The sequence below is a fragment of the Pseudophryne corroboree genome, chromosome 7, assembly GCF_028390025.1.
Source record: "Pseudophryne corroboree isolate aPseCor3 chromosome 7, aPseCor3.hap2, whole genome shotgun sequence".
Taxonomy (NCBI): Eukaryota; Metazoa; Chordata; class Amphibia; order Anura; family Myobatrachidae; genus Pseudophryne; species Pseudophryne corroboree.
This window is the reverse complement of record NC_086450.1, coordinates 74,138,813-74,210,901: the sequence shown is the minus strand read 5'-3', so window position 1 is coordinate 74,210,901 and position 72,089 is coordinate 74,138,813. Positions and strand designations below refer to the sequence as shown.

Below are 72,089 nucleotides of genomic sequence, written 5' to 3'. Positions count from 1 at the left end.
ATGCTTAGCTGCCCTGTACTTGTCCTATATTGTATTCAACTGTAAGTCACTGTTTTCCTATTTTTTATGTGCATTTGTACTCTGTAATCGGGCGCTGCGGAACCCTTGTGGCGCCATATAAATAAAGGATAATAATAATAATAATAATAATAATAACTGGGTCCAGCAGCAGAAATTCGATGGTTTCAGTAAATACCCCAATTCCCCCTGTTCTTGGTGTAATGACTCCTCAGCACTAAAATGTAATTTCCCACTGATTTCCCACATGTATCACTGTGTAATATCAGTGGGAAGATGCTGCTGATGTGAAGCACGGCCATCACCAACTGCCATCACCAACTGCCACCCGCATGCCACATTTGAATTCTCCATGGCATAAATCCCCAGAGCACAGCACTATCACCGGCATTTCTTGAGTTGAAGCTGTTGCTGACGCATGAGAAAGAGCCTCCCAAAAGAGATCACATTTGCTCACTAGTATTTGCTGACAGCGATTCACCAGTGACCGGATCTCAGCGCACAATCACATCTGTGTTTTTCTTTCCCTTTTTAAAAAAATTTGTGTAGGTTCTGACACCAGCTACAATGAGCCGAAGGGAGTTAGCCTAGCTTCTTGGAAATGAAGGAACATCCCATAACATCAGTGAGACATGGCTGAGGTCAGGACACCGCAGACCATCCAATGGAAGACAACCATCAGGTAGAGAAAGAGCAGGACCATCATCAAGAAGAACTGCCCCATCATCGGGAAGAGGAGAGCTGGACCAGAATCACATAAGAGGAAGAGCTGGGCCATCATTAGGAAGAAATGAGCCCAGTGCCAGTGAAAATCAGGCAGCTACACTGAGGGCCGAACTCCTGAGGCTGGAGAACATCCCGAGGCCCATTCTGCCCAGCATTCCCATCTACAGCAAACGTACTGTTGCATGTCTGACATTGAAGCTGGAATGGAATCACACCTTCCTGCCATCACACCTTCTATATTTCTTGCCTGACACAATGGCTGCAGATGGAACAGTTTGTCCTCTGTGCCACATAAGTGCTACAACCTGGACATTTTGTCACACCTTATTTGAAGGACACCAAACAGAAGCAGAAACAGTTCACCCAATCCTAAAATCAGAAATCCAAAGCGGTGAGTAAAGATCAATAATAATTTTATTTCAGTGAGCCTGTTCGCCCCAATCACTCCCACACCACTGCCCCCGTTCGCACCACCACACGCCTATTTCCCTGGCTCCGCCCGCGCAACACTCTGTCTCTGCCTAGGAAATGGAGCGGTGCCGCCCCCTCCCCCCCCCCTCCCCCGTCAATGCCTCTGCCTGATTGAGGCAGCAAAACTGTAAATGCGGACGAATGCGCAGGACGGGCCCTGCAAATGCGCCCGCATCGTCGTCGTAATTTTTGCTGTTGGATCGCCAATTGCGATCCACCCTGAATAAGGTCCATACTTTTAAATGTTCTTAACCTAATTCAATTCTAAAAAAAAAAAAACACAAAAATTACAATTTCTGAGCAGTTTTTGGAAAAATTATGAATCAGTTAAGTGGTTAATGAACTGTAATAACTGACAGAAATACCCATTTTTCGGTGACCTGAAATTACTTTACAGAAATGGAGGTGGGAAAACACAAAATATTGTGTACACAAAAGCCTTGGAATAGCAACATTGATAACAGAAGGAAAACCCATCTCGCAATGTAAAAGTGATTATAAAACTGAACAGAAATGAAAACTGGGGATTAGGGCTACTGGCGATACCCCAAAAACAAAAACGACACTGGGCAGCCACCTCATGGGTGTGTTGGAAGAGCTGCTAAGTATTTTTAATATGTCGACAATTACATCCAATTCACTGATAACTTCATAACTGGAGAATTTAAACATGGGCAACGCAGGGTACTTCAGCCAGTTGTTAATAAGTGGCATGTGTATAAGGGACACTACTGTGTAGTGTAAAGGATATATGGGTACTACTGTGTGATGTAACGTGTATAAATGGTACTACTGTGTGACACAACATGATTAAGGGGCACTGCTGTGTAGCATAATGTGTATCGGATACTACTGTGTGATGTAATATGTATCAAGTGTACTACTGTGCGGCATAATGTGTATAAGGGGTACTACTCTGTAGCATAACGTGTAAATGGGGTACTAGTGGTTGGCATAATGTGAATCTAGGGCTTTACTGTGTGGCGTGTATACTGTGCGGTGGAACGTTAATAAGGTGTGCCACTGTGTGGTGTAATTTGAATTGGGGGTAATATTTGCTCCGCTGATACACATCATGGCAATTTCTACCTGGATTTACTACTAACTCTTACTGTGTCCTAAAGCTTTGACAGCATGTGGCCTCACAGCACTGAGGTTGTGAGTTGGATTCCCAGTCACATACCTTCCAACCTTCCCGATTCCAGCTGTATAGTCCTGTTTTTTAGACACTATCCCACTGTCCCACCCGCGGATTGTAGTATTCCGCGGGCCGTCGTGTTGGGGAGCCTTTGATCACCGCTGCTCAGTACTGCAGATCAGCGGGTAATCCGTTAATAGATGCCGTGCACATCTAAACAATGCAGGAAAGTGAGCAGGGGGCTGCCCAGCTGCTCGGGAAGGGCTGGGCGTGCGCCACACAGGGGTCCTGGATTTTAGTGTCCAAATGCCGGGAGGTATGCAGTCATGGCCCACCTGTGCAGACTTTGTATGTCCACCTTCTATTTCGATGGTTTTCATGCAGGTTCTCCAGTTACTTCCATGCTCCTAAGAACACTCTGCACTTTTATGCAGGCACAGTTGCAAATACTCTCTGAACTACATGAACATCAGCATTGCGTGCAGATTGTGTGGGACTCTGAATCGGGCCCATATTGTCTTTATATTGTCTTGTATATATTGGTGGTGCTAAATAAGTAAGTGATAATAAAGCTGCTGTTTGCTTTATCATGAATCCCATGAAAGCCCTTTGTAAATATGTTTTGCAGCCCAGACGCAGAAAAATAGTTCTACTTACACACAGGGCCGTCTTAACAGCATTGTAGGCCCTGGGCAAATGAATGCACCGGGGCCCCTACACACCCATTCACGGCAACCAATTAAAAAAAATAAATCATAACTTCCCCTCCTGTGGTCCTGCGTCTTCTCTCCACATGCTTCCATACAGTGAATGGCTGTCAGCACCCTGATTGGTAGCTAGCTCCAGCCATCTACCAATCAGCATGCTGACAGCCATTCACTGTCTGGCTGCAGGCTGGGAGCCAGGTAGAGAATGCTGACTCGCCATTCTGATTGTGTGACTACCACACACCCTTGCTCGAAGGATCCTAGAGTTTTGGGGCCCTGCATAACTGCCCAGTGTGACTATACATTAAGATGGCCATTCTTATGCTGCTTAAGCAAGAGCAGCCTACCCAAAGGGAAGTCACTTTCTTTCAGCCCTGCAGTACTGTATGATCAGAGTCTCCAGAGTATGTTATTGTCTATATAGGTGCGCCTCATTGCATACATACATGTACAAGCCAGTATGAAGTAGAACCAGAAGCAAGCCATTTCAGGGTATCAGTAGAAGATGTGCCCTTAATGTAAAATCTGCATCTGACCATCCTGCGATGGGGATCTGGCCACATGGCTGACATCAACCATCTTGACATTCCCTTGTCGACCCGATGCACACTGACATGATAAATGTTGACCTGTCATACCCATGCTTACCTACTTTCTGGCCTCCGAGGAGGCAGCTAGGTCGATTCAGCAAGGGGCGTGGAATCTGCATATGTGTGTGGTGTGGGGGCATGGTGATGTCATCGCGGCTCCGCCCCCACTTTGCAATGCCTTGATTACCTGCATGTAAAGTGGGGGGTGGAGCTATGATGATGCAATTAAGCACTGATCGCGTCATCGCCCCGTCCCATTTTGGTCTACGAACAGGGGGATCTTGGTATGTTCAGCTGGATGTTGGGGAGGGGGGGGGGGGCGAATGAGTAGGCATCTGACATCTCCGGGAGACTTGCCTACTCTTTCGGGAGAGTAAGCAAGTATGGTCACACCCAGAGCCGGCCCTAAGCATATCTAAACTAGGCAAATTCCTAGGGGCACAAGCAGTTTATGCTGATTAAAATGATATGCAGCTTGCCTATATTCTGTGTGTGACTGCACTGTAGCATACGAAATGCTACATTACAGTGTATTCCTGGAAATCACTGTAACGTAGCATTTCGCATGCAGATACAGCCACAGTTGCACACAGAATATAGGCATGCCACATATAATTTTAATCAGCAGAAGCTGCTTGTGCATCCTAGTCACATAGCAACTAAGACGCATTTTCTGCTAAAAAGGTGCCTGACATTAACAGAGCTGGCCTAGATCTGCCAGCTGACTCACGCCAGGCATCTCCTGCAGCATGGCGTATTGAGGCAAGATGTACGAGGTCACATCTGTATCCAAGCAGAGGCAGAGGTCACAGTATTAGCGGCTGCATGAGTGCTGTGTACAGGTGGGTTGGTGTGCAATAGTGTTAGGCATATGTGTATGGGGTATTATGTGTGTCATGTGTATAAATGCATTAATAATGTACGGCATATGTGTAAGGGGCACTATGTGTGTCAATATGTGTATAAGGGAATTAATAAAGGTTGGCATAATGCGTAAGGCGCATTATGTTTATAAGGACATTAATAATGTGTTTTATATGTGTAAGGGGCATTACTGTGTGGTATGTGTATAAAGGCATTAATAATGTGTGACATTATGTGTATAAGGTGCTCTACTGTGTGGCGTAATGTATAGAAAGTGCACTACTATGTGGTCTAATGTGAATAAAGAGCAATATGGTGTGGTGTAATGTGAATAAGGAGCAATTCAGTGTTATGTAATGTGAATAAGGAGCACTACTGTGAGAAGTAACGTATATAAGATAAAGTGATACTACTGTGTGATGTAACATGAATAAGGGCCACTATCACATGATAAAATGTGCACTACTGTGTGGCATAATTTGAATTGGGGGTAGTATTGTGTGGCCACGCCCCTTCACAGTAAGAACAGGCCCATTTTTGGGCTGTGCGCTGAATGTGCGCACTGTTCCTATTTAAAATACACCAAAATGATGACTGCTATGGGTGAGGGTTGATTGTGCTAGGAAATGGGTACAGGGTCAGAGGCGGAATTAGCTGCATAGCTAGGGGGCACCAGTCAAAATCTTGCCTAGGGCATCATATTGGTTAGGGCTCTGGTCATACCACAGCCCTGTTATTTTATAACTTGCATTCAATGTCATCCAAGCACAGAAGCTATAGATATAAGCCCTGCATGTTGCTGTGCCACCACCATGATATGGCCCCATGATAATGTGTGGGAGCTTAATTGTATTATTTCAATGTCACTCCTGGCCAACACAACTTATGCTGTCATTGAGTGTGAAAGCAGCTTAAGAAGCTATGACTTTAGACAACATTAGGCTAAAGGTGGAAATCGATAAAAGTAATTTCTGCGTTCTTAATACCGGTGTTCCCCTGGGTTACTCCCACTTATATGGTTAATGTAAGTGTTCCCAAAGTCATGTTATGTAACATGCACAGATCTTCAGAGGAGGGGCAAGAATCAAAGCTAGTTGTGCTTTGGAAGAGTTCTTAGATCTGTGTTTGCTACTTAGTCGGCCGTGTTCTATTCATTAAGATATCAGGCTAGTATGCCACTTTATTTTTTGTCATTTTTCACTCATTATGGGGTCTATTCATGGAGCAGTGAAAAGTGTGGGGAAGTTGCCCATAGCAACCAATCAGCATTGAGATAACATCTATCAAGTGCATTCTATAAAATTATACATCACAGCTGATTGGTTGCCATGGGCAACGTCTCCATTGGCACACTTCTGCACTCTCTTCACTCCTCCATGAATAGACCCATATGCCCAGTCTCTCCATTGTCCAGGTCAAAACGCGGTATCATTGCCTGCTCAGTGTATATAGCGTACCGCTGATCAATGTCCCTATCCCATGTTTGGCTTCATTGCAGTAAAGGAAGACAGATAACTTTGGATTTGATTGGCGCTTGAAGACCATCAGAGGCTTGGCTCTATTCTGTCTCTAACTCCAAACAACAGTTGTTGATAGATGAGACAGGGAAATACGTAATAACTGTACTATACAAAGTGTGCCGAGAGGTTCTCACAGGAAAAGCTCTGCAAATTGGCATAAGGAACAAAGAAGTTTCATCTACAAACAAATCTCTCTCTGCTGCTATATTACAATCAAGTTTATTTTTATTGTTAGTCATTTTCTTTTTCTATTGCAAAATGGTTCAGTATATCAATACACATTCAAGAGGGATCAGTATGATTTACTGACGGTCGAGATGCCGTATGTCAATATACAGGCAACGGCATCCCAGTCGTCAGTATGCCGGCAGCGGGGCGAGTGCAGAGAGTCCCCTTGCGGGCTTGGTGGCTCGCTGGGCTCAACACAGGTTCTATTCTCACTCTATGGATGTTGTGGACACCCACGAGTGGGAATAGTCCCTGTGAGCCGGGATTCCGGCTGGCGGCATTGTTAGCAGTCGGTATTCCGGCGTCGGTATACTGACTGCTGGGATCCCGACTGCCGGCAATTTAACTGCATCCCATTCAGAAGGATCATCTCATTTTCAGAGTTAAGTAATGTGCTTGCAAACAATGTATGCTTTTTCCTTTTGGGAATGGGTGCGTGGGTGTGATATGGGATACAGGCGTTTGGAATGCGGGCAGTCAGAAGAACGACACGGCATCCCGATGCTCGCCATCCCTACAAGGGTCGGTAAGTATGCTTACCCTTCTCCCCTACACACCAAACCCTAACCCTCCCTTCCCACAACCTAACCCTAACCTACCCCCCTCCCCCCGCAACCTAACCCTAACCCTCCCCAGTGGTGCCTAAACCTTACTCCCCATCATTCCCTGCAGCCTAATCCTAACCCTCCCTTACCAACAGCCTAAACCTAACCCTCATCGGGGGTGCCTAATAATAGCTCACCCTCCCCGCAGCCCAAATCTAACCCTCCTCCTGCAGCCTAAACCTAAACCCCCCCTCCCCCCCCCCCCCCCCCCACACACACACACAGACAAAACCTAGAAGGCCGTGGCATACTTACGTCTGGGATGTCGGCGGTCAGGATTCCAGCATTGGTATTCCAAGTGATGTTGGCGTTCTGGCCCTTCCCTTCTAACATTCCACTTTTTTACCGATTGAAAGCAGAGATGTGCTCGTAAAATCTGAATCTTGGCTTTTGGATTTCTTGATAATGGATAAAAACAGCTAAAATCATGTAATTTTTGCGATCCGATATAGGGATTTAAAATCAGAATTCCGAACTGCTTATATTTACATTTTTTTTTTATAGAAAATGCTCCTTAATGGTACAAAGAACATCACACAAGTAATACTCTCCCGCTGCCATGTGCAAAAATCAGGATGGTTTGCACATTCTAATAAGACTTTAAAGTATTCCCCAAATGCACCCTTTCTCCAATTAATGTTTTAGGGGGTAATTCAGACCTGATCGCTGGGCAGCAATTTTTGTTGTCCTGCGTTCAGATAGTCGCCGCCTACAGGGGGAATGTATTTTCGCTTTGCAAGTGTGCGATCGCATGTGTAGCAGAGCTGCACAAACTGATTTTGTGCACTCTTTGCGCAGCCCAGGACTTACTCAGTCGCTGCGATCACATCACCCTGTTTGGGATCGGATTTGACGTCAGACACCCTCCCTGAAAACGGTCAGTTGCCACCCACAAACGCCCTCTTCCTGTCAGTCTCCTTGCGAACGCCCGTGCGAATGGATCCTTCACACAAACTCATCGCTAACTGGCGATCCCCTTTGCAGCTATCCATCGTGCCTGCGCATTGTGGTGCATAAGCATGCACAGTTCGGAACTGATCGCCCCCTGTGCGAAAACTTACAGTATCTGAATTACCCCCTTAGTCTAACATGCTAAAGAGTGTATTTATTGGTATTTGCGGTCTATCCCTGAAAATAAAGTTTCCTTATCGCAACAATTGTTGTCAATAAGGAATCTGTATTTGCCAGGAAGTCCCATTGGTGAGATGCCGGAACAAGGATTCTTCTAAACCCCCCCTCCCACACACACACCCCCTCACCCCCACCCCAACAAAAACCAGTAGCCCCTAGGGTTCAATCCAATTGGCAACAAAGGTGCGATGTGCGCTTGCAATGGCACCCCATCTCGCACCCTTCACACAAAATTCCTTGGAGCCCTCTGGGGCTGCAAACACTTTTGTGAGAATTCAGGCTGCCTTAAGAGTTCATCGTGGCTAATTAGATTGACCCCAGTGATGGGTTAACAATCGGGGCCAAGCTGCATTTGTGACCTTAGTAAATACAGCAGCACAGCAGCCCCAAAAATAATCTGAGGGGGCTGCGGATGCTGTCGGAAATGGAGGGACCACAGCATATGTTGGAGATATCTCCTCCAGTCAGTCCTTATCTTTGAGATATTTTATATGCCGCAAAAATACTTTAAAAAATAAGCCCATGAATAAAAAAAGGGGTCTATGTACTAAGCCGTGCAGAGAGATACAGTAAAAGGAGATAAATTACTAACCAACCAGCTCCTGTCATTTTTCAAACCCAGCCTGTAACATGGCCGTTAGGAGCTGATTGGCTGGTACTTTATCTCTCGCGAAGGCTTAGTACATAGACCCCGTCTTATGTGTACCTGTCTGTATATGACCTTTTTGGTGTTTTTATTGAATTCCAGCTTGTGTTGCGCCATCTAACAGCGAACACGAGAACCCATAGAACCTCATGATTTTCTAACAAACTACAGTACAAAAACATCCATCTACATCTAAAGTTACGTTGACACATTGAGTAACAAGTATAATTGTTTATTCAACATACTTGGCTGGGATTTGTAAGACTTGTGTGTACAGCTATGGAAAAATACAGCAAAACCGTTGTGATAAAAAGTCTATGGCAGAGATGGGCTCTGACTGATCCAGGATCTCGGTGAGACAAGCACACCCACAGCTAATATAAGTTCCACATGAGCTTGAGGTGGTGAAGTTTGTAAGCCTGGTCAATCTCTTTATGTATAATTAATCACAAATTCAGGGATACAAATAGATGATTTCAGTGCAGTCAATTGACATCATTTGAAATGAATACCATATTCTACTTTTCTATCAAATTTAAGTTCAATGGGGAACATTAATTAAAGTGCAAGTTTACAAAATTGGAGGTGTTGACCAGCGGCGGCTTCTACTTGACAATGGTAGGGGGGCTACCGCTACCCATGCCTGTCCGGAGAGGGGAGAGGGGAGGAGAGGAGACTTTCAGCCCATCAGCCGGGTCCAGGCACCTGCGTAATGGATTAGGCAGGTGCTGGCACCAGCGCATGTGCACCATTGGCAGCCGGACTAAGAATGTGCAATCCCCAGGCTTTTATGGACTGCTGCAGTTGTAGCCCATAGAAGACGGCTAGGGCTGGCGAGGCAGGGAGTGGCTTCCTACAGGAAGCCAGCTCTCTGCTAATCACAACCAAGGTCTGGCAGTCTCAGAGGGCGGAAACACCTTCCAATGGGACTGCCTTGTATGTCTGTGACTGACAGGTAGGACTTCTAATAGGGAGTCACTGCCAGTCACAGTGAAGCCAGTGCAGTCACGGATTGCATCTGGCTTCACTGACACTGAGCTGGGTGGCAATTTTTACCTGGGGTAGGCTGCAGTCCTGCAGTCCACAGGTACAATCCACCACTGGTGTTGACCACTGCAATGAATCATATCCTGACTATTATTTTTCAGGTTCATTCTAGAAAATTATAGGTAAAATGTGTTTGGTTGTTATAATCAGGGCCGGCTCCAGGCACGTTCCACACGAGTTTCCGCGCAGGGCGCCACCCTTGATGGGCACCGCTATTTGGGCCGTCATATTGTGTTCACATACCTGGAGCCGGCCCGGTCCTGATCACAGCTGTCCGCCCCGGCTCTCAGCAGTGGCCGCAATGATGGGGGAGTGTTGTGGGTGGGCCAAGGCCAGGCTCAGTGAATGTGTGTGCGGTGCCTGGCCTTCCTGAGCAGCCCCGCCTCCCTATCGACACACCCACCACCTATCTCCGGCCACTGTGCTCTCCTTATTCCCCTCACCTCCCCAGTATGCCAGTGCGTGCAAGACGTCATTGTGCACTGCTATCTGGGAGCGGAAGCACTGGTGGGAGAAGAGAGGACCGAGGAGCGGAAAGATTGAGGAGTGGAAAAATCGAGGAGCAGCGGCAGCCCCAGCGATGGTGCGTCCTGTACTGCATGCGCCCGCCCATCCACCTACAAGCACCAGCAGGTCTGCAATCTGCCTGCCTGAGCCCCTGGCCCCGAGGAGGCATCCTGCCAGTCCAGGATCCCGACACCAGCAGCAGCACAGCACACGGCCACATGAGCACTTCAGGGAGAGTGCTGCCCCCAGCAAGGGTGAGTGCGGATGTATACATGCCCTGGCTGACTCTCTCACTCTCTCTGTCCTCTCTCTCTCTGTTCTCACCCCCCTCTCTCTTTTCTTGTCCTCACCACCTCTCTCTTTTGTATTCACTCCCCCCTCTCTCTCTTGTCCTCACCTCTCTCTGTCTTTTGTACTCAGACCCTCTCTCTCTCTTGTACTAACCCCACTCTCTTTGTCGTTACCCCTCTCTCTTTGTCGTTACCCCCTCTCATTCTTTTGTCCTTAACCTCACCTCTATCTCTCTCATCCTCACCCCTCTCTTCTCTCTTGTCCTCATCCCCCTCTCTTCTGTCTCTTTTCCTCACCTCTCTTCTTTTGTCCTTACCCCCCCTCTTTATCTCTCTCCCTCTCTCTCATCCTCACTCCCTCTCTTTTGTCCTCACCCTCTCTCTTTTTTGTCATCACCCTCTCTCTCTTGTCCTCACCCACCCCCTTTTGTCCTCACCTCTCCTCTCTCTTGTATTCACCTCTCTCTCTCTCTTGTCCTCACCCTCCCCCTTTTGCCCTCACCTCCCTCTCTCTTTTGTCCTCATCCCTCTCTCTCTCTCTATCTCTCTCATCATAGCGCACAGCTGGGAAAGAAGTCCTAGGAGCAGCAGCATGGCGTTGAGCGATGGCACGTGGTACTATATGCGGCTGGCCACCCACAAGCACCAGGTCTGCAGCCTGCCTGCCTGAGCCCCTGGTCCTGAGGGGGAACCCAGCCACCCAGCAGCAGCACAGCACACAGCCAGCATCAGCACTGCAGGGAGAGTGCTGCCCCCCTGGCCAGGGTGAGTGCGGATGTATACATGCCCTGGCTGACCCTCTCTGTCCTCACCCACACTCTCTCTGTCCCTCTGTTCTCATCCCCCTCTCTCTTTTTTTTGTCCTCACCCCCGCTCTCTCTCATTTGGTTTCACCCCCCTCTCTCTTGTCCTCACCTCTCTCTCTTGTCCTCACCCCCTCTCTTCTCCCTCTTGTCCTCACCTCTCTCTCTTATCTTCACCCTTCTCTCTGTTGTCCTCTCCTCTCTTTTTATTGTCCTCAACCCCTCTCTTCTCTCTCTTTTCTTAACCCCTCTCTCTTTTGTCCTCACTCCTTCTCTCTCTTTTGTCATCAGTCCCTCTCTTTCTTTTGTATTCACCCCCTCTCTGTATTTTGTCCTCACCCCCCTCTCTTCTCTCTCTTTTCCTAACCTCTCTCTCTCTCTCTCTTTGGTACTCACTCCCCTTTCTCTCTATTTTGTCCTTACCCCCTCTCTCTTTTGTCCTCACTCCCTTGCTCTCTTTTGTCCTCACCCCTTCTCTCTTTTGCACTCACTCCCTCTCTCTCTTTTGTACTCATTCCCTCTCTCTCTTTTGTCCTCTCTCTCTCTCTCTCTCTCTCTCTCTCTCTCTCTCTTGTCCTCACTCCCTCTCTTTTGTGTTCACTCCCTCTCTTTTGTCCTCACTCCCTCTCTCTTTTGTCCTCACTCCCCCTCTCTCTTTTGTCCTCACTCCCCCTCTCTGTATTTTGTCCTCACTCCCCCTCTCTTTTGTCCTCAACCCCTCTTTTCTCTTTTCTTAACCTCTCTCTCTTTTTTCCCTCACCCCTTTTCTCTCTATTTTGTCCTTACCACCCTCTCTCTTTGGTCCTCACTCCCTCTCGCTCTCTTTTGCCCTCACTTCCTCTCTCTCTCTCATTTGTCCTCACTCCTTCTCCCTCTCTTTTGTCCTCACTCCCTCTCTGTTGTCCTCACAACCTCTCTATCTTTTGTCCTCACACCCTCACTCTCTTTTGTCCTCACCCCTCTCTATTTTGTACTCACTTCTTCTCTTTCCTCACTCCCTCTATCTTGTCCTCACTCCCTCGCTCTCTTTTGTCCTCTCTACCTCTCTTTTGTCCTCACTCCCCCTCTCTCTTTTGTCCTCACCTCACTTCCCCTCTCTCTTTTGTCCTCTCTTCTCTCTTTTCCTAACCTCTCTCTCTCTTTTATACTCACCCCCCTTTCTCTCTATTTTGTCCTTACCCCCTCTCTCTTTTGTCCTCACTCCCTTGCTCTCTTTTGTCCTCACTCCCTCTCTCTCTTTTGTCCTCACTCCCTCTCTGTTGTCCTCGCAACCTCTCTCTCTTTTGTCCTCACTCCCCCTCTCTTTTGTCCTCACTCCCCCTCTCTCTTTTGTCCTCACTCTCTCTCTCTCTCTCTCTCTCTCTCGTCCTCACGTCTTTCTCTCTCTTATCTGCCAGATGTATACATGCCCTGGCTGACTCTCTCACACTCTCTGTCCTCACCCCACTCTCTCTGTCCCTCTGTCCTCACCAGCCACCTCTCTCTCTCTTCTTGTCCTCACCCCCTCCTTCTCTCATCCTCACCTCTCTCTCTCTCTCTCTCTCTCTCTCGCCTCACCTCTTTCTTTCTTTCTTTCTTTCTTTCTTTCTTTCTTTCTCTCTCTCTTCCTCTTGTCCTCTCTCTTTCTCTCTTGTCCACAATTCACAGCTACTTCCATAGCGGCTCTACTGTGGTGTAATGTGTATAAGGAGCTCTACTATGGCATAGTGTGTGTAGGTGGCTCTACTTTGGTGTAATGTGTCTAAGGGTTCTGATGTGGCATAACATGTACAGTATAAGCGGCTCTACTGTGTGTTACGTGTATAAGGGGCATTACTTTGTGGGGCATACTAAGGTGTAAAGGACATTACTGTGTGCGCATATTAATGTGCAAAGAGCATTACTGTGTGGGGCATGATACAGTGCAAGGGGGATTACTGTGTGGAGACCAATAGAACCATACTTCAATTATTGTCTGCTGCGCGAATTTGAATGGTACCCACTGAGTATATTTGAGAACTGGGATTGGATATAACAGATATTTTACAAGGATCTGCTATATGACATTAAGTAATATCTTGGCGTTTGAAGGGAATTAATTAGGAACAGCGATGTGGATTCCTTTTTGGTATGGTATTTTCAAATATGTGTATCTGCCACTACTGGGGTCATTATGTGTATCTGGCACTGCACTACTGGGGTCATTATGTGTATCTGGTACTATTGGGGCATATGTGTATCTGGCACTGCACTACTGGGGTCATTATGTGTATCTGGTACTATTGGGGCATATGTGTATCTGGCACTGCACTACTGGGGTCATTATGTGTATCTAGCACTGCCCTACTGGGGTCATTATGCATATCTGGCACTCTACTGGGGTCATTATGTGTTTCTGGCACTATACTGGAACGTTATGTGTATCTATCTGACAGTATACTGGGTACATTATGTGTAAGGAACACTACTGTGGGCGTTATGTGTAAGGATGTTAATTGTTTGTATAGCGGGTGGGGTGAAAAAATACATATTTATAGTTTGATATAAAAATATAAAGTTTAGAGATGTGTGGCGGGCACTTTTCGTGTTTTGGTTTTGGTTCTGGTTCCATGCTCGTGTTTTGGATCTGGATTGGTTTTGCCAAAACTACCCTTTCGTGTTTTGGTTTTGGATCTGGATGATTTTTGAAAAAACAAAAAAACAGCTAAAATCACAGAATTTGGGGGTAATTTTGATGCTACGGTATAAGTAACCTCAATAACATTCATTTCCACTCATTTCCAGTCTATTCTGAACACCTCACACCTCACAATATTGTTTTTAGGCCAAAAGTTTGCACCGAGGTGGCTGTATGAATAAGCTAAGCGACACAAGTGAGCGGCACAAACACCTGGCCCATCTAGGAGTTGCACTGCAGTGTCAGACAGGATAGCACTTAAAAAAAACTAGGCCCCAAACAGCACATCATGCAAAGAAGGTGGCTGTATGACTAAGCTAAGCGACACAAGTGTGCGGCACAAACAACATGAGACGTGCTGGAATTTGCCCAGATGTAATACACGCACAATATTGGTGGCACAGGAGAGTGTACCACTAAACCACACACACACACACACACACACACACACACACACACACACACACACACACACACACACACACACACACACACACACACACACAGCAAAGCCTGTAAAATTAATTTGGATAATAATAACCCTTTTATTTGGAGCTATTATAATAATATGCAGCACAGGCGAGCGTACCCCTACATCAAACAGGGCAAACCCTGTAAAAATTATTTGGATAATAATATAAGTAATGTATATAAGCCCTTAATTTGGAGTAAATAATATACAGCACAGGACACCACCACTGGACTTATGGCAGCACAAGACACCACCACTGGACTGATACAGCACAAGACAGCACCACTGGACAGGACTTATACGGCAGTACCCCTGGAGTTGTACGGCAGTGTCAGACAGGATGGCACTTTAAAAAACTAGTCCCCAAACAGCACATGATGCAAAGAAGAAAAAGAGGTGCAAGATGGAATTGTCCTTGGCCCTCCCATCCACCCTTATTTGTATAAATAGGACATGCACACTTTAACAAACCCATCATTTCAGCGACAGGGTCTGCCACACGACTGTGGCTGAAATGACTGGTTTGTTTGGGCACCCACCAAAAAAAGAAGCAATCAATCTCTCCTTGCACAAACTGGCTCTACAGAGGCAAGATGTCAACCTTATCCTCATTCTCCGATTTCTCACCCCTTTCACTGTGTACATCCTAATCCTCACAGAGTATTAATTCGTCCCCACTGGAATCCACCATCACAGGTCCCTGTGTACTTTCTGGAGGCAATTGCTGGTAAAGGTCTTCCTGGAGGAATTTATAATTCATTTTGATGAACATCATCTTCTCCACATTTTGTGGAAGTAACCTCCTACACCGATCGCTGACAAGGTTACCAGCTGCACTAAACACTCTTTCGGAGTACACACTGGAGGGGGGGCAATTTAGGTAAAATAAAGCCAGATTGTGCAAGGGCATCCAATTGCCTCTTTTTATGGCCAGTATACTTACGGACTCTCTGACATGCCTACTTGGATGTTGTCACTCATATAATCATCCACCATTCTTTCAATGGTGACAGAATCGTGGGGGTCATTCAGAGTTGATCGCAACTGTGCTAAATTTAGCACAGCTACGATCATTCACACTGACATGCGGGGGGATGCCCAGCGCAGGACTAGTCCACCCCGCATGTCAGTGCTGGCCCCCCCGCAGAAGTGCGAAGGCATCGCACAGCGGCGATGCCTTTGCACTTCAAGAGTAGCTCCCGACCAGCGCAGCTTTAGCGTGCTGTCCGAGAGCTACTCGCGCTCCCCGGCCCGCAGCGGCTGCATGTGACGTCACGCAGCCGCCGAAGCCCGCCCCACCAACGGTCCAGCCACGCCTGCATTGGTCGGACAGCGCCCCCTAAACAGCGGCATAATGCCGCCGTCCAGTACCCTCCCGCCCAGCAACCGCCTCTGCCTCAGAGGCGATAGCTAGGCAACAACGGCTGGCATGCACCGGAGCACTGCGGCACCGGCGCATGCGTGGTTCCAACCCGATCGCTGCGCTGCAAGAAACTGCAGCGAGCGATTGGGTCGGAATGACCCCCTATATGCAGTGACAGTAGACATGTCAGTAATTGTTGGCAGGTCTCCAGTCCGGACCAGATGTAAGCACTCGCTCCTGACTGCCCTGCATCACCGCCAGCAGGTGGGCTAGGAAATCTTATGCTTTTCCTCGCAGCCCCAGTTGCGGGAGAAAATGGAGGAGCTGTTGACGGGTCACATTCTGCTTGAGTTGACAATTTTCCCACAGCAAGTCTTTGAACCTCTGCAGACTTGTGTCTGCCGGAAAGAGAGATAAAACGTAGGCTTTAAACCTAGGATCGAGCACGTTGGCCAAAATGTAGTGCTCTGATTTCAACAGATTGACCACCCCTGAATCCTGGCAAAGCGAATAAAGGGCTCCATCCACAAGTCCCACATACTCCATCTTAGCTCCTCATTCAATTTCTCCAGCTGCTTCTGCAAAAGCCTGATGAGGGGAATGATCTGACTCAAGCTGGCAGCATCTGAACTGACTTCACATGTGGCAAGTTCGAAGGGTTGGAGAACCTTGCACAAGACGGAAATCATTCTCCACTGCACTTGAGTCAGGTACATTCCCCCTCCTTTGCCTTTATCGTAGGTGGATGTATAGGCTTGAATGGCCTTTTGCTGGTCCTCCATTCTCTGAAGCATATAGAGTGTTGAATTCTACCTTGTTACCACCTCTTGCTTCAGGTGATGTCAGGGCAGGTTCAGGCATGTGTGATGGCGTTTCAGTCTTCGGCATGCGGTGGCTGAATGCCGAAAGTGGCCTGCAATTTCCTGCACGCCTCTGTCATTTAAAAAAAAATTCTGCACTACCAAATGAATTGTATGTGCAAAACCTGGGACGTGCTGGAATTTGCCCCGATGTAATGCACACACAATATTGGTGGCATTGTCCGATAGCACAAATCCCCAGGAGAGTCTAAGTGGGGTAAGCCATTGTGCGATGATGTCCCTCAGTTTCCGTAAGAGGTTGTCAGTGGTGTGCATCTTACAGAAAGCGGTGATACATAGCGTAGCCTGCCTAGGAACGAGTTGGCGTTTGCGAGAGGTCACTACTGGTGCCACTGCTGTTGTTGCTGCGGGAGGCCATACATCTACCCAGTGGGCTGTCACAGTCATGTAGTCTTTAGTCTGCCCTGTTCCACTTGTCCACACATCCGTGGTTAAGTGGACAGTGGGTACAACTCCATTTTTTAGGATACTGAGGACACTTTTTCTGACGTCTCTGTACATTCTCGGTATCGCCTGCCTAGTGAAGTGGAATCTAGATGGGATTTGGTACCGGGGACACAGTACCTCCATCAATTCTCTAAGTTCCACTGAACTAATGGCGGATACCGGACGCACGTCTAACACCAACCGCTTTGCCTCACATATCCGCTTTGCAACAGGATGACCTCTGGGATGATGAACAACTCCCAGCAGCAACAACAGCAGCGGCAGCAACAGCAGCAGTAGGTGGACTCCTCAGTCTTGCCAGTGATATGGCCTGCAGGACTACTGACGTTCCTGACTGAGGAGGAAGTTGACATTGTGGGAGTTGGTGGTGTGGCTTGCAGGAGCTTGGGTACAAGAGGAAGAAGGGATTTAGGTGTCAGTGGACTGCTTATGCTCTTACCCAAAGTTTCACAACTTGACACTGACTTCTGATGAATGCGCAGCTGGTGACGTATAAGGGAGGATGTTCCTAGGTGGTTAACGTCCTTACCCCTGCTTATTACAGATTAACAGAGGCAACACATGGCTTGACACCTGTTGTCCGGATTTGTGGAGAAATAATTCCACACCGAAGAGGTGGCTTTTTTGGTATTTTGCCCAGGCAACACAATGGCCTTATTCATCCCACGGACAACAACTGTCTTCCCCGGTGCCTGATTTAAACAAACCACATCACCATCAGAATCCTCATCGTCAACTTCTTCAGCGCCAGCAACACCCATCCTCATCCTGGTGTACTTCAACAGTGACATCTTCAATTTGAATATCAGAAACTGGACTGTGGATGCTACTTCCAGCACTTGCAGAGAGCGTGCAAATGGTGGAAGGTGCCACCTCTTCCCGTCTAGTGTTGGGAAGATCAGGCATGGCAACCACCGACACACTTGTACTCTCCTTGGGGATTTGTGATACCATCTTAGAATGCACAGTTCTTTGCTGGGCTTTTACCAGCTTAACTCTTATCATTTTTCTAGCGGGAGTATGAGGGCTTCCATCACCATGTGAAGCTGAACCACTAGTCCAGGGCCTTGCTACTCCGTGTCATAAATGACATATTGGCAAGGTTACGTTTCTCCTCAGACCATTTAAATTTTATGGGGGGGTCTTTTACTGAACTTTGGCTTTTTGGATTTTACATGCCCTCTACTATCACATTAGGCATCAGCCTTGGCAGACGACGTTGATGGCATTTCATCATCTATGTCATGACTAGTGTCAGCAGCTTCAGCACTAGGAGTAAGTGGTTCTTGATCTTTCCCTATTTTATTCTCCAAATTTTTGTTCTCCATTATTTTTCTGGAGTTATATAACACAATATGCGGCACAGGACAGCGTATCCCTACACCGCACAGGGCAAACCCTGTAAAAATTATTTGGATTAAATATTAACCCCTTTAAATGGAGTAAATAATATACAGCACAGGACAGTACCACTGGATTTATACAGCAGTACCACTGGATTGGATTTATATGGCAGTATCACTGGATTTATACGCCAGTACCACTGGAATTATACGCAGTACCACTGGAATTATACAGCAGTACCACTGGACTTATACTGCAGTACCACTGGACTGGATTTATATGGCAGTATCACTGGACTTATACGCCAGTACCACTGGAATTATATGGCAGTATCACTGGAATTATAGGGCAGTACCACTGGATTTATACAGCAGAATCACTGGATTTATATGCCAGTACCACTGGAATTATACGGCAGTATCACTGGAATTATACAGCAGTACCACTGGACTTATACGGCAGTACCACTGGACTGGATTTTTATGGCAGTATCACTGGACTTATACGCCAGTACCACTGGAATTATACGGAAGTATCACTGGAATTATGCAGAAGTATCACTGGAATTATACGGCAGTACCACTGGACTTATAGGGCAGTACCACTGGACTGGATTTATACGGCAGTATCACTGGAGTTATACGCCAGTACTACTGGAATTATACGGCAATATCACTGGAATTATACGGCAGTACCACTGGACATATACGGCAGTACCACTGGACTGGATTTATATGGCAGTATCACTGGACTTATACGCCAGTACCACTGGAATTATACGGCAGTATCACTGGAATTATATGGCAGTATCTCTGGAATTATACGGCAGTACCATTGGACTTATACGGCAGTACCACTGGACTGGATTTATACGGCAGTACCAGTGGAATTATATGGCAGTATCACTGGACTTATACGCCAGTTACACTGGAATTATATGGCAGTACCACTGAATTTATACGGCAGTACCACTGGACTGGATTTATATGGCAGTATCACTGGACTTATACGCCAATACCACTGGAATTATACGGCAGTATCACTGGAATTATACGGCAGTATCACTGGATTATACGGTAGTACCACTGGATTTATACGGCAGTACCACTGGACTGAATTTATACGGCAGTATCACTGGAATTATGTGGCAGTACGACTGGACATATACGGCAGTATCACTGGACTGGAATTATACGCCAGTGCCACTGGATTTATACGGCAGTACCACTGGACATATACAGCAGTATCACTGGAATTATATGGCAGTACCACTGGACATATAAGGCAGTATCACTGGACTTATACGGCAATATCACTGGACTTATACGGCAGTACCACTGGACTGGTTTTACATGGCAGTATCACTGGATTTATACGCCAGTACCACTTGAATTATATGGCAATACCACTGGAATTATACGGCAGTACCACTCGATTTATATGGCAGTACCACTGGATTTATACGGCAGTACCACTGGACTGGATTCATACGCCAGTACCACTGGATTTATACGGCAGTACCACTGGACATATACGGCAGTATCGCTGGATTTATACGGCAGTATCACTGGACTTATACGGCAGTATCACTGGACTGGATTTATACGCCAGTACCACTGGACATAAACGGCAGTATCACTGGACATATATGGCAGTACCACTGGACATATACGGCAGTATCACTGGACTGAATTTGTACGGCAGTACCACTGGACATATACAGCAGTATCACTGGATTTATACGGCAGTACCACTGGACATATACGGCAGTCAGAGCCGGATTAAGGGGGGGCCCGGGGGATACGTACCCCGGGCCCCCCTTTCCAAAAGGGCCCCCTGCCACACCGCAGATCGGATCTCTCTTCCGATCCGATCTGCGGTGCTGTGCTCCTCGGCTCCCGTCCTCACTGCAGCAGCTGCCGCACAGACAGGACAGCTGCATACCCTCCAACATTGTACACGTAAAAACCGGTACAAACAAGGAAAGGGGGCGTGGCCGCGGGTAAAGGGGGCGTGACCACGCCCCCTTTCCTATACTTTCAATGGAGATGCAGTGAGTAAAAAATCGGTACAAAGCCCTTTTTGGCCGGTACAGACCTTAAAAAAACGGTACTGTACCGGCCAAAAAGGTACAGTTGGAGGGTATGCAGCTGAGCTGAGCGACGGCTCAGCTGTCCAATAATGTATGAATGAAGCAGCCTGCCTCCGCAGCCTGTGTGCCCAGCCAATGACTGAGCGGCTGCTTCATTCATACATTATTGGACAGCTGAGCCGTCGCTCCGCTCAGCTGTCCTGTCTGTGCGCAGCTGCTGCCGCAGTGAGGACGGGAGCCGGGGAGCACAGCACCGCAGATCGGATCGGAAGAGAGATCCGATCTGCGGTGTGGCAGTGGGGACGGGAGTGCAGGGCACATACATCCCATAGCGCTCTACCTCCCAACATACCCTACTCCAGTCCCCCCATCATACGCGCACGCAGGGGGGGTTTCCGAGTACCTAGAAACCCCCCCTGGCCGCCGATCCATCTGCGCTGCTGATCGTTTTTTGTTTTTTTGTGTTTATACTATAGCGTGAGGAACTGACAGGCTGCAGCGGCTCCATCCTTACACAGAGACGCTTGCTGCTTGGTGCCTGTAGAGGGAGCTGCAGTGATAGCGCAGCACACAGCTCCTCTCAGGAGGTACTGTACGTGTATGTGAGTTGTGAGGTGAAAGAGAAAAAGGCTGGTGAGGGTACTGAGTAGGCAGTGGATGTGTCCAATACACTCATGGAATCCAGGTGGGTGTTAGATACTGTATGTAGGGATTGAAGGAGAGGCCGGTGGTGTGTAATTAAATAGGCCTGCTGGCGGGCAGAGGGGAGGAATGGTGAGGGAAGGCTGTAGTTACTTATAATGGTGTGTGTAATATGGCATGTGTAGTGTTTGTGTATGCAAAGCATGCTATATGCATCTATAGTGTGTGTATACTATGAATGCATGTATACTGTGTATGTATGCTATGCGTATGTATACTGCGTATGTGTGTATACAGTGTGTATGTATGCTGCGTGCATGTATAGTCTGTGTGTGTTTGTATGTATGCTGTGTGCATGTATACTATGTGTGTATATATGTGTGTGTGTGTGTGTGCACGCGCATGCATGTATGCTGTGTCCATGTATACTGTGTGTGTGTGTGTGTGTGTGTGTGTGTGTGTGTGTGTGTGTGTATGCTACTGTATGTGTATGTACGGTGGTCCGGCACTCCTCTGACATTCAAAATAATACTCGAGTGCCCTCTGTAAATAATTATAAATCCCGATAAAAAAGTCAGGTGCACTCAGATTTTACCAAAAACTGTAATGATGCAAAGTCACAGCATATATCCACGTTTCGGGGGCCCGTAGCCCTGACATGTTGATATGCTGTGACTTTGCATCATTACAGTTTTTGGTAAAATCTGAGTGCACCTGCCTTTTTTACTGGGATTATATACAGTATATTCATACACAGTACATGTATACCCACCCACACATATACGTATACAAACACATGAATACATACATGTACGGAAACCCCCCCCCCCATGGAAATCCTGCGTTTGCCACTGCCCATACAATACACCCCATAACCCTCTACCCCTGCCACACACCCTATTCCCCCACATACACCCCATAATCCTCTACACCCCACAGCCTAGTCCCCGTGTTCACCCCACATACACCCAAATTCTCTAACCCCACCACACATCCTACTCCCACTGTCTCCCACATTCACACCCCATAAACTCCCTCCTAACCCCCGCACCCGCACCTGGGAAGGGACCTCCTCTGGGATATACAGTGGAGGGACGGGGACCAAAGGGGTGTCAGGTACAGGAGGCACAGGGGAGTGGGTATGTGAGGCTGACGAGGGGCATGGTATACAGCCGGCTCTAGGCTTGTGTTGTACCCCACTAGTCCCTGCGAGGCCCTGGGTGTGTGTGTGTGTGTGTGTGTGTGTGTGTGTATATGTGTATATATATATATATATATATATATATATTCTGCCTTCTCTATTAGGGGCCCCACTCTCTTAAGTGCCCCGGGCCCCCCATGGTCTTAATCCGGCTCTGACGGCAGTATCACTGGATTTATACAGCAGTGCCACTGCACATATATACGGCAGTATCACTGGAATTATATGGCAGTACCACTGGACATATATGGCAGTATAAATGGATTTATACGGCAGTACCGCTTGACATATACGGCAGTATCACTGGACATATACGGCAGTATCATTGTACTTATACAGCAGTACCACTGGACTTATACAGCGGCACAGGGACACCACCACTGGACTGATGCAGCACAACACAGCACCACTGGACTGGACTTATACAGCAGCACTGGACATATGGCAGCAGAGGACACCACCACTGTGACTGGACTGATGCAGCACAAGACACCACCACTGGCCTGATGCAGCACAACACAGCACCACTGGACTGGACCTATACAGCAGCACTGGACATATGGCAGCAGAGGACACCACCACTGTGACTGGACTGATGCAGCACAAGATTTCAGATTCAGAATGGGTCTGACCGAACTGTCCGGCTCTGGCACCACAAACAGGTTTGAGTAAAACCCCTTGCCACGTTGCGGTAGAGGTACTGGAACAATGACGTGGGACTGGACCAATTTTCAGATAGCCTGTTGTAACGTAACTTGCATATCCTCCAAAGCTGGTAAGCTTGATTTGAAAAATCGTCGGGGGGGTGGAGGGGAGTACTAAGAAACGAGCTCCCTGACCCAGGCATCCTGGCAGGAGGTCTCCCAGACTTGGCTGAAGTGACGCAGTTGATCTCCCACCTCGAGATCCCCTCGGGGTGGGTGTGCACTGTCATGCTGAGGCTTTAGTGGAAGCAGAACTGGTGGACTGTTCCTGAGGACTGGCAGGTTTTCTGGACTTACCTCTGGTACCTCTACCTCATTGTACCTCTGGCCTTTAATCAAAATGTGCGAGACCGAAAGGACTGGACAGACGGTCCCGGATAGGAACGTCTCGCCAGTGGGGCCCCAGAGGGGAGAAACGTGGATTCCCTCGCAGTAACCTTGGAAATCCAGGCATCTAACTCAACCTCAAAAAGCCATTCCCCAGAAAAGGGGAGGGACTCCACATTACGTTTGGATTCTGCGTCCACAATCCACTGACGCAAAAGCAAGGCCCTGCACGCCGACACCGCCATGGCCAACGTCCGAGCACTTATGTTCCCCATCTCCTTGAGGGAAACACAGGAGACACGGGAAGTGTCCTGAATGTGTTTCAGGAGGGTAACCATGGTAACTAAGGCCATATCCCTCGAGAGGCCCCCCTTTATTTGCGTGGCCCAAGAATGAATGGCATGGGTCATCCAGCAACCCGAAATGACCGTTTTTTGTGAAAGGCCGGCTGCAGTGTATATAGATTTGAGGGTAGTCTCTATCTTTCTATCCCCAGGATCCTTCATAGTGAAAGAGTCTGGGGCAGGCAGCACTGCCTTCTTAGACAGGCGAGAGATGGAGACATCCACCCCAGGGGGTTCCTCACAAAAATTTCTACCTTGAGGAGCAAATACGAAAGTGCGCAAAAACTTTTTGGACACTTGGAATGTTTTGTCTGGATTTTTCCAGGCCTGTTTGAATAAGTCATCTAACTCTGGAGAATCAGGGAAAGTGACATTGGGCTCATTTTGTACAAAGAAAAATGACTGCTGTGAAGCAGCTTCCCCTAGAGCAGTGATTTTCAACCTTTTTAAACTCGTGGCACGCTAAACACGATTTTAAAATTGCCAAGGCACACCATCAGTTTTTTTAATCAAATATAATATATATAATAAATATGGACATATAAGTATATTACACATTGTAATTCCACACACCTGCACTCCCCCCATAGTAAATTATACATACATAGCCCCTGCAGAGTAATTCCTCACACATATATATGCACTACACCATACCTCCCAACATGACCCTCTCCAGGAGGGACAGAATGCTCTGTTCCTGGACTTCCCTCTTAATGTATGATTGCCATCACCTGTGCTGAAACACCTTTATTACCAAATAACCAGTTCACTACAGGTGATGGCAATTATATATTAAGAGGGAAGTCCGGGAACAGAGCATTCTGTCCCTCCTGGAGAGGGTCATGTTGGAAGGCATGCCACCCCTCTCCCCCCCCCCCCCTCCTCAGTAATTCCACACATTAATAATCTTTTTTTTAATATATATTTAAAATTTATCCTGTCACTGGGGAGTCAGGAGCGCTGGAACAAGCACGGAGCAGCAGTGGGCGGGAAGGCGGGAATGAGATGCGTGGTGCTTGACCTATGACTCAACATATGTCACAGCCAGCTCTCCCGGAAGTTGCAGCACTGCCCGGCGAGCTGTCAGCTGCGCCGGCGGGTCTCTGTGTGTGTGGCTGCGTTGGCGGGACTCTCTCAGGCAGGCGGTGGCGGGTCTCTCATGCGGGCGGCGGCGGGTCTCTGATGCGGGCGGCGGACGCAGCACACCTGGCAACAGCCTGTGGCACACCAGTTGAAAAACGCTGCTCTAAAGGGAGCTTTAACACATCCCTTATAGCCAAAATGAGGGGTTCAATACCCTGAGTAGAATCGGAATCCCCACTAACGGGATCCGGGTCATCCCCATTATCCTGGACATCATCATCTGTGTCAGAAAGCAGAGCAGGTAAACTACACTTCTGGGGACCTGTATGAGAGAGGGGGCTGTGCATCAGACATAGCAGCTAAATCTGCAACAGCTTGTTGCAGTAGCTGAGTCTTCTGCACATTAGCAGTGAGCTGGGATGACATATCTGACATCATAGTTTTAAGAGACCCTAACCAGTGGGACTCTATACCCTCTTCCCCAGCTTCTTCACTAATTTGTGAAGATTGACTACACTGCTCACAGGAAACAGAGTCATTATACAATGGAGAGAATCTGGTGTGACAGATACTGCACAGCTTGTGCTTACCCATATTTCACAGTAAGTACAAACACAGACACACACAGACAGTTATAATGCAAGCCTGCTTTTCCTACTGTATGTGAGAGGAGACACACAGAGAGGGAGAAATACCAACACACCCGGTGCTGCACAGCCCCAGTGAGACTGTCAGCTCTGTAATCACAATAATACTAATCAATGCAGTCCTGAAAAGGCGCAGGATAGTGTATACAACTGGCTCTCCCCCTTAGCTACACCCTGTACCAGTTTCCAGCGTTTCTGTGAGGCAGGAAGCACGGAGTGTGTGCTCTAGATTGATGCTATAAGCAGAGGAAGGCTCCAAAACGCTGCTGGTCCCGCTCTGAGGAAGCTCCGCCCCTCCAATGGCGACGGAGCTATACATATTATTTATATTGGCAAAGACTCCAATAAGCATAAAACCTCACTCAAGTGCTTAGTTAAGCATGTTTGAGCCAGCGTAGTCACGGGGGATCCTAGCGAGACCCTCCAGGGAGGGTCCCGTACAACGAGCCCATGATCAGCCGCACTTTGAACCGAGGACCCCCCTAGCGAGGTCCCCGGTATGTACTCACCACAGATGTCACCTTCAGGCAGCGTTAGGGGTGTGTGGTGTGCTGCGGCTGTGACAGCCAAGACGCAGTGCCCCGCTGAACAAACAGCCCCTCAGGGCGGTGCTCCTGCAGCGGGGAAGCGGCTCTGCACCTCGCAAGGCCGGTGACCGCACCCCCTCCCTAACTCCCATGGCACAGGTATGCTGTTGACCAGACAGCATACCGAAAAAAATAAAAGATTTAAATGAAATTGAAGAAAACTCTCTGGAGCTGCAGAGATGTGCATCCTCTCCTGAGGGCACTTTTTTCTAAACTGCCTGTGGGAGGGGGCATAGAGGTGAGGAGCCAGCACACCCAGTTGAAGAAAATAAGATTTTAAACATACCGGTAAATCTTTTTCTCGTAGTCCGTAGAGGATGCAGGGACTCCGTAAGTACCATGGGGATAGACGGGCTCCGCAGGAGACATGGGCACTTTAAGAAAGACTTTGGATCTGGGTGTGCACTGGCTCCTCCCTCTATGCCCCTCCTCCAGACCTCAGTTAGAGAAACTGTGCCCAGAGGAGACGGACAGTACAAGGAAAGGATTTTTGTTAATCTAAGGGCAAGATTCATACCAGCCACACCAATCACACCATATAACTTGTGATATACTATCTAGTTAACAGTATGAAAAACAACATATCATCGGTCCAAACCGATGAAACCATAACATAACCCTTATGTAAGCAATAACTATATACAAGTCTTGCAGAAGTAGTCCGCACTTGGGACGGGCGCCCAGCATCCTCTACGGACTACGAGAAAAAGATTTACCGGTAGGTTTAAAATCTTATTTTCTCTAACGTCCTAGAGGATGCTGGGACTCCGTAAGGACCATGGGGATTATACCAAAGCTCCCAAACGGTCCTCCTCAGCCAGGGTATCAAACTTATAGAACTTTGCAAAGGTGTTTGACCCCGGCACAGCTGTAGTGCCGAGACCCCTCGGGCAGCCGCCCAAGACGAGCCCACCTTCCTAGTGGAATGGGCCTTAACCGATTTTGGTAACGGCAATCCTGCCGTAGAATGCGCCTGCTGAATCGTGTTACAGATCCAGCGAGCAATAGTCTGCATTGAAGCAGGGCCGCCAACCTTGTTGGCTGCATACAGGACAAACCGTTCTTCTGATTTTCTGATCCTAGCCGTTCTGGCTACGTAAATTTTCAAAGCCCTGACCACATCAAGGGACTCGGAATCCCCCAAGTCACGTGTAGCCACTGGCACGACAATAGGTTGGTTCATATGAAAGGATGAGACCACCTTAGGTAGGAACTGAGGACGGGTCCGCAATTCCGCTCTATCCACATGGAAAACCAGATAGGGGCTTTTATGTGATAAAGCCGCTAATTCCGAAACTCGCCTAGCCGAAGCTAAGGCTAACAACATGACCACCTACCAAGTGAGATATTTCAACTCCACTGTTTTAAGTGGTTCAAACCAATGTGACTTAAGGAAACTTAACACCACGTTAAGGTCCCAAGGCGCCACCGGAGGTACAAAAGGAGGCTGAATATGCAGTACTCCCTTCACAAAAGTCTGTACTTCAGGTAGAGAGGCCAATTCCTTTTGAAAGAAAATGGATAAGGCTGAAATCTGAACTTTAATGGAGCCTAATTTTAGGCCCAAATTCACTCCAGTTTGTAGGAAGTGAAGAAAACGGCCTAGATGGAATTCTTCCGTAGGAGCATTCCTGGCCTCACACCAAGAAACATATTTTCTCCATATTCGGTGATAATGTTTAGATGTCACGTCCTTCCTAGCCTTTATTAGCATAGGAATGACCTCATCCGGAATACCTTTTTCGGCTAGGATCCGGCGTTCAACTGCCATGCCATCAAACGCAGCCGCGGTAAGTCTTGGAACAGACCTGTTGCAACAGGTCCTGTCTTAGAGGAAGAGGCCACGGATCTTCTGTGAGCATTTCCTGCAGATCCGGATACCAGGTCCTTCGTGGCCAATCCGGAACAATGAGTATTGTTCTCACTCCTCTTTTGCTTATTATTCTCAACACCTTGGGTATGAGAGGAAGAGGAGGAAATACATAGACCGACTGGAACACCCACGGTGTCACTAGGGCGTCCACAGCTACCGCCTGAGGGTCTCTTGACCTGGCGCAATACCTTTGTAGCTTTTTGTTGAGACGGGACGCCATCATGTCTATTTGGGGCAGTCCCCACCGACTTGCAATCTGTGCGAAGACTTCCTGATGAAGTCCCCACTCTCCCGGATGCAGGTCGTGTCTGCTGAGGAAGTCTGCTTCCCAGTTGTCCACTCCCGGAATGAACACTGCTGACAGTGCGCTTACATGATTCTCCGCCCAGCGAAGAATTCTGGTGGCTTCCGCCATTGCCACTCTGCTCCTTGTGCCGCCTTGGCGGTTTACATGAGCTACTGCGGTGACGTCTGACTGTATCAGAACCGGTTGGTCGCGAAGTAAGGTCTCCGCTTGACGTAGGGCGTTGTATATGGCCCTTAGTTCCAAGATGTTGATGTGAAGACAAGTCTCTTGACTTGACTAAAGACCTTGGAAATTTCTTCCCTGTGTGACTGCTCCCCAACCTCGGAGGCTTGCGTCCGTGGTCACCAGGATCCAGTCCTGAATGCCGAACCTGCGGCCCTCTAGAAGGTGAGCACTCTGCAGCCACCACAGGAGAGATACCCGGACCCTGGGGGATAGGGTGATCAACTTATGAATCTGTAGATGTGATCCGGACCACTTATCCAGTAGGTCCCATTGGAAAGTCCTCGCATGGAACCTGCCGAAGGGAATGGCTTCGTATGATGCCACCATCTTTCCCAGGACTCGAGTGCAGTGATGCACTGAGACCTGTCTTGGTTTCAATAGGTTCCTGACCAGAGTCATGAGTTCCTGGGCCTTTTCTATCGGAAAATAAACCCTTTTCTGGTCCGTGTCCAGAATCATGCCCAAGAAAGTCAGACGAGTCGTAGGAACCAACTGCGACTTTGGGATATTGAGAATCCAGCCGTGTTGCTGTAACACTTTCAGTGAAAGTGATACGTTGTTTAGCAACTGCTCTCTTGATCTCGCCTTTATGAGGAGATCGTCCAAGTACGGGATAATTGTGACACCTTGCTTCCGCAGGAGCACCATCATTTCCGCCATTACCTTGGTGAAAATTCTCGGGGCCGTGGAAAGACCAAACGGCAACGTCTGAAATTGGTAATGACAATCCTGTACCGCAAATCTGAGGTACGCCTGATGAGGTGGATAAATGGGAACATGAAGGTATGCATCCTTTATGTCCAGAGATACCATAAAATCCCCCCCTTCCAGGCTGGCGATGACCGCTATTAGCAATTCCATCTTGAACTTGAACCTTTTCAAGTATAGGTTCAGGGATTTTAGATTTAATATGGGTCTGACCGAACCGTCCGGTTTCGGGACTACAAACAGGGTCGAGTAATATCTCCTTCCTTGTTGGATCAGCACCACCTGTTGAAGACACAATTTGTGAATTGCATTTAACACTGTCTCCCTTTCCTGGGGAGAAGATGGTAGGGCCGATTTGAAAAACCGGCGAGGAGGCACCTCTTAGAATTCCAGCTTGTAACCCTGAGAAACAATTTCTATTGCCCAGGGATCCACCTGTGAGTGAACCCAGATGTGGCTGAAAAGTCGAAGACGTGCCCCCACTGGGGCGAACTCCTCCAGTGGAGCCCCAGCGTCATGCGGTGGATTTTGTAGAGGCCGGGGAGGACTTCTGTTCCTGTGAACTAGCTGAGTTGTGCAGCTTCTTTTCTCTGCCCCTACTTCTGGCAAGAAAGGACGTACCTCGCACTTTCTTGTTTTTGTGAGATCGAAAGGACTGCATTTGATAATGCGGTGCTCTCTTAGGCTGTGAGGGAATATAAGGGAAACAATTTTGATTTACCAGCTGTAGCTGTGGAGACCAGGTCCGAGAGACCGTCCCCAAACAATTCCTCACCCCTGTAAGGTTAAACCTCCATATGCCTTTTTGAGTCGGCAACACCTGTCCATTGCCGGGTCCATAGGATTCTTCTAGCAGAAATCGACATAGCGTTTATTCTAGAGCCCAGTAGACTAATGTCTCTTTGAGCATCTCTCATATATAGGACAGCATCTTTTATATGCCCCAGGGTCAATAAAACAGTATCCTTATCTAGGGTATCAATCTCCTCTGATAATTTATCTGTCCATGCCACTACCGCACTACAGACCCAGGCCGACACAATTGCCGGTCTGAGTAAGGTACCTGAATGTGTGTAAATGGACTTCAGGGTAACCTCCTGCTTGCGGTCAGCAGAATCCTTGAGGGTAGCCATATCCTGGGATGGCAGCGCTACCTTCTTGGATAAGCGTGTTAATGCTTTGTCCACCCTAGGGGAGGATTCCCATCGTACCCTGTCCGTTGGTGGTAAAGGCCATAAGAATCCTTTTGGAAATCTGCAGTTTTTTGTCTGGAGATTCCCAAGCTTTTTCACATAACTCGTTCAGCTCGTGTGAGGGGGGAAAGGTTACCTCAGGTTTCTTTTCCTTATACATATGCACCCTCTTGTCAGGAACAGGGGGTTACTCTGTGATGTGCAAAACATCTTTTATTGCCATAATCATATATCGAATAGATTTAGCCAATTTTGGCTGTAACTTTGCATCATCGTAGTCGACACTGGAGTCAGAATCCGTGTCGGTATCTGTGTCAACTATTTGGGATAGTGGGCGCTTTTGAGACCCCGACGGTCCCTGCGCCATAGGATCAGACATGGGTTGACACCCTGACTGTCCCATAGCTTCAGCTTTGTCTAATCTTTTGTGCAATGAGTTTACACTAGCATTTACAACATTCCACATATCCATCCAGTCAGGTGTCGGCGCTGTCGACGGCGACACCACATTAATTTGCTCCCGCTCCTCTCTAATATAGCCTTCTCCCTCAGACATGTCGACACACACGTATCGACACACCACACACTCAGGGAATGCTCTTTCTGAAGACAGTTCCTCCAGCACACACCCCAGCGCTATATGACCCTGGAAGAAACACAGTAATTTAATGTTTACCCAGTAGCGCTGTTGTATATTATCTGCGCCGAATTATGTGCCCCCCCTCTCTTTTCAAACCCTCTTGTCTGCCATGGTATAAGCAGGGGAGAGTCCGGGGAGCTGTGGAGAAAAAATGGCGCTGGTGAGTGCTGAGGGAGAAGTGTAAAATTGGCGGGGGCTCTTACATAAATAGTGTCCAGTTGTATATATGTCTTTTTTTGCCAAATAAGAGGTTTACCTGCTGCCCAGGGCGCCACCCCTGCGCCCTGCACCCTTACAGTGACTGCCGTATGTGAGGTGTATGGGAGCAATGGCGCACAGCTGCAGTGCTGTGCGTTACCTCAGTGAAGATCAAGGAGTCTTCTGCCGCCTCTGAAGTCTTCTTTTCTTCTCATACTCACCTGGCTTCTATCTTCCGGCTCTGCGAGGGGGACGGCGGCGCGGCTCTGGGACGGACGGCGAGGGTGAGATCCTGCGTACCAATCCCTCTGAAGCTAATGGTGTCCAGTAGCCTAAGAAGCAGAGCCTTTCAACTCACAGAAGTAGGTCTGCTTCTCTCCCCTCAGTCCCTTGATGCAGGGAGTCTGTTGCCAGCAGGCTCCCTGAAAATAAAAAACCTAACAAATATACTTTCTGTCAGGAAGCTCAGGAGAGCTCCCTGAAAAGCACCCAGTCTCCTCTGGGCACAGTAGTAAACTGAGGTCTGGAGGAGGGGCATAGAGGGAGGAGCCAGTGCACACCCAGATCCAAAGTCTTTCTTAAAGTGCCCATGTCTCCTGCGGAGCCCGTCTATCCCCATGGTCCTTACGGAGTCCCAGCATCCTCTAGGACGTTAGAGAAATTTAAAGTTCACTGGCTCCTTTGGACCTCGTCCATACCCCTTTGTACTAGTTTCCCCAATACCCCTTATGGATGCTAGAGAAAATATCTTAACTTACCGCTCCTGAGGTCCTGCGCCGTCTCTCCACAAGCTACCTTATATTAAATGGCTGTCAGCACTCTGATTGGTGGATAGCTCCAGCCATTCACCAATCAACATGTTGACAGCCATTCACCGTCTGGCTGCATTTAGAGAAATTCTGCACTCTGATTGGCCCAGGCCACCGCTGCTCAAAGGCCCGTAGAATTATGGGGCCTTCAGCAGCTGCTCAATGAGCCCATACTTTAGGATGGGCCTGCCTAGGTGTCATGTTTGAGTCTGTGTAGGTTTTTATTATAATTCTCAGTGTTTCCTCGTCAAATCCCATTAAAGGGCCAATGCATCTTGATGTTCGCTGGGCAGACTATTAGGGCGCATAGGTCCAAAATGAATGTATTTAATGTCACATCACATCGCACCAGTATAAAGTTGTGCTTTACTATAGTTATGTTATTTTGAAGTTCATACAATGCAAATTTCAAGTCACTCAACATTCGCTCAATTTCAAAGGGAACCTATTTGCTTAATATTACCCTGTACAGAAGAATCTAATCCCATAAATTGAGCACTAAGGGGCATATAAACCAAAGTTATTTTACAGGAAACCTCTGAAATAGCCATTTTGGGGGGATCTTCGAAAAAGTTTCCCTTGGAGTAACAAAGAGGGACAGCAGTATGTATCTCCAGTATCTGCCCTGGTTCATGACATTTCCAACCGCAAAAGCTGTCCTAACAGGTTTCTATGTTGGCTGCTTAACGATCAGATTTACCAAGCTCCAGAACGCAAAGGATTTATTTTCGGAGAGGTAAATGGAATAGTAAATGTAATAACACTTTCAGATCGCCTTTTCCAGGTGGCACCCAAGATTTGTACACTGGTACATCCCGAGTGTGACCTGGCTGAGATCTCTTTCACACTGGTAGCCCTGACCCGGCTTATTGCCGGGTCAATGACGTCACCGCATCACGGTGGTCATTCCGAGTTGTTCGCTCGCTGCTATTTTTAGCAGAATTGCTAATAGGCTCAAATCCGTCAGTTTTGCGCATGCGTATGCACAGCAGGACGCACACGCTAAGCAATTTTACACAAAACTATGCTATTTTACTCACGGGCGAATGAAGCTTTTCAGTCGCTCTGTTGATCGGAGAATGATTGACAGGAAGTGGGTGTTTCTGGGTGGTAACTGAGCGTTTTCCGGGAGTGTGATAAAAAACGCAGGCGTGCCAGCAGAAAACGCAGGAGTAGCTGGAGAAACGGGGGAGTGGCGAGTGGTGTTTGTGACGTCAAACCAAGAACTAAACGGACTGAGGTGATCGCAATCTAGGAGTAGGTCTGGAGCTACTCAGAAACTGCAAGGAAATACTTAATAGCAGAATTGCTAATCTTTTGTTAGCAATTCTGCTATGCTAAGATACACTCCCAGAGGGCGGCGGCTTTGTGTTTGCATTTCTGCTAAAAGTAGCTAGCGAGCGAACAACTCCGAATGACCACCCACATGCGGAGTCGGTGCTTGGAGATGACATCATCTCCAAGCGCTGGCTCTTCCTATAGTGTGAACCTGGTGCCGGGTCGCATCGACCCAGTTTACCTGTTCACACTGCACCGCGACCCGGGTTATTTCAACTGGCCCCTTTCAGACTCCGCCGCAACGCAGGTTGCTGCATGTTCACGTGCAATAATCCGGGTTGTTGCTGGCGTTCTGAAAGGGTTATAAGTAGACATTGTCATTACCGCATTGCGAGTTGGGGCATTTTTTTCTAAAGCATTTTTGTTTTGACATATTAAAATTGAAGATTCAAAAGCCCCATTTCCCTGTGAGATCTGAGTTGTCGGCTCACTGCAACCTTTTGTTTACTACTGGTTCAGGGTAATAAAAATGTTTGGAGACTTTTTAAATGCAGTCTTCTCGTCCGTCATCGAGCTTCAAGTGACTTTGCTTTCAAACACTGGTTACAGAAATTATAGCAACCAGATGTTATCAGTTAATATTATACATTTAAAAAAAAAACATAACTAATGGAGCAGTTTAAAAAGTAAGCAGTGTTATTCAATTGTGTATATGTGGACATATGTATTGAAATGTGTCTCTATGTAAATGTAATTTGTATTTCAGCAAAAGTGGGAGACTTTAAACCAGTGGTTCCATAGGCAGCTTAAATGGAAATCTATAACTCTGTCAAATGTAACTGTAAATGGTATTCTATATATTTAAGGAATACAACACACCCAAATCATATAGGATATGATAACCATGAAACATTTACAGATATAAGTGTATACTGTTGTAGCTATAAGGAGCACTTGGCGAGAAACACACAAAAAACTCCAAGTTACAATGACATGCAGTATATATATTTGTGAATGTTATTTACAATAATCCAACTAAATGGTGTGTTTATGAAATGCGCAGTAAGAGATAGACAACGTGCCGTGGGTAAGTACCCTGTGTCTGTCCCCAGATGAGAGCACCACTATAATGACAAGCCCAAACTGGCAATGCTGCATTCCTCTGCTTTCCACCGTGGGAGAGATGCATCATTGCTAAAGTTTATACCATCTGAGCAGGAGACAGAGGTCCAGCGCAGAAGGAGCAGGGAGACCCACGGCCTACCACCACCATGCAGCCTGGTCCTGTCAGAAAGGACTGACAGCAGTAATCCTAGCAAGAGTTGAACAGGGAGGAAGTGTGAAAAGACTGTGAGAGGAAAAAAAAGGGAGAGAAGGAGAAAAAAAGAGGAGGATAGAGAAAAAGAGACAGGAGAGAGAAAAAAGAGGGAGGGGAGAGAGAAAAGAAGCAGATAGACCAAAAGAGATGGATAGAGAAAAGAGAGGGGGCAGAGAGAAAAAAGTAGGGATGAGCGGGTTCGGTTTTACTCGGATTTACTCGTTTCTCAAAACGGCATCTTATTGGCTCACGGATGTCTCTTGTTTTGGATAGCCAATAAGATGTCGTTTTGAGAACCGAGTAAATCCGAGTAAAACCCGAACCCGCTCATCTTTAGAAAAAAGAGGAGGAAGAAGGAAAAAAAGAGGGAGGAGAGAGAGAAAAGAAGCTGATAGACAAAAAGAGGTGGATAGAGAAAAAAAGGGGGGAGAGAGAAAAAGAACGAGAAGAGGTGAAAAACAAGGAGGAGAGAGTGATAACTAAATATAGAATTGTTTTTGAATACAAATCTATTCTGACAATAATGAGGGAGCCATTGTTTAGTGTTAGATCACTTATAGATACAAAATAACAGTTTATATCAACATTCCTCCTATTTTTCTATTTATACTACTTAGATTTTTTACTCAGTGTTTATTAAATTTACTTTGAAATTGCCAACCATAATAAGTGTGTCACTTTCTTGGTAAATTAGACATATTAAGAAATAATATCAAACATTACACTGTTTTAAACAGTAAAGTTCCTGCAATTAGGGAATGCAAGCATTATCTTATTTTACTTTGACTGGCAGAAAGGTTGGACTGTTCAAGGGGGAGCTCTATTAAGTATTGGAGAGTAATAAAGTGGCAAGAGATAATGTACCAACCAATCAACGTCATCTGTCATATTTCAAGGACAGCCTGTAAAATTAGTTACAAACTGATTGGTTGGTACTTTACACTTTATCTCTCTCCAGGACTTGGTACATCTACCGCCAAGTGACAAAGCCTGTAAAATATAAAAGCGGACAAGAACCATCTCAGCGTTTGGCAAATGAAGATATGTACTGTATATAAAAACTGATGAACCTGAATGTCTGTTTTAAACCTTTCTTTATATAGGTAACAAAATCACAGCATGAAAAAATATCCCATCTGGACTAAATAAATCTTTTATAAAATGCAACAACAACAAAACAATTAGCAACTAAAATATTTTCCACATTTTTTTATTTACACCAGTAAATTTCATCTTATTAAACATCTTGTTGCCTCTACTTTGTTTTTGTCATTTACACGGTATGGATACCCCTGGTTAAATTATTTAACTTGTATTAGCATTAGTGGGACATAGCAAGCTACAGTCATGTGATGCCCTCAGGCTAGGTTGCTCTGCTGCTGCGGATGACCTCTGGTAATTTGAGATAAATAATGATGGTGCTTTTCATCTTCTTTAGGGGTATGTAAGGCCACTTTGACATTCTCTTTTGGTATGCTGCCTTGCACCGTATTCACTGGGAGGAAAGGTCAGCTTCACTGGTTGTGAAAATTAAATCTATATAATAATTCTCTAACGTCTGTCCCGTCTCCTACATGCATGTGCAGTGAGAGCCGAGGCATCAGCCGCCCCTCCAGTTTCTCCCACTCTAGACTGATGGGACAGACTAGAGCAGGAGATGAGGGATACGGTTAACATCCCGGCGCTGTGGATGACGGCAGTCAGGCGACCAACGCCAGAATCCAGACACCACTTGGAATCCCGGTGCCGGAACCCTGACAGACAGCATCCTGTAGGTAAGTATTGGGGTGAGGGTTAAGATTGGGGGGGAAGGGGGTAGGGTTATACACCACAGGGAGGGTTAGCCGTAGCCGCCACCCTGTGTCCTTAGTCCTAACCGGCAACCCTTGGGATTAGCCATAGCCAACACCCCGTGTCCTTAGCCCTAGCCACTACCCTAGGTGGGTTAGGGGAGGGAGCAGGGGAGGGGTAAATTAATAACCCCATCCCCTGTCGGCATTCTAAAATTTGGGATGCCGCAGTCGGCATGTGACTGCCGGCATCCCAACTGTCGGTAAAACGTATCACACCCAGCAGGGAGGAGGACCCACCAGGGGATACTTATGCAGCTGCAGGAGCAGGGGGTTGGGTGGGGCAGAGTGGGACAGATAGAGCAGTGGAGCGGTACAGAGAGGGGGCGGGCAGTACAGAGCAGGTGGCAGGACACAGAGGAGCAGGGGATAGTGGGGGGTGGGCTGGAACAGAGTATATGTGTGGTGGGGGTGGGCAGAGCAGCAGGTACACTGAAGTGACCCGGGCTCCTTTACTAGTATATTATATGGCTCACCATGACAATCACTTTAAACAACTTTTAGCATCCATGATCTGTGCAGCAACTGTAGAGTGTTATGGTCATTATATTGATAACTGGTGAAGCTATTTTCCTTTGCAGTAAATACAGAGTAGGGTGTCATCCCACAGAAGGCTGTTACATCGTCAGTAGGTGCCCTAATGTAAACAAGAAAAGCTACGTCCATGTGAGTAAGAAAGTCACTGAACATTAACGCATGAAGGGACTGATGCAGAGATGAACGCAAGTCAGCCGTAATGGCTTCAGTATTGCGCGCATGGAGCTAAATGCGCATTATTGACCGCTATGAAGAGTTGCAGTTGGACCACTCCTATCCGTACTGTTAGCTGCATAGTCATCATCATTATCCGTGCTCACTTAGAAACATAAGAGTTGACGGCAGATAAGAACCACTTGGCCCATCCAGTCTGCAACTATTTTTAATCATTTAGGTAATCTCAACCCTTTAGTGCCAAAGATCCATCTGCAGAATTACGCCCGCATTTCTGGCTACATGTTCTCATTGAACTTAGACTACGCGCAAGCGCCCTATTATCACTCAAGTTCAACCCTGCTGCTTCAATCAGAGATGTGGCTGGGTTGCATACAGCTCAACATCGCCCACGGTTGTGTATGCTAAGCTCCGGAAAATGCGCAGAGCGGAGGCACGCAAGAGCCGACCGCAAAACTCTCTTGCGTTCAAATAATCATCAGCCCCTAATTCTCGCAGATTCACAGGGCTGCAAACTGCTTAGAAAAAAAGACAATTATGATATCGCTAGAAGTGGAATAAAACTATTGCTTAGTAATCCGTGCAAATATAAAAGAGGGGGAAAAAACTACAATCAACTACAAGATCTTGTAGTAAACAATAGGTTATAACGTGCAATAGTGCAATTTCTTCTTTGCTGCTCCAACAATGCATATCTTTGCATAAAAGTCCACAAAGTTTTATTTATATATATATATATCATTCCATTAGTCTAGCTATGCATTTGTCTTGAGTTGCTGTTTTTATTGGCATTCTGTGCAACAGGAGATTTGATTTTTCGAGGACGTCGGAGCTTCTGATCCCAGCGCTGCAAAATGCAAGAGAGAACAAGTTTAAATGAACAAAAACAGATGGATTGTTACACAATGATAAGAAACATTAGAAGGAACAATCTGTTGGGAAACACCAAGACCTCAGCTCCATGAAGAGGGGTGTGATATTGTTTATTGGGCTGTGGAAAGAGAGCACAGCTTATCGTACCTGCTCACCAGTTCTCGCACAGAGCGGTCTATTCATGAAGCAGTGAAAAGTGTGGAGAAGTGAGCCAGTGGAGAAGTTGCCCATGGCAACCAATCAGCATTGACGTAACAGTTATAATTTGCATACTATACAATTGTACGGAGCAGCTGATTTGTTACCATGGGCAACTTCTCCACAGGCTCACTTCTCCACTCTTTTCACTGCTTCATGAATAGACAATTGAATTATTAAATTTTTATTACATTTTTTTTTTAAAGCACTAAGCTATTTTTAGCTAAACTAATTCGTTATTTAAGTAGGGGTAGCAGATATTCTCCACTTAATTCTTAGGGCACTGTTAACGTTTGATCAAAACAAAGAAAACCCCTTTATTAGGGAACACTGCGTTTAGCAGTGCCTGGTGTGGTAAGGTTACTCCTACTTGACAGGTGGAATGACTGCTGCATGACCACAAGGGCATCTATTGCAAATACTGGATATTAAATCAATCCATGTATAAGTTGTGTACAGAGAACCCTACTCTCACAAGAACAGCGTCATAACCTCGTCTATTAGGGTAGATTCAATGAACCCCTAACCAGACAATAGGGCCCCATCACAGAAGGAGTCCATATGCAAGTGACCAAACACATATTCACTAATTGGGACATATATTGCAACACCTATTTTGAATTAAGCTGTTTCAGGGAATAAGATGAAATGAGTGTAAGCTCAACTTATCAGCCTTACACAGCGCTGTTTAACATCTATACCAGTGGTTCCCAAAGTCAGTACTCACGACACCCTAACAGTCTAGGTTTTAAGGATATACATGGTTCTGCACATCTGCTTTAGGGGCAGATGTACAAAACAAAGGAAAAGAAAGAAGACTCTTGGTTGGTGCACTCTTAGGAAAACAGACATATGTCAATGTATATTACATACATTGACATGTCTGTTTTCCTAAGAGTGCACCAACCAAGAGTCTTCTTTCTTTTCCTTTGTTTTGTATCTCTAAGCTACTACTGACTTTTGGTGCACCACCAGCAATCTGAATGTATTAGCAATCCATAATATAATTTGTGAACGCTGGTTAAGTTTATCACTTATATCCAACCCTGACTGGTGCGGAGTCATCCCCCATTTCCTTAGGGGCAGATGTATTAACCTGGAGAAGTGATAAAGCCGTGATAAGTGCAAGGTGATAACGCACCAGCCAATCATTATAGATTTGAAAAATGACAGTTAGGAGCTGTTTGGCTGGTGCGTTATCACCTCACACTTATCACTGCTTCATCACTTCTCCAGGCTTAATACATCTGCCCCTTAATTAGTACCTTATTCATTTTGATAAAACCATCTGTATGTGATCATAGATATCCTTAAAACCTGGACTGTTAGGGATGCCATGAGGACCGCGTTTGGAAACCACTGATCTATACCATGCTAAATTTACACTTGTCTGATTGTTGATAAATTAGGGTTGCAGGACACTCACAAAAAATATTTGATACTTGTCAGAATTACAAAGTGAGTTGATATCACTGAATGTAAAATGCTGTTCTCACCCTAGCTGGCCAATAATCACAGACATCCTCCGATGAGCACACCAGCAAGGGAGGTGATAAGGAGTCTATAAAAGAACACCTTCTAACTATTGGCGGATCAGACTGATACATCAGGCACATCGCCTAGTGTGTATCCGCTCTGCCGCTGACGATGCTCGCTCAGCAACACCCTCCATCAACCCTGCATGCAGGACCAACGGAAGACACCGCTAGAGAGGGCCATGCTGCCGAATGCAGTATGACCTCCGCTGCAGCTCTGTCACTGACAGCATCGGCAAGTGTGTACGCACATTTCCGATGCCGGCTCCCCCGCCGGGTGCCGCCGCTACCGATGTCGCTGGGTACACACATCTTCTAGTGTGTACCCAACTTAAACAACTTCTCTCACACTAAAAGCCACCAGCCCATGTCCGTGGTCTTACCATAACTTTTTTTGCAAGACGATCCCTCCATTTCTCAGCAAGCGACCCTTCCACCAGCAGAAGTCTGTGTTTAAAAAATAAAAAAAAAGATTTTTTTTATTTAAATTGTTTAATTGCTCTGTGCTGAGATCACAGCTAAACTCATGAACGCATTTGTCTGTATGCTGTATAAGCCGCGCAGTCCTCTCTTGAAGGCTACTTTGGGGATCTGCTGTTTAGTGAAACCCTGAATTAATGAAATCAGGTTACTAAAGGGAATACTAACAAACCATACAAGATTCTTATATTTCTTATGTACAGATCCATTTATATATTAAGTATCATCACAGCTCATACCTGCTGCCATTTTATATGTGCATTCTATTAGCATTTATCTGACACTAGCAAACCACTGTTTCTTGCCGGCCTGATCAAACTTGTAGGCAAACACGATTATTTCGCAGATGAGTGATTAGCGGTTGACTGCAAAACAAAAAATCTTCCTCTAATGGGCATAGCCATGTGCACTGCAGGGGGGTGCAGATATAACATGTGCAGAGAGAGTTAGATTTGGGTGGGGTGTGTGCAATCTGAAATCTAATTTGCAGTGTGAAAATAAAGCAGCCAGTATTTACCCTGCACAGAAACAATATAACCCACCCAAATCTAACTCTCTCTGCACATGTTATATCTGCCCCACCTGCAGTGCACATGGTTTTGCCCATTAGAGGAAAATGTTGTTTTGCAATCAACTTTGAATTAGGCCCATAAGACGCAGTGCTCATGTACAGCAGTGGTCTTACGACGGCGGTGGCGGAGAGGATTTATTTGCAAAGTGATTGACGGGCGGGGACCGTTTGGGGGAGGTAACGAGGGAGTGGCAGCTAAAACTCAGGTGTGTCATGAACGTTTTTGGGGTACGTCTCAGCCTGCGTCTTTGAATCCTGTACTTAGCGTGCGTTTGTACTATTGCTGAGTTGTGTCTTTTGCACTTTCCCATTCTTTCTGAACATATCTTCTATATTTTGCATTTACAAATTAAAAGTCTTTTTAAGAAATAGAGGGGTCCGTATGGGGAAATCGGGTACATCTGCTCCTAACTGCGCTGCTGATCTGTATATTTTGCTCATCGGTGCTGAAATGAATGTAGATGAATTAGCTTTACCACATTCCTAAACCATCACAGAGACAGACTAAGTACCTGGTGCGTTCTTTATCTTCATATCCCATAATGATATATTCCTCATTGACCACGAGATGTGGGCACAGACAGCCGGAGTTTGTGTAAAGAGTCACTGTGTCTTTAGGAATGTTCACAAGGGAAGACTTGAGAATCTCCTTTACCTCCACAACGGCGGTGGCGTCGTGACATCTGACCTTCACATCTCTCACCTTTGCACGAATCACTAAGGTGGAGGATAGATAGAACATTGCACAGCACGTGAGAATTAGGCAGACCTGTCATTCATAGGTGACAACTGAACATTCTGGAATTCTACTAATGATGTATCTGATACAGAGCTAAGTCATTCTTTTGTGTGTTTTTTTCTTCTCCCTTAAGATTCTATTGCTGTTAAACTGAATTCAGGTAATTCAACTTGATACTAAAATGTTCATATACTTGCAAGAGGGAGATATGATTTGTGCCAGACAATGCACAAGGGGCCTTATTCAGAGATGTGCACAACCTAATGGTTTATGTACATCTCTGAAGTTAGTTGAACTGTCCAGATGGGTCTATTTACTAAGCCTTAGATGGAGATAAAGTACCAGCCATTCAGCTCCTGTCATTTTTTCAAACCCAGCCTGTGACATGGCAGTTAGGAGCTGAATTGCTGGTATTTTATCTCATGGCTTAGTAAATAGACCCCCAAGTCCTGCGTTGTATGACCCAGTGCTGCTGCAGACCTCAGGTGAGTGTGACAGTCTACAGCTGTTTGGGGTGGGTGGGGAGGGGGCATTGGCGGAGAGCATTTTACAAAACGGATGAGTGTCAGCTGCGGCAGCATGAAAGAACTGCCCATCCTGAGTAACGCAGCAGCAGATCACAAAAGCATGCAGTGGGTGTCTTTCTATTACAGCGCCTCCGGCTGCTTTCGCTGATTTTAGCGCCAGCCACGGCATAACAAAGATGTAACAAAGATGTACAAGTACCGCAAGCTCCTGTGGTCAGTGTATCGCTTCTTGCAGTGTTTAGGCGTACGCATAAGACATAACGCTTGAAAAAAAAGGACACTTGACGCTGCTAAGTAGCAAGAACTCTAGCCTGGAGCACAAGTGTATGCGGACACATCTGTATGTATATACTGTCAGTACTTGTGCAGTACTACAGAGAGCAGTTCAACAGCATTTCTCCTTACTACATGGTATTATCTTGTCTATAGGGGAGTACCCTGTGCTTGCCAATGCAAAAATGGCATTAATGTGCACGGACTCATGAGGCAGGGAATCTGAGGTTCTTTCCTAATTGTTGCAGTTCTTCAAGAAACAGTTGTGTCCTCGTATACTACTGCTGCAATTGCGCCCAACATTTCTTCTCAGCGCCCGTGTGACTTGGCTTGCGCTTAGTTTCTTTTTCCATCTCTGTATGCTTGAATGCGTGTCTTAATCGTAATCGGATACCACAAAAGTCTGCAATGATTCATTTGGTGTGCAACACTTGTAAATCTGTGTGCGACTGAGTCTTGCAACTTGCAATTGCCTGTATGGGACGTCCAATAAGTAGGGTCATACATATGGCAAGAGTAATATCTTATAATACTGGAGAGTAGACACTAAAATAGGATTTCCAGCTTACCATAGTTGTAATTGTTCTTGAGATATGTCTTTTGTGAAGCTTTCATAGGCTTACATCTACAATGATCTATAACAAAAAAAAAGTAAACAAAAAAATAACATTAATTAAAAGACATGAAAGCAAAGTGACATTTATTAGACTACACAGGTGTCCAGAAATGATCCATAATAGAAGGCTAGTTTATTTCTTACCTACCTAAAGCCCATCAACCAATCTATAGGAATGTCATAAACATCAGTGATGAAAAAACATCGTTCTAGCCATCACAAATTAATCAACTAACCCAGTGGAGGCATTTTACTAAAAACAAAACAAAACTAACAAAAAAAGTGCAAATGTGCAGTGGCAGTAACCAATAGCAACCAATCAGAAGTCAACTTTCATCAGGCGAGACAACAGAATCAAAAGTATATTGGTTGCCATGGATCACTACACACTTCAGCTGAGTTACTAAGCAACCCTCAGTGTTACTACAATATTTACTCTTTAATACATAATAATGAGATGTTTCCAATTTGCATTAAATATTTAAATATGTATTATATTAATAAATACATCTTATAGAAGTGCTATTTGAGAACTCTACAGTAGTCTATCCAGTTATTTTATTCTCTTAATGAGATTTGTTTTTAAGATGGCATTAAGTCCCTTTAATTAGCATAAATAGGAAATGATGACTACTGTATAATACAATGCTAATTATTTTTATTTGCAAGCATTTCTCTACTTACTTTTACGAAAGCAGAACTGGGACTCTCAACTAAAAATAGCACTTTAATAATATTAACAAAGAATAAATTGTATACAATTCAAATTAGGATGGATTTAAAAAAATATATATATTTAAAGGGATTTGCTGATATTATTACGTACATTAAGGGTACTGGAAACATACTTGCACGCATAAAAGGGACCAGAAGCATATTTATACACATTTTTGTTATACATAGATGTCTAATAGACCTGCTATACAAGAAGCAGCCCATCAAAGCGCCGTCAATAGTTCTTGTGTACGGTATTGTGGGCCTAATTCTGAGTTGATCGCAGCATCAAATTTATTAGCAATTGGGCAAAACCATGTGCACTGCAGGGGGGACAGATATAACATGTGCAGAGAGAGTTAGATTTGGGTGGGTTATTTTGTTTCTGTGCAGGGTAAATACTGGCTGCTTTATTTTTACACTGCAATTTAGATTTCAGTTTGAATACACCCCACCCACAACTCTCTCTGCACATGTTATAGCTGCCCCTCCTGCAGTGCACATGGTTCTGCCCAACTGCTAACAAATATGCTGCTGCGATCAACTCAGAATTAGGCCCTGTGTTCCTCCAGACATTCTGCCAATATGTGTGCATGGTTCCAAGAGAAAATCACGTTGTGTTTTGCTCTACTAAACATTCCAGGGCAGCAGTAAAGTTATCTGTTAAGCTGGCTCTAATCAGGAAATTTGGGATTTGCAGCCCACTGCACCCATCAATTCAGTCTCTAAAGTGAAAATAAAACCTGTACTAAACAAAATCCTGTTTCAAACAGCCAGTATGTACTCATATATACATATAAGTATTTTATTTTTCAGTAAATAAATATTGTACTGTTTAGAATTATTTTAGAAGTCAAGAGACGACACATCATCTACAGCAGGCCTGGCCAACCTGTGGCTCTCCAGCTGTTGTAAAACTACAAGTCCCATCATGCTTTGCCACAGTTTTGCTATTACGGAAGGCTCAAACTGTGGCAGGGCATGCTGGGATGTGTAGTTTCACAACATCTGGAGAGCCACAGGTTGGCCAGGCCTGATCTACAGGGTGCCTTGCTGTCAGTGGTGTATCTATAATGGGTGCAGTGTGTGGGGTGCACACCGCACACACTGCACCCATTTCTTCTGTATACTTACCTTTCTGGTGTCCGGGTGTGGGTCCCTTCCTCTCCCGAGTCCCGTAGCCAGCAGCTGCAGCAGTGCTGTTAGCGCACTGTCTGAGCACTAGAGACTGTGGCACAGTGCCAGAGTCTACAGCGCATGCACAGGTCTCCGGAAAAATGGCCGCCGCGCTATTTTTTCCGGAGACTTGCACATACGGTGTAGACTCTGGCACTGTGCTAGAGTCTCCAGTGCTCAGACAGAGCGCTAACAGTGCTGCTGCCAGCTACGGGACGGGAGAGGGGGGGGGGGCCACACCCGGAGACTGAACACAGGTGCCCTCCTCTCTAGATACACCCCTGCTTGCTGTTCTGAATTAAGGCGGGATGTACTAACCTCCGCCGCCGCGTTAATTGCCGTTTTCACTGAGATCTGAGTCACCGCTGGCCGTCTGCGCATGGGCACTTTGTAACAGCTTTCAGATCATGCCCAGAAAGCTGTGACAAAGTGCGCATGCGCAAACGGCCAGGGGAAGCGCAGCACAGACCGAGCGCAACGGCAATAGGAGAACTCTGTGGCCGCGGCGGTGATGAGGAGGGAGAACAAAAGCAGGCAGGGAGCAAAGGGGTAGCGGCAGGCAGCGGAGCGGTGACTCAGATCACAGTGAAAATGGCAATTAGCGCGGCGGCGGAGGATAGTACATCCCGCCCTTATTATCCTTTATTTATATAGCGCTACAAGGGATCCGCAGAGCTCAATTACATAAACAAGTCACCAAAACAAGAAAATAGTGACTTCCAGTTCAAGACAATATAGGACAAGTACAGGGTATAGAAACACAGCTGTGTCAGCAGACGACACTGACATAAGTATCAGGGCGGCAGAAAACCGAGGGATTTGGTGCCGTTGAAGTTAGTATGGAATAGAAGATAGTGCCAACAGCACCTTCCGCCACTACTAGAGCCCTAAAGCTATGATGGAGACCCTGGCTAGCAGCAATTTACAGCAACATTTTTACTCTTTCTGCCATTCTGCACCTGCAATCCTGCAAAAGGTGCTGTGATAAGGAGATCAGTATGAAATACCTACAATCAAAATCCTGACGATCAAAATCCCGACAACAATTGACCGACGGACAAAATCCTGACAAGGGCAAAATACAGACAAGGTCAAAATACAAACATTTAAAATACCAACAAGGTTAAAATACTGACATTTAAAATGTCGACAGGTCAAAAAGTCGACAAGAGGCTTTTTTTAATTGTTTTTGTGTATGTCGACATAGGTCAACATGAACACCGTATGAGTGTGCCGCATCCCCTCGCATGGCTCGCGCTTCGGGCACACTATTATATTCCCCCTCCAGGTCCACTGGAGTGGTAAAGTATGAACAAGTTGGTTGCAATGAAAACATCATGAAAAACCTGTCGACATTTTAAATGTCGGTATTATGACCTTGTCAGTATTTTAAATCTCGGTATTTTGACCATGTCGGTATTTTGTCCGTCGGTCATTGGTTGTCGGTATTTTGACCGTCTGGGATTTTGATTGTAGGTAAATTGACCGCATCCCGTGATAAGAGCTCTCATGTGTCTAACACCCATTTTCTACCGTGAGTGGTTTATTCAGAGTTGCACGCAGGTGTGGTTTGCGAACAGATCTGCGCATAAGCTGGAGCCGGGAGCACACATCTATGAGTATGAGTTGTGCATACGCAGAGATCAGTGTGATTTCAGATAGATCACCTGCACCAAGGATAGGCTGGGGAAAGTAAACCCTTATAGTAATGACGGCTACTTCTATAAGTGGGTGAATAGGTGCTTCCGGGAAAGATCTGCATTTATTTCTGTGCACGCAATGCAGCCGTACTATGAGTCGGGCCCGAGACTCAGAATACTAATTTTCTCACTATTCCAGCTCCTGGTGAACAGAAGGATATTATAATTTACGTAAAGTGAATGCGCAGAGTATCTGCAGACTGGCTCTTATTAAATGCGCTTTACTTTTTCTTAATCCATATTCTTGTAGATGGGTATGTGACTGTGTATACTATGCATAAATGAAGAATAAAATCTATTTGAGAAATTAAGGTGGTACTCCCCCCCCCCCCCATCCCCCATTAATATCCTGATCTTGTACCTGTCTGGATATCCCACAATCAATCTATCTATCTATCTATCTATCTATCTATCTATCTATCTATCTTAAAAGACTAATGATGCTCCTCACCTATATGGGGAGAATTCAAGTGTTTTGCGCGCTGGCGGCCACTAGATGGTACCAAACGAATTCAACTGTTGCTCCATTCGGGCGTGCCCAGCTGCCGGTACGGCTTGCAGCCCCACAAACTGGTGAGCTGAAATGAGGGAAAAGTGACCCGGTTGAGCGCACAAACTGAACTTTTCGAGTCACGCCCCCTCCGTTGGTCAGGATTAGCTGCTTTACGCAGCTAAACCTGACCTCTCTGGGCACAATAAGCGTTCAACATGATCTTACTGTTATTTTGTTCTGTTGACGGTTATCTATAAGGTTAACCTGTCTGTAAGAAGTTAAAAAAAAAAGGAACGGCTTTAAAAATGGATGTGCTGACTGACCTTGAAAAACAGAAAAACAAGCAAATGAAGAAACCCTGTCTTCATACAGTCTATTCATTATGCAATATTAGAGTTGTAAGAAAGCTGTGTCTTATGGAGAATATTTGTATATGGCAGCAGTGTGGTATTTGGAGAAAGGCAAGAAGAGGCTGGAATCTAATATATCAGGTGCCCTGCACTTTGACCCTCAAATATCAGCTGTCGGTGAGCACACTTTGTACAAAAGGACTACTAAACATAATAATTAAATAGTCACAAATGAACCTTCAAAAGTTCTTGTGTGTTAACTGGTAAGCAATGCTTTCTGCTTAGGCATATGACCCATGGGCTGAGCGGTATTGGGATTCCGGCATCGGTCATATGACTGCCGAGATCCCGTCCACCGGGATGCCAAACATATCCCAACCCATGCCACCATTAAAAATAGGGTTGGCAATGCAAGTAATCTATTATAACTAACAATTTGTAATGGTGGCATATTCCAGTGTGGGAAGTATAAAACATTAATATTACACATATTATACATCGCTTTACAAAGACTATTTGGCCAATCACAAACGCCCCTGCCAGGGATGGACTGGGGCCAGAATTTGGCACTGGGGCGCACGCATGGCGGAGGGGGGCGCCTGGGCACTGTGGTATGCCGCGAGTCAGGGGGCACGCCCCTCATATGTTGAAATGCACGCAGATACGCGTGGACACAGCGCATGGGGCGTGCCATGAGTCAGAGGGGTGTGGACTCGCGGCACCCCCCCATTTTTATTAGAAACAGGTACTTAGGGCGGCGGGGGGTGGCGGGGGGGGGGGGGGGCAGGAACAGAGAGCCAGGAGCTGCTCTGTGACCGGACCACCTGCCCAAGTGCCAGATGGGCAGTCTGGCCCTGGCCCTTGCCCAAGTGGGGCTTTTAATGTTCTGTCCCTACCACATTTGTGCTCACTAGGGTTCATTTTTGTCAGAAGTCAATTAACCTACCAGTATGTTTTTGGATTGTGGGAGGAAACTGGTGTACCCAGAGGAACCCTATGCAAGCACATGTAGAACATACAAACTCAACACAGATATGGCCTTGGTGGGAATCGAACCCGAGACCTCAGAGCTTTGAGGCAGCAGTGCTAACCATTAAAGCAGAGGTGGGGAACCTCCGGCCCGCGGGCCATATAAGGCCCGCGAAGCCGTTTGCTCCGGCCCACCCGCTTCTCTCAATGAGACACGCCGCCGATCAGTCCGGCGGCAGCGTGTCTCAGCTGTCAGAACAGGGAGGAGAGCGTGGCTGTCGGGTGGGAGCGGCGGCGTGTAGGACTTGAAACCAGCCGCCGGTTCGTGAGCCAATCAGAGCTCGCGGACCGGCAGCCAATCAGGAGCCGCGGCTGCCGGTCCGCGAGCTCTGATTGGCTCTCGAACCGGCGGCTGGTTTCAAGTCCTACACGCCGCCACCCAACATAGCCGCACTCTCCTCCGTGTCCTGCCGAAAGGAGCGGTAAGCAGCACGGGGGGGGGGGGCATCTGTATGCCTGGCACTGTGGGGGGCATCTGTATACCTGGCACTGTGGGGGCATCTGTATACCTGGCACTGTGGGGACATCTGTATACCTGGCACTGTGAGGGGCATTTGTATACCTGGTACTGTGGGGGCATCTGTATACCTGGCACTGTGGGGGCATCTGTATACCTGGCACTGTGGGGACATCTGTATACCTGGCACTGTGAGGGGCATTTGTATACCTGGCACTGTGGGGACATCTGTATACCTGGCACTGTGGGGGCATCTGTATACCTGGCACTGTGGGGGCAATTGTATACCTGGCACTGTGGGGGCAATTGTGGATCTGGCACTGCACTACTGGGGGCATATGTGTATCACGTCCCATTTTAACTGGCCACACCCATTTTTTTGGCGTGCAGACCTACTGGGGGGCAGGGTAATTTTTTAAGTTGAGAATTTTTGTATGGCCCCCAAAGGATTTTATAAATATCCAAATGGCCCTCGGTAGAAAAAAGGTTCCCCACCCCTGCATTACAGCAACCGTCTGTCCTGTCTAGTAGTTTTTTAAAAACTGTGAGACATTTAAGATTTTATTAACGTATTCAATTTCACTGTAAATTGTAACTGATTAAGCTTGGAACTTCCATTATCCAAATCATGAATGTTTTCCAGGTGAGTGCATGACAATACCTACCCTACAAGACAACATTACTAATTTAACAAAAATATTGTCTGCAGCTTGAAGGTAAAGCTCACATGTTTAAATGGGTGTGGTATGGCTGACCGATGGTCTCCTGACCGCCGGTCAGCATACTGACGCCGGGATCCTGGCAGGGAGTGGCGAGTGCAGCAAGCCCCTTGCGCCACGCTGCAGTCTCGGTGGCGACCTGCGGTCGCCGGGAGTTCTATTCCCACTGTATGGGTGTCTTGGACACCCACGAGTGGAAATAGTCCCTGTTGGTCGGTATGCCGACCGTCGGGATAGTGAGGGGACGGGATTTTGGGGGAGGTCATGTGACCGTCAGTCTGCTGACTGCCGGTCACATGAATACCACTCGTTTAAATCACCTCTTTATCCACCTCCACGCCAACCTTAGCCAATCTCAGCCGCATGTAAGGATCAAGGTTTGACCTAGTCAGCTTTCGGTCTCATACACAATATGAGTCTTACGTATCCTCATCAGCAACATGTAACTAGTTATCTATATGGTTAACCTGTCTGTAAGAAAGGAACGGCAATACAAGTTACCGGGGCATTTACCAGGTATACATCATTTACAGGAATACTGCTGATGCGTCTCAAGTTGTAGTGGAAGAGTTTTACATTTTTCACACTGAAAGGCTCCCTTGGTCCAAACATATCTGGGCACTGTTCACTGACATTTCTATGCCAAATGCCCAAAAATGGTTACAATATTTAACGTACAAGTATGTAGAAATGAATGAACAAAGACAGCATTATAAAGACAAAAAAAAAAGTTTATTTTGGATGAAAAATGTAACCTTGGTTCTCTGCTGGTCTGGATTTCAGACCACTTCCTGCGGCATCAGGAAAATTGCAGTTCTCAGGTTTGGGGAGACGTCATCTAAATTACATGTCAGGGCCTGCTCTGTTCTGACCTTCAGGAGTTCTGCGATATCAGTTATGTCTCACATTTGCTATTTAAATATTATTTTAAATATTTTATTGCTACACGAGGAAGTAATTATATGATGGGGGGGTTTCACTTGAAGTGGAAGTCACTCATCTGTCCGTATTAAGGCACCGGCTGTTACAGACGCAGGAAATCATACCACAAGCAGATTAGAGAATTGATGGAATACATACGTTTTACCGGCAGACGGGATGCCGGCTGTCAGTATACCGACAGCGGCATTCATTCTGCCACAATCCCGTCAGTGAGTCCCCTTGCACGCTTTGGGCCCGGTTATATTCCCACTCGATTGGTGGCGTAGGCCCCCCAAGCTAGTGGGAATACCCAGAGGTGGTTGGGATTCTGGGCGTCGGTATTTCACTGGCTGTCGAGATTCTGGTGCGTCTCCTGACGGTATTTTAACTGCATCCCAAATTGATAACTCTATAACAGTAGAGTGGGAAATAACTACTAATAACTATTTGTTTACAATTTACTGACTCTTAAAGCGGCAATCAGTTTCCTTAAGACGACTATAGCCTGGTAGGTTCCCAAATTACAACAATGATCAGAGACATCTGAAGAACCTCAAATCTACTAGAGAAACTGGTAATTTAATCCCAGGACGTGGTTCTTACAAAAAGATTAGATTTCCCTTTAATTAGAGAGAGCTGCGTAACACGATCCATGTCAGACACCCAATTACGGCCCGCTATGACAATGAGATTAGGAGAGGAGGGGATTACACTGTGCCAGCGTTTTATTTGGAGAAGTGAATAAATATAGAGATAGAGGTAATAGGATACATTTACATAAGCTCAGACCCAAGGATGTAAATCACCAAATTATAATTACACATTATGTTTGGGAAATGCCATAAATAAACAAATGGGTCAAAGGGAAAACAATATATATACCTGAATATATTCTTATGTACACCTCCAGCTCAGCTTTTGCATACTATTATACATACCTGTGCGTAAAACTTTCTATAGTAGCATATTATAGTATAATTGTGCTTATGAATGTTATTTTAGATTATTTTTACCCCCAATGGCTAACCTACACCTCCCAACGGGTTTTCTGCCGGCACTGCCAGCTGCCGGGATTCCGACATCGGTATCCTGAACACCGGGATCCCGACAGATGGCAACTTAAATGTATACCCACCCAACATTTATGTTTCATGTATCAGGAGAGAGTGCGTGGCACAGCAGTGCTTGCCAAATCACACTGGGCGCACGTCATGCCCCCAGGGAGAGTGCCCAGTGCTTCTGAAAAGCTGGGCTGCCTCCATCCCTCCTTTACTCACCTAAAAACACTCTATTAGACTATTCGACTAGATATACATTAGAAAGATTGCTGCTTATGGTCAGGACGCTCTAGAGTGCATTCATCCGCATAGGAACATTACTCGAAGCTCCGAAACTAGGGATTATTGACGCTTTAGCCAACAAAACTCATATAAATTTACTGAAATCCAAGTGGTCAGGTGGAACACAGAACTGAACTGTGTTCCCAAGGAGTTCTTACTCCTCGAGTGTAGCATAATCTGGAACCATGCAAAAAACACCCTGCATGAAATCAGTCGGTGAAGATTTAAAGAATTAGGGATAGATATAAACCTGACATGTTTTGAGCTTCGGTGGACCTTTTGTCATAGGGGGTTGGGTACAGGATCCCGGCAGTCAGGACTTGACTGTTTGAAATGCCAACAGGGGTGCAGGAGGAAGCTAAGTCTAATTCTCTCCCTCCTCCTAACCCTCCCTCCCTGCAGCCTAAGCCTAACCCTCGGTTCCCGCAGCCTAACCTTAACTTCCCCTCCCCGCAGCCTAAACCTAACCCTCCCCCACACAACCTAAACCTAACCCTCCACCACACAACCTAAACCTAACCCTCCCCCACACAACCTAAACCTAACCCTCCACCACACAACCTAAACCTAACCCTCCACCACACAACCTAAACCTAACCCTCCACCTAACCCTCCCCCCACACAACCTAAACCTAACCCTCCCCCACACAACCTAAACCTAACCCTCCCCCACACAACCTAAACCTAACCCTCCCCCACACAACCTAAACCTAACCCTCCCCCACACAACCTAAACCTAACCCTCCCCCACACAACCTAAACCTAACCCTACCCCACACAGCCTAAACCTAACCCTACCCCACACAGCCTAAACCTAACCCTCCCCCACACAGCCTAAACCTAACCCTCTCCCACACAGCCTAACCCTAACCCTCCTCCTCCCGCATCCTAACCCTAAGCTCTCCGGGATACATACGTTCGGGATCCTGCTGGCGGGATGCCGGAATTGGTATTCTGACAGGTGTCAGGATTCCGGCACCGGCATTCTGACTGGTGGGATTCCAAGCGCTGGGTTCCCAACTACACCCCGTCATAGGTACCAATGAGTAAAATCTATGACTATGCAGCCAATGTGGTGTTGAACGCAGCAAAGAGCCTCATCCTTCCGCATGCTATGCCTCTTATACATAAAATATGACTTGCAGCAGTTCTGCTGTCCAGCACTACTTTCTTCATGCAACATAAGGAGCAATACTGATCACAAATCATTTACTATGTATGCTGGACGGACTATGAACATAGAAGGACCGATTAAGAGGTGCATGCTAACTGCACGCAACGCCGATGTTTGCACACTTGAGCGGCTATTTGCTATTGCGCATGCGCACAATATTCTGGAAACCCCTACAGTGCATGTGCTACCTGAGTGCACAAACAAATACGCCATTGCGTGCAGGAGAACTGGTAACAGAATTCAAGAGGCAAAGCAATGGGCATCCCTGAGCAGTAGCCTATAGAACTTGCAGAAAAAAAATCTGTCTCACCGGTTAGCAATGGGAGTGTCAGGGGCGGGTCACTGCAAGCAGGCTGCGTTCATAGACGCACAGCACCTCCCACAGAAGCGGAGAGACTGCACCCGCCAAGGGTTGGTGCATGTGTCAATGGTGGATGCAATGATGTGCCGATGGTGAACTGTCTAGAACAGTGGTGGGGAACCTTGGCACACATACTAGCATGCCCTGCAACAGTTTTAGCATAGCCAAGGAGCAAAACTGTTGCAGGGCATGCTGGGATGTGTAGTACAGCAACTGCTGGAGTGCCACGGTTCCCAATCACTGATCTAGAACCACCACCGGTTCTACTGTGTCCAGGTGCACAGAATATGGGTGTCTCAGTGCTTGCACTTTCCGGCACACGCTAGTGCACAAGGAGTAGACTGAAACCAGCATTTGCATATTATCACAGCTACATCTCCGGTAACAGACAGAATCAGGCCCGGAGTGCGCTATGTATTATGCGTGTGCAATATATTTTTAAATATTGCTTAGCCTCTCTTCACAGGGATCAATTGTACAATTTTTAGTTACCGTATATACTCGATTATAAGCCGACTTTTTCAGCACGTTTTTTTGTGCTGAAAAAGCCACCTCGGCTTATAATCGAGTCAGCGTTAGGAGGGACACGGAGAGCGCAGCGCGCGGCTCTCCTGTGTCCCTCCTGCATCTCCGGCGGTGTGTGTGTTAAAGGAAGTGCACGAACCGGCACTTCCTTTAAGACACGCCGCTGCCGCCGGAGACGCAGGAGGGACACAGGAGAGCCGCGCACTGCGCTCTCCGTGTCCCTCCTTCAGAAGACAGCGCGGGAGCGACGGAGGGTAAGTATCTAGCACTGTGGGGCATATCTGGCACTGTGGGGCACATCTGGCACTGTGGGGCATATCAGGCACATCTGGCACTGTGGGGCATATCTGGCACTGTGGGGCATATCTGACACATCTAGCACTGTGGGGCATATCTAGCACTGTGGGGCATATCTGGCACATCTGGCACTGTGGGGCATATCTGGCACTGTGGGGCATATCTGGCACTGTGGGGCATATCTGGCACATCTGGCACTGTGGGGCATATCTGGCACTGTGGGGCATATCTGGCACTGTGGGGGCATATCTGGCAGTATGAGGGCATATCTGGCACTGAGGGCTGTGTACGGCTAGAGCTGCATTTCCCACCCTAGGCTTATACTCGAGTCAATAAGTTTTCCCAGGTTTTTGGGGTAAAATTAGGTGCCTCGGCTTATATTCGGGTCGACTTATACTCGAGTATATACGGTACATTTTACCAGCTGACCCATTTCACTAAACTGGTGGAAACACTGAATAAGGATGACAAGTTATACACAAAGACATATATATATTTGTGATAAACCTGAATTAAACAGCTGCTGATCAATAGTGTTATCTGTTTGACAGAATAGGTAACTCAAGAGATCATCTAAATGCTGAATCAGAGGCCTGTGAACAACACCTATTCTTAATGGCTTAGCATGCGTCTCTGAGAGCTAATTTTACGATAATCAATTCACTGAAAACTCTAAACACACTGATGTAACAAAGCAGAGATATTCGTAAACTACTATAGTAAAGTGAAAGTATAAACTCACCACTCGCGGCTCCACCGCATTTCCCATTGTTGGAGTCGACGGGGAAGTCTGGCATCGATTCTTAAAACAAACACACATAAAAAAAACGTTAAGTATTATAAAGCTCACTTAAAGCATTAAATATGTATACAGTTTTGAAACAAATATTGAGTACACACGAACGCTACGATGCACATTATAATGGTGCACGCTCAGCAAAGATCTCACAGCAGAATTGCTTACATATAGCTGGCTCTGGAAGTGTTATTATAATCTAGGATGCACCATGTGAGAGTTTGTGTAACGCAATCAGCATCTGGGGCCCACGGAGCTCATAAAAAGTTTTTCTTTTTATCCTAGAATGTAAAGTATTATGTAAAGGTATTATGCATCATCGCACAGGTAGACTGTGTCATTCGGCAAGAACGTCCATCTTTACCAGGGTAAGGGGTAAGGTGGCCAAATTTGACAGATTTGTTTATCAAGCCAAGCCACTAAATCCATATTAATAGGGTCACAGAATCTGATCAGGTTAATCGCTGACTGCTGGTCTCTTTGGGCCCACACGCATGGTAATTTCTAAGCAATTTGGCTTAAAACAATTAATCCTTCTGGCATTATTATTCCATACATGGACAGATTTAGCCCTGTATCCCCACAATCTCATGGAAGTACCTGCAATCTGATATTCTTCAGTCTACTACCGATCTAAATGGCAAGCAGGTCCGTAACTACTGGTTGGCCAGGAGTGCACTTAACAGGGGACACCCTGCTCAGTCACCCATAAACTTTAACCACTGAGTGCCTCCCGGCTGGCCAATGCTATGGAATGCTCTCAACTAAATACCCCAGGCTTGCCTTTTGCTCCAAGCTCTTGGCTCCACCAAAGAACCTCCATGATGTTGTGGCCAGATGTGCAGCGCATGATGTCGCAAAATAGCTGACCAAAAATTTTAGTTAGTCAAGTCTTTCCCTCTGCCAGGAGTGAGCAGAGCCCCATCACATCACTGCCCCCTTCACGTTGGTGCCAGTCCCGGTGCCGCCAAACCATCAAAGCAGTTATAACTTCATCCCCCACCACCTCACATACCACAATTTACTGCCCACTGCCCCCCACCCCACCCATGCCAGCCATAATGACAAAAAAAAAAAAACACACCTGGCCAGTGGCCTAGCACAGCTCTCATGCAGGGCAGCCTGCTCTGCCGTTCCCCAGAGCAAGTGGGACCCCTAGTAGGCATGTGCCCCATGTGCTTAGTGGGAAATCCACCACTGCCAGCTAACTTATACTGTCACCTCCTTGGCAATAACACAGTCACCTCTTCCTTTCTAAATATAGTAAATTCTATACTAAGCCTTGGGGGATAGTTACATATGTGCATTACATGTCACAGATATGTAACATGTTTCTTTCGTCAGGACTTTCAACTCTTTTCCAAAGTTAAAATGTTAGAAAAGGGGATATATTTGCAAACCATTTATTAATAAACTAAACTAAACAAATGTCACATTTTGTAAAGAAAAGCACTAAGGGGAGATTTATCAAAGCTTGGAGAAAGCACAGTGGAGAAAGATAAAGTACCAACCAATCATCTCCTAATTGTCATTTTTCAAACAGAGCCGCAAAATGGCAGTTAGAAGCTGTTTGGTTGGTATTTTATCTCTCTCCTATATTTGATATATTTCGCCCTAAAGCGCCCCATACTTTATAACCATAATGCCCGATTTCATCCGATTTCGGCCCGATATATCGGGTGAAATCGGGCATTTTGGAGGTGTTTCTGATCCGATCCAATCGATGCGTGTTCCCGTGAGCATCGTATCGGATCCTCCAGATTGAACGTGCTGCACTCGTGATATGTCGGACCCCGCAGGCATGGCTGGAATGGCCCAAGATATATCGTATGAAAAAGGACAGCATACGATGTATCTTGGGCTATACTGCCGCCCGGGAGGCTGCCAGGGTGATCGCCTGCGACATGTCAGACGGACATGTCGCAGTAGTGTATGGGGCCCTTAAGACATGAACAACAGATGTTCCTCTGATATGAGTAAAAGAGGTGATACAAAATAAACTTGGTTATTCTATGTTCTAAAAGTAAATGTTTAATATGCATACAATCAGTTACAGTAATTCTGAGCAAATCTTATTCACTGCAGTAATGTTTCTGCTTGTTAGTATTTCACTAGTTTAGTTAGGTCATCTTAGGGCTGTTTTTAGGGCCGGACAAGCTATGCAATCGCACGGGGTGCCGCAGCCACTGTATGCAGCTGTACTACATGCAGACTGTCCCTGCCAAAATGGCCGCTGCCTGAGGGGAGACATGCTAGTCGTCCTACTTGACATCTAGTAACAGGGAATGGATACAGACGATCACAGCGTTACCTGGAAGTGCCGGTATTGCGCTGAGATGCCGGTGGCCAGGAGAAGGGTGGGAGATGCAGGCACCAACACCTGACAATGAGCAGACACTTTAAAAGTAAGTAGCCTGTGGCTGTGCTGCTATGTGTGCCACAATTTGCAAGGGGAATTAGTATTACTGTGTATATTATGGTGTCAGGTGCATAATGTTTAAGGAGCATTACTGTGTGGGGCATATGATGCTGTCAGGAGCATAACTGTGGGGCATAATGTGTAAGGGGCATTACTGTGTGGGGCATATTAAGGTGTCAGGGGCATAACTGTGGGGCATAATGTGTAAGGGGCATTACTGTGTGGGGCATATGATGCTGTCAGGAGCATAACTGTGGGGCATAATGTGTAAGGGGCATTACTGTGTGGGGCATATTAAGGTGTCAGGGGCATAACTGTGGGGCATAATGTGTAAGGGGCATTACTGTGTGGGGCATATGATGCTGTCAGGAGCATAACTGTGGGGCATAATGTGTAAGGGGCATTACTGTGTGGGGCATATTAAGGTGTCAGGGGCATAACTGTGGGGCATAATGTGTAAGGGGCATTACTGTGTGGGGCATATGAAGCTGTCAGGAGCATAACTGTGGGGCATAATGTGTAAGGGGCATTACTGTGTGGGGCATATTAAGGTGTCAGGGTCATAACTGTGGGGCATAATGTGTAAGGGGCATTACTGTGTGGGGCATATTAAGGTGTCAGGGGCATAACTGTGGGGCATAATGTGTAAAGGGCTTTACTGTGCGGGGCATATTAAGGTGTCAGGGGCATAACTGTGGGGGCATAATATGTAAGGGGCATTACTATGTGGGGCATATTAAGGTGTCAGGGGCATAACTGTGGGGCATAATGTGTAAGAAGCATTACTGTGAGGTGCATATTAAGGTGTCAGGGACATACTGTGTAAGAGGCATTATTGTGTGGGCTATGATATAGTATCAGGGGCACAACTGGGGTGTAAGGTAGTCTTTTCCTGCAAGGCCAGTCAGATCCCTCCCAGCACCCCCTGTGTCAGCCAACGCATGCGCAGAAGGTGACCCGGGGCATAAACCTGGGAGTCCTTTTGTCGCAAAGGACAGCTCTTGTCGGGAGAGCTGTCCTTTGTGATTTTTCTTCAAGCATATGCCATTAACAAACACCACTATGCTTGTGATGAGTGGTGGGATACACTGCATGCAAAAGTGATGCTTGATGCACTGCGCCCATTGTACCAACCAATCTGCTCCTATTGGTCATGTTTCAAATACAGCCTGTAAAATGACGGAATTTGATTGGTTGGTACTTTATCTCTCTCCAAGCTTTGATAAATCTCCCCCTCGTGGCTCAAAACTACAAATCTGCATTAACACTAAAAGCACTAAAAGATAACCTGCAGTAGACAGATACATCTAATTGCTCCCTGGCTGCAGGAGGTTTGGTGCAGATTTGCACCACTGGGCAATATGTAACCCTCATTGTAATTGTAGACAATATAATACTGCTTTTAAACCTAAATGCAGAGCCGCACCCGAGATTTGTACATGGCTCCTTCCCGGATGCGGCACGGCAAGACCCCTTTCAGACAAGCGGCCTGACCCGGCAATATGCAGGGTTGATGATGACACCGATGACGCGTGTAGAGGCAGCGTTTGGAGATCAGATGATCTCCAAACGCCGCCTCTTTCTATGCAATGAACGGGTGCCGAGTCGCTTCGACCCGTGACCCGGGTCCTTCCCGGGACCAACCTGGCATGCTAGCCGGGTTGGATTCCCATGTCACAGGATCCGGGTAAACCCTTTTTACACTGAGCCGCTCCCGGGTTATCACGGTAATAACCCGGGTTTTTAGCGGCAGTGTAAAGGGGCTATTACATTGTTACATCACTCAAAACATATCACCGGCATGCAACTATAAATGATATAGAAGGCTAAGACGGCTGAATTAAGAGCAAATACCTCTGATCCGGGAGTTTTGTCTCTTACCTCAATACAATTTGTAACACTGAAAATCCCCCATTTAAGTTCCAGCCAAGTAAATGTGACCTTCCCGGAGTTCTTCTATTCTATTCATAGAATCTCTGGAACAACGCACACAAAGGCTCTTGGCTGACACAGTGAATTAGGCTAAATTACCCATCAGAAGTAATTATGCAACAACTGTTTGCCAGACTACTGACAATGTGTAAAGAAACTTCCCATTAGGGTCCAAAAGAAAAGTTTCAATAACCTTTAGCATCCATAATGGACATCTTTACTTAATGTCCACCCTGGCTACTCCGGAATCCCATGGAATAAAGCTGGCACCGCTACTACAGACACGTAATCACTGCATTAAATGGGACATAATGTGGAATTCGGTGTATAGTTCCCGATTATCTGTCTGTGACAGTTCATGAATGAATGCAGCTCATCGGGAACGTAAACCATCATCTCCTGATCAGATGTCACATTTATATATAACACCTTTACGTATTACACAATTATGTATTGCCCTGTGCTGATTAGGTGCCGGAATATTGTAATACTGAATTCTGGGACCATTGGGATGACTGATGCTCCGCTTGCATCTTCTGAAGGAACCCTGCTATCATACAACTGAGGAGAAACTCATTCAATATCTGACACTTTCCATCCGCCATTAGCAATTTGAGGATTTAGCATTGTGGCAATAGCTTGATAATAGTAACTGGTTTCACAAATGTACAAGATGCATATACTTAAACGGAATAATCCATGTAGAGTCTACAGAAGCTGGTATGGGACTTCGGACACCCCCCACCGAGCAGTAATATAAACTGTGCATCGTTCTTCTATTTCAGTACCTTAAATTTGGCTTCTGGTCCCAGATGAGATTGAGGGTCAGATGTCTTAAGGCTGGAGAAGTGATAAAGTAGAAGGTGATAACGCAACAGCTCCTGTCATTTTTCAAACCCAGCCTGTAACTCGGCAGGAGCTGATTGGCTGGTGTGTTATCACCCTCCACTTTATCTCTTCTCCAGGCTTAATACATCTCCCCCTCAGTTTGAAAAATGTTGTTTAACTAGATATTTCTACAGTTGCAGTCTAAATGGAACATTAATGCGGTGATACTGGCACACCTGTAGCAATTCAAGGAAGGTTCCTGGAATATTTTCATTATTATATAACATGAGTACTATAATATACACTGTTATTCATAATAAATTATAGTGCTTTTAGGTTGTTTTTATTATTATAATATACATATAGTAGCAGTATATTCTATTGCGCTTTACAATTGAGAGCAAAACAGTAATAAAACAAGACTGGGTAATAGCAGACAAAGGGCCAAATGTCACAGAATTAAGGATTCTGAAATTGCAGACATTTCCTAGCATAATAGGCAAACATAAAGAGGAAAGGTTTAGTAAGGCAAAATCAGGTTGTTTTTGTTTTTCTAAACATTACCCCTTTAAATTTGCCTGCTAGCTTGACGAAATCTCGCAATCCCGCAGCCTATGACATTTGGATGAAAGAGGGAGGAGGGCCCTGCTCGTGAGCCATTTCCTATCTGTCATATGTACTAAGTTGGGTACACACTGGAGCGATACGGACCAACATGCCGTTTCCGGCCAAATAGGAACGACATATGAACCGGATTGTTCAATGTGTATGGCTAATCTGCGCACTCCTGCGGCCGTTAGCAATATCTTCCGGTCGGCCATGCTGCATGGCGTCGTACAGTGTAATGAAGAACGGCCGCCATATCATCCAAATACACATCAATCCGGTGTGTGCACAGCTTAAGTCTCAATCTAGCGCAGATTCTTTTTATGTTTTTATTGTTTATTGCTCACTGTCTACCCCTTCTGTGTCACTCCGGTCTGTTATCCCCTCACCTTTTAGATTGTAAGCTCGCAAGAGCAGGGACTTCTTTCCTCATGTGCCTTTCCTTTTCTTACTTACACTGACTATCTTATACTCCATACTCCCTTTGATGGCATCTAACCCCGGGTTTTCTATAGCTGTCCTATATTGTCTTGTACTGTAAGTGCTGTTTTCTTGTTTGCTCATTTGATTATGTACTGTGTAATGGGCGCTGTGGATCCCTTGTGGCACCATATAAATAAAGGATAATAATAATGGGGTTTTTTTTTGGTTTTTTTTACTGCACAGAAGTTTACATGGATCAGCGGCTGAGACTGACTATACCATATCATTTTATTAACCATTTCATGGCCTCTAGGTACACTCTTGGTGCCTTTTAATTAAAAGAGACGAAGAAGAAGAAAAAGAAAAAGAAGAAGAATGTTATATAATGTAATACAGAGGATGTGCAGTAACTATGTAGTCATGACCTAGGAATAGTTTTGGGTCTTCTCATTTAATGCAGCACTCACCAGTCCCTTGCTCCACAGTGATGATAGCCTCTGGGGAGATGCAGACCCCTCGGTCGTACACCGGCAGCTCCTCGCACACCAGGCTCTCCGGCCACGAATGCCGGTACTTGATGAGGATCGGCTCGCAGCCGGCCCGGGCGCGCTCGCAGACAGACTTGCAGGGCTTGATCGGCTCGTGCTGGAAGTCAATGGTGCAGATCGGCGCGTACATGGCGCACAGGAAGAACAGCAGGTCCTGGCTGCACTTGGTGTCCAGCAGGCTCTCAAACTGCTCGATGGCCAGGATGGCATTGGCCTGGGTGCTGTGGTGCAGGTGGTTGGGCATCTTGGTCATGTTCCAGGGCATAGACTTGCACATGGGGATCCTTACAGGCTCGCAGGAGGCACACTGAGTCCCGGACAAGGTCATTAACAGCCCCAGGGTGACCCAGAAGACATCGGAACTCCCAGGAGGGGACATCTCACCAATGTTCTGCTGGTTACTCTGTGGCCAGGGTGTCTTTCCCCAAAAGTGCGAGAAAGAAAAAAATAAATCGGAGTTTTAAGCAGAAGTGGAAGTATCTGCCCAGGCAGTACAAAGTATCAGGAGAGCAGGGGAAGGTGCAGATAGGGATGGGGTAAGGGCAGGAGTCCCTGTGGGTGCAGCTGGGCAGGCGATCACTGGCACACAACACCAGGTACCAGGTGCAGCAAATACATGAGTGCTCAGACTGCAGAGTCTGAGATAAATGCGTGTCTCCTTGTCACTCCTCTCTCCCCTCCTCCCAGCGGTCCCCAGCCCTCCCCCTGTCTGGGTGCTGAAGGGGGGCTGCTCTCCCACAATAGATGCTAAATTCTGCGCAACTCCCAGGCTGACACCTAAACTTCCCAATCATTACTCTAATCAGGCTCTGCTCCCATTTACACTAAAGCAGGCTCTGCACAGTATCTGGTCCCATATACACTAAAGCAGGCTCTGCACAGTGTCTGGTCCCATACACTAAAGCAGGCTCTGCACAGTGTCTGGTCCCATATACACTAAAGCAGGCTCTGCACAGTATCTGGTCCCATATACACTAAAGCAGGCTCTGCACAGTATCCGATCCCATATACACTAAAGCAGGCTCTGCACAGTGTCTGGTCCCATATACACTAAAGCAATTCTCTGCACAGTGGCCCTCATTCCGAGTTGATCGCTCGCTAGCTATTTATTTTTTGCAGAGCGGCGATCAGATAGTCGCCACTTCTATTGGAGTGTATTTTCGCTTTGCAAGTGTGCGATCGCATGTGCAGCCGAGCGGGACGAAAAAGTTTTTAGCAGTTTCTGAGTAGGTCTGAACTTACTCAGCCGCTGCGATCAATTCAGCCTGTCCGGTCCCGGAATTGACGTCAGACACCCGCCCTGCAAACGCTTGGACACGCCTACGTTTTCTCTACCACTCCCAGAAAACGGTCAGTTGACACCCATAAACGCCCTCTTCCTGTCAATCTCCTTGCGATCGGTTGTGCGAATGGATTCATCGCTAGAAGCCTTGCATAGCAACGATGCTGTTTGTACCCGTACGACGCACGTGCGCATTGCGGTGTATATGCATGCGCAGTAGTAACCTGATCGCTGCGATGCGAAAATCTGCAGCGTGCGATCAACTCGGAATGACCTCCAGTGTCTGGTCCCATTTACACCTCAGCAGGCTCTGCAGAGTGTCTGGTCCCATGTACACTAAAGCAGGCTCTGCTCAGTGTCTGGTCCCATTTACACTAAAGCAGGCTCTGCTCAGTGTCTGGGACCCATTTACACTAAAGCAGGCTCTGCACAGTGTCTGGTCCCATTTACACTAAAGCAGGCTCTGCACAGTGTCTGGTCCAATTTACACCTCAGCAGGCTCTGCACAGTGTCTGGTCCCAAATTACACCTCAGCAGGCTCTGCACAGTGTCTGGTCCCATTTACTCTAAAGCAATTCTCTGCACAGTGTCTGCTCCCATTTACACTACAGCAGGCTCTGCACAGTGTCTGGGTCCCATTTACACTAAAGCAGGCTCTGCACCGTGTCTGGTCCCATTTACACAAAAGCAGGCTCTGCACAGTGTCTGGTCCCATTTACACAAAAGCAGGCTCTGCACAGTGTCTGGTCCCATTTACACCTCAGCAGGCTCTGCACAGGATCTGGTCCCATTTACACCTCAGCAGGCTCAGCACAGTGGGCGGGATGTACTAAGCGGAAAATGCGGTAAACTCCCTGTTTACCGCATTTTCCTGATGTACTAACCCCCGGCCGGCAGGACAGCGCCGCGGCGGGGTACGCCAGCTTTAGCTGGCGTACGTCCATAGAAGCCTATGGGCTTCTCTCCGCGGCGCTGTGTGAGGGATCCGACCCTCCCAGCATGCCCTGCGGCCGCCCCCGTCACCCCGCGCAGACTGACTTCTGGGGCTGAATCCCGGAAGTCAGGCTGCCGCTGCGCATCGCGGAGGACAGCTCTTATCAGAAGAGCTGTCCTCCGCAATGCTGATCGCATATGTTAGTACATATGCGATCAGCATCGTGGCGATGGGCGGCGATGTACATTAGTACATCCCGCCCAGTGTCTGGTCCCATTTACACCTCAGCAGGCTCTGCACAGGACCTGGTCCCATTTACACTAAAGCAGGCTCTGCACAGTGGGGGTCATTCCGACCCAATCGCTCGCTGCAGTTTATCGCAGCGCAGTGATCGAGTCGGAATTGCGCCGGCGCATGCCGGACGGCCGAAGGCCGTCATTCAGTAGCGATCGCCTCTGCCTGATTGACAGGTAGAGGCGGTCGCAGGGCGGGAGGGGGCTGGACGGCGGCCCGGCCAACACAGGCGTGGCCGGACCGTTGGGGGGGGCGGGCCGGCCGCGACAATCAGCTCCCGCCCAGCCGCAGGAGCTGCGCTGGCCGGGAGTTACTCCACAAATATGAAAGCATTGCCGCTGTGTGATGCTTTTGGATTTGTGCGGGGGGGGGGGGGGGGGGGGGCGACTGACATGCGGGGCGGACCAGCCCTGCGCTGGGCGTCCCCCCGCATATCAGGGAAGATGATCGTAGCTGTGCTAAATTTAGCACAGCTACGATCAACTCGGAATGACCCCCAGTGTCTGGTCCCATTTACACTACAGCAGGCTCTGCACAGTGTGTGGGTCCCACTTCTGCGGACAGACTTATGCTGTTCTGTAAGCTGACAGCCATTAGGGAATCCCTAGGCAGGTTATTAGCTCAGTGAGTTATATTATTACAGTATGTTTCTGGTTCATCATCCTCCTAACACACTGTCCGGGCTGCTGCACAGGGGGACTGGGCTTTACATACTCACGCTATATGGGTAATTCCAAGTTGATCGCAGCAGGAATTTTGTTAGCAGTTGGGCAAAACGGGTGGTATTCATGTGACCGCCGGTCAGCTGACCGACAGTCACATGACCTCCTCCAGCAGCCCAACGGGTCATTGTCCCGATGGTCGGCATGCCGACCAACAGGGACTATTTCCACTCGTGGGTGTCCACGACACCCATAGAGTGGGAATAGAACCCGTGGCGACCGCAGCGTGGCGAGCGCAGCGAGTCCGCAAGGGGCTTGCTGCACTCGCCCCTCCCCGTCGGGATCCCGGCGTCGGTATGCTGCCGGGATCCCGGCGTTGGTAAGCTGACCGGCGGTCAGGAGACCGGCGGTCAGCCGTACTACACCCGGGCAAAACCATGTGCACTGCAGGGGAGGCAGATATAACATGTGCAGAGAGAGTTATATTTGGGTGGGTTATTTTGTTTCTGTGCAGAGTAAATACTGGCTGCTTTATTTTTACACTGCAAATTAGATTGCAGATTGAACTCACCACACCCAAATCTAAACTCTCTCTGCACATGTTATATCTGCCTCCCCTGCAGTGCACATGGTTTTGCCCAACTGCTAACATAATTCCTGCTGCGATCAACTTGGAATTACCCCCTATTCCTGGGCTATTGTTGGGGCATACACACTGTGCACAGTAGGGATAGATAGATAGATAGATAGATAGATAGATAGATAGATAGATAGATAGATAGATAGATAGATAGATAGATAGATAGATAGATAGATAGATATGTGATTGATTGATTGATTGATGGATTGATTGATTGATTGATTGATAGATAGATAGATGGATGATACATTGATATGTGATAAATAGATATAACTAAAATAGTTAGATAGATAGACAGACAGACGGACGGACGGACGGACGGACGGGCGGGCGGGCGGGCGGGCGGGCGGACGGATAGATAGATAGATAGATAGATAGATAGATAGATAGATAGATAGATACGTACGCGATGCATATTGCGCTGTGATTTTCCTTGAAGCTCCCTGTGCGATAAATCGCATCTGAAGTGCTTTTTTTGGTATTCGATTTGCATACGATCATGCGATAAATGGCATGCCCCTTGCGACCTGAAATCGGGTGATCAAATGAGGGCTGGGCTATCTGGGGGGTATATAAATGGGGGTATACAGATCGCATATCGTAGTGCGATAAATTGCATGTGTTTAAAAACCACATGCCATGCGATAAATATTATGTGCAGCACATAATATCTTGTCATGTGAGATTCGACCAGCGCGCCTGCGCTTCACGTCGGAGGACTCATGCGATTGCCGTGTGATCCATGCGATTTGTCACTGCGAGTTATCGAAATCGCATGATTGTACCCCGATATCTCACAAGTGTATGGCCAGCATAAGATAGACTGATATGTGATAAATAGATAGACAGATAGTTTGATAGATAGGCAGAAGATATATTGATATGTGATAAATGAGATAGATAGATAGATAGATAGATAGATAGATAGATAGATAGATAGATATTATGTAGATATAAATTAGAAAGATGAATAGATAATAGATTTGATGTAGATGGATGATAGCTATGAGATAGATACAGCCAGGCAGTAACTTTACTGGGGTGTATAACAAAGTCAGGGGTTATAAAAACTGTTGTTATAGAAGAAATTTGTATAAACAGGAATCACTGCAAGCGATAAACAGGATTATATTAATGTTAGTATTAATATGATCATCTACAAACAATGTGTTGCAGTTAGGTAACTAAGATTCCCAAGGTAATCATAATGACACTGTAGATAATAATAGCTGGATATGAATTATATATGCAATTCTATAACTACTATTATCATTATTATCATCATCATCCTCGTCATTAACATGACGATTATGCTACATATGATTACTCATAGTATATGATTTCTCTGCAGATTTGTACAGTTTGTGCTAATCATGTTATGGATACCTCATATAATTATGTCAGTGGTTGTTGTCTATTTTCTAAATAGCAAAGGTTCAATTACTCCAAAAAGTCTTTGCACTTCTAAAGGGACCAGAGATGAAAAGGGTTCTCCCCTCCCCCGCATGTCACACTGCAGAAGAGGAGCTGTCACCTCTTGCTCTGATTAATGTAATCTTATAAGACTGTACCCTGCTGTAATGTGAGTATAGGCAGAGGCAATCAGGATGTACTCAGAGAATACCTTGTCACAGCTTCTCACCTTCTTACTCTCCCCATTCAATGTAGAACACCATATACTTTGATAAATGATTGGATCAGCATCGGGGGTAATACAGTCTAGAACAGGAGCATCATTAGTCTTCTGGATTAAGATTCCTAAATGTTCTGTATTGTTTCATAGTTGGATTACTTTACTTTCAAGGTATCCTTAGCCTCAATATTAAGGTTTCATTAATTAACCAGTATCTTTGGAAGGCAAAATGTCTCTGTTAACATGTGTGGAGTTTATATGGTCTCCCTGTGTTTGCGTGGGTACCTCCAAGTGCTCCAGTTTTCTCCAACACTCCCCCAAAAATATTGGCAGGCTAATTGTCTTCTGACGAGAAAATAAAAAATAATCCTAGTGTGTCTGTGTCTCAGGGAATATAGGGCTCAGTTTAATTCTACACGGATTGAATAGCGCCGGGAATTAGTCACTGTTTGCGAATTAATCATTTAGAATTAATAAGGCATTTCATATTTGATTTGTGATGTAATTTTCTTAAAATGCGGTAACACTCATCATAAACAGATGCAGATCTGGGGTGAGAATCAACCGAGACACTAAAGAATAAAGGGGTCTATATATTAAGCTTTGGAAAAGAGATAAAGTGGAGAGAGATAAAGTACCAGCCAATCAGCAAATAACTGTCATTATTCAAACACAGCCTGTAACATGGCAGGTAGGAGCTCATTACCTGGTACTTTATCTCTCTCCACGTTACCTCTCGCCAAAGTTAAGTACATAGACCCTGAAGTCATTGGACCTGATTATGAGGTTCGACTATATAGCCCAGGGATGGGGAACCTTCGGCCCTCCAGCTGCTGTTGAACTACACTTCCCAGCATGACCTGCAACAATTGAAGCATGGCCAAATAGTAAAACTGTAGCAAGGCATGCTGGTATGTGTAGTTCAACAACAGCTGGAGGGCCAAAGGTTCCCCACCCCTGGTACTATAGACAGACAGTGTCTAGTTAGACAGCCACTAGTTCAACCCCATATGGATGACATGCAATAGGTCGGCATGGTCACAAGGTTGGCAGGTAAAAGGTTGACTGTATTTATGGTCGACAGGTACCAAAGGGTGACAGGATCAAAATGTCGACATGAAAATGGTCAACACACAACTGGTCAACATGAGGTTTAAAAAAAAAATCAGCATTTGCATCATTTACCACCCATGTGCACTACGATTGGGAATAGTAACCTGTGGTGAGCGCAGCGAGGCACCATGCCCGAAGTGTGGCGTGCAAAGCGAGCCCACAAAGGTCTACGTTAGCATTAATTGTGGTCAAATAATGTGAAATTGGAAAATTATGGCCAATAAACATAAAAAAAAAAACTTGGGTTGACCCATGTTGACCTTTTAGCCTGTCGATCTTTTGTACCGGTCGACTGATTGACAGCCCCGATTGACAGGCAGAAGCGGTTGTGGGGCGGCGTTGGTGGGGCACGGTTCGAACAACGCAGGTGTGTCCGGACCGTTGCGTGGGTGGGCAGCGGCGGCTGCGTGATGTCACATGCAGCCGCTGCGACCCAGCTAGGTTGCGCAGGCAGGGAGCTACTCGGAGGGAGCAAAAGCATTGTCGCCGTGCGATGCTTTCGCACCCATGCGGGGGTGGTGGAACCAGACATGCATGGCGGACTAGCCCTGTGCTGGGCGTTTCCCCGCATGTCTGAGGAACTGATCGTAGCTGTGCTAAATTTAGCACATCTACTGTACAATCAGATCTGAATTACCCCCAAAGTCCTTCCTGTGTGCACATCCGTGCGGCTGAATGCATACGCGCACGCAGGGGGGATTTGGGAGTACCTGGAAACCCCCCCGGCCCACCCATATGCGCAGCTGAGCAATTTGTCTTTTTTTTTTTTTACGCTGTCTATAACGCTGCAGCAGCCTCCGTCCTTTTATTTAAACTGAGAAGCTGGCTGAATGTAGGGGGAGCCGGAGAACGCAGCTCCTCTCAGGCACAGGCAGACTTTGTGACAGAGAGCTGGCCGGGTGAGGCAGTCACTGTCATTCCACTGACTGCAACAACCAGTAGGTGTGTGTCTTACTGTCCTCACATGTGTGTAGGGGGGGAGCAGGGGGATCTTTTTATAAATGACGGCGATGGGTCAGCACTTACTCTACAGGTGTGTGTCTGACTTGCATGGGGTAGGTGTGGCGTTTTTAATGATGGTGGCTTATTTACATCACTTGCAAAAAATTATGCTGGCTGTGTTTTGTTTTAATGTGAAAGGTGTGTATGTGTGTATGTGTGTAGCTATGTGTGCGTGTGTTTGTGACATAGATATAGCCACTGGCGTTTCTATAATGGGTGCAGTGTGTGCGTTGAACATGGGCCCCTGAGTCCAGTGGGGGCCCACAACGCACCCATTAGTTTAATACTCACCCCTCCGGAGTCCCGCGCCGTCATCACCGGCGCTGATAAAACACTGTGAAAAATGGCGCAGCGGCCATTTTCATGAAGTTCTGCGCATGCACAGTAGAGAAATCTCTGGGAAAATGGCTGCCGCACCATTTTCCCGGAGATCTGCGCATGCACAGTAGAGTCTGAGCCCTCTAGTGCTCAGACTCTACAGCACTCCTGTAGAGAGGAGGGGGCCCGTATGGAGGAGAAAGCACATGGGCCTCCTCCTCTCTTAAAGCGCCCCCCCTGGATATAACTCTGTGTTTGTTTGTGACATACATGTGTGGCATACTTGCCGACATTCTGGCTGCTCTCTGCGGGAGAGAGCAGCCAGGTCGGCTCAGCAGGGGGGCAGGGGAGGGCTGTGACGTGGTGGAGGAGGTGGACCGGAGGCGGGACGGGGTGGAGCAGGGGCTGGGCGGGGGAGGAGTTATCATTGCACATCCGTTAAGCCACGTCCCCGCTCTGTAATGCTGCGATCCCTGGCATTACACTGCAGGGGGCGTGGCTATGATGACGCGATTCAGCAAGAATCGCTTCATCAACTGCCCGGACCGCCCACTTTACACATTAAGTGGGCGGACGGGCAGGGGGACCCCTGATTCTGGGAGACTTGCCTGCTCTTCCGGGGGGCCGGGAGGGTCACCCGATTTTCGGGAGCCTCCCGGCCATTCCGGGAGAGTAGGCAAGTATGATGTGTGGTATACATAGTGGGCACGCTAGGCTGTTTTAGCAGGGCGCCACGCCCTGCCCGAATTTTTAAGGGCAAAATCCGCCCTGCCTTTTCTGCGGCACCCTGCTGAAACAGCCGCCCACTTCGTGCCCTCCCAGCGTGTAAAGATGCCATGCGCATGCGCACAGCATCCATTCACGCTGTGGGAGAGAGCTTGGGGGAAGCCCAGCACCTCCGTAGGTAATAATAACAATAATTTCCGATTTTTGCTCATCATGTTACACACTTCATATTGTTATTTTTATGCAGCCGTCATGTATTTACAGTATATCAAAATGATTTATTGCCATCTACAGTAAGTGCGGTTTCAGGAGTCGTCTTTTTCGAGCCATACACTGGTAAGTGTATAACAATAAGGATATACAATTATCTAAGTGGTGCTATCATTAAATTGGTGTTTGTTTAGTTTTTGGACACTTTGATCTAAACCGACACCTATAACAATGTTATTATCACCCTTGTTACAGTAGTACAATGACAACAAGAGAGAGAGGCTTATACAAGTCACACACACGGATAGAAGGCTTTAACCTGACAGCCACACCCACATCCTCCTCTCAGCTAAGTCACTATATGTAGTGACTGCTGTGTATTTACCATATCGATTACATTATCCATTGTTTCTGGAGAGTATAATATTGGTTACAGTACAAGATACAAGGCCTAATTCAGACCTGATCGCAGCAGCAAAATCTTTCTCTAATGGGCAAAACCATGTGCACTGTAGGGGAAGGGGGGGGGGGGGGGGGGGGGGGGGGGGGGGGGGGGGCAGATGTAACATGTGCAGAGAGAGTAGGATTTGGGTGGGTTATTTTGTTTCTGTGCAGGGTAAATACTGGCTGCTTTATTTTTACAGTGCAATATAGATTTCAGTTTGAACACACCCCACCCAAATCTAACTCTCTCTGCACATGTTATATCTGCCCGCCTGCAGTGCATCAGAGAACAATTTTGCTGCCTCGATCAGGTCTGAATTAGACCCACAGTCTGTGTTTAAAAATAATACACAAATGATGATAAAAGCCTAAGTAAAAATTAGAAATTTATAAGCTACAACTAAAAGTATATATAAAAAACATAACATTTTTAACACAAACTTTAGCATTCCCAATGATCACAATGATTTATATGATGAGATAATAATATCTAATAATATAGGTGATCGCTGATTGACAGTAAGTCATCACATTGTGCGTGGCTAGGTTGCCATGGTACCCAGGACCTGCCTCCTGGCTGTCCTCAGGACACTGCTGCTCTGTCAATTACATGCATCATCACCAGAAGCCCAGACGTCATCACAATGGGATAGTAGCTGAAGCGCTGGAGGCAAAACCCCATGTGACAACACAGCCAGGCCCCGCCCCTATTCAATCCTGTATACTTGGTTCTATCCCGTAGTCTCTGAGAGTCTTGTCCTGCCTGGTGTCTGCAGGCAAATACACTATACTGACCCCTATATATAATGAGAGATGGGTGTATCTGTGCAGTGACTGGACCTATCGAATGCACAGAACTGTTCCGTCTCATACAGTAGGAGTGTCATGGGTGTGTAGGCCGACTTCCTTGCTCAACCGTACCAAATATAATGTGGGGACTGAAATGGGACACCTCTCTTGGATGGATCTTTAGCATGCAGGCCATACTTCCCTACTCTCCCGGAAGCTGCGGGAGGCTCC

General features: G+C 46.7%; 1 protein-coding gene across 1 annotated transcript; it reads right to left on the bottom strand.

Annotated features, from left to right (window-relative positions):
• Nucleotides 1-35,824: 35,824 nt before the first annotated feature.
• FRZB (frizzled related protein) lies at nt 35,825-62,466 on the bottom strand. Its single transcript, XM_063933320.1, has 6 exons — nt 61,731-62,466; nt 55,002-55,061; nt 42,957-43,022; nt 41,361-41,565; nt 40,181-40,244; nt 35,825-38,038 (listed from the first exon to the last, which is right to left on the bottom strand). The coding sequence occupies exons 1-6, from the start codon at nt 62,188-62,190 to the stop codon at nt 37,943-37,945; spliced, it is 951 nt and encodes a 316-aa protein (XP_063789390.1). The 5' UTR covers nt 62,191-62,466; the 3' UTR covers nt 35,825-37,942.
• Nucleotides 62,467-72,089: the final 9,623 nt, after the last annotated feature.

What these genes read in the sequence shown, in the direction of transcription:
- FRZB (XM_063933320.1), bottom strand. Translation starts at nt 62,190, where the DNA reads ATGTCCCCTCCTGGGAGTTCCGATGTCTTCTGGGTCACCCTGGGGCTG. An exon ending in CAAGAACAATTACAACTATG is followed by an intron (nt 41,566 to 42,956) that starts GTAAGCTGGAAA and finishes CCTCCACCTTAG; the next exon opens with TGATTCGTGCAAAGGTGAGA. An exon ending in GTCTTGCAAAAAAAGTTATG is followed by an intron (nt 38,039 to 40,180) that starts GTAAGACCACGG and finishes TGCATTTTGCAG; the next exon opens with CGCTGGGATCAGAAGCTCCG.